The sequence below is a fragment of the Triticum dicoccoides genome, chromosome 1B (genome assembly GCF_002162155.2).
Source record: "Triticum dicoccoides isolate Atlit2015 ecotype Zavitan chromosome 1B, WEW_v2.0, whole genome shotgun sequence".
Classification (NCBI taxonomy): Eukaryota; Viridiplantae; Streptophyta; class Magnoliopsida; order Poales; family Poaceae; genus Triticum; species Triticum dicoccoides.
This window is the reverse complement of record NC_041381.1, coordinates 613,407,104-613,470,842: the sequence shown is the minus strand read 5'-3', so window position 1 is coordinate 613,470,842 and position 63,739 is coordinate 613,407,104. Positions and strand designations below refer to the sequence as shown.

The 63,739-nt window shown below is 47.7% G+C and overlaps 1 protein-coding gene and 1 long non-coding RNA gene across 2 annotated transcripts; both read left to right on the top strand.

The window, feature by feature from the left end:
• Positions 1-3,238: 3,238 nt before the first annotated feature.
• Positions 3,239-50,686, top strand: LOC119349121 (protein LIKE COV 1-like). The gene is made up of 5 exons (XM_037617134.1): positions 3,239-3,343; positions 3,753-3,920; positions 3,992-4,089; positions 50,091-50,217; positions 50,312-50,686. Exons 2-5 carry the CDS (start codon positions 3,803-3,805, stop codon positions 50,419-50,421), a joined length of 453 nt encoding a protein of 150 aa, XP_037473031.1. The 5' UTR covers positions 3,239-3,343; positions 3,753-3,802; the 3' UTR covers positions 50,422-50,686.
• Positions 4,441-5,128, top strand: LOC119349122. Its single transcript, XR_005169255.1, has 2 exons — positions 4,441-4,556; positions 4,651-5,128. It is a non-coding gene; the product is annotated as an uncharacterized LOC119349122 (long non-coding RNA).
• Positions 50,687-63,739: the final 13,053 nt, after the last annotated feature.

Genomic DNA, 63,739 nt, shown 5'->3' with positions numbered 1-63,739 from the left:
CGTCGTCTGATACCATGTTAGACGTATTAGGGTTTGAAACAATGCTTGATACCCTTGGTGGGTACGGCTGTCATATATTTATAAGAGGGAACCGTACAAATACAAGTTGTGTTAGAACATGTATATCTAATATATACTTAGTCTAACATTGACTCACACGCATTGCTGATCCGATGGATTTTGTACAATTGGCTTGGACTTTGTCTTTGTACCACCGCCCCTGATGCTTCTTAATGTTGTTAAATCATTTTCTTCCTGCTGTTTGGGAGCCCAAATTAATTTTCGGCATCGACGATGTCTGACTAAGGTGCCTTGCTGTAAAAGAAAACAATGCATGCCTGAGGTGTGTTACCTTCAATTCTTGGAATAACCAAACCTCCTATTGGTCTGGCGATAGTAGACAGACAATGGTGGAACTGGAACCCTGACTTTGAAAGACTTGCTGGAACAATTAGCTGATTTGACAAACTTTGCACAATCTGCTGGAACAATTAGCTGAAGTGATACACTTTGCACGATCTGAAGCTGGAGGCGACCAACCCAAGCATTCTAATTTTTCAATGGACAAATTTGACAACATTTCTATCATTTTCGCGTGCGACGGTTCGCTAGCTGGGTCCGACCGGTCTACACTACATACTTACCTGCTCCTACTAGGCTGCTACACAACATCACAGTAGGATGTAAAATGTGCATGTGCAGGCACTTGTTTTGGCACTGCATTCATCAGTTCGTTCCATGGCTTTCAGAACCATGCTTGTCATGTGCATGATCTTGGCTTCACTATTGTTCAACGCATAGGACGTGCTTGCCGCCAATGCATCCACTCAAAAAAAAAGATGAGCCAATGCATACAAGGCAATCGTTTCTTGAGCCATTGGCATTAACTGCCTCCCAAAATTACAGCTCTACCCAATGCTATAAATTAACCATTGTGAATTTCTTGGTACTGCCACTTCGGCTAGCTAGCCTTCAAATCCCAAACGGAGGTAGTATGAACAGCCACAGATTTAAAGTTTTTAAGGAATTTTAAATGTGAATTATTTTAATGTGAAACAAAATTGAACATAATAATTTTAATATTGTTCAGAATTTTGAATGCGACTTTTTTTAAACATGAAACAAATGCAAACAATTTTCTTCGAAAAGTGGAACAAATTTTGAAACTCTAAACAATTATGAAAATTGAGAAAAAATGAAATTCCAAACAATTTTTCAAAACACAAACAATTTTGAAACTCTTAACTTTGTTGAAACGAGACCATTATTTGAAATATTCAAACATTTTTGGAAAATATGAACAAATAAGTACATTGAACTTTGTTGAACTTTACGTTTTTTAAAAGGAAGAAAATAAGAAAAAGACAAGAAAATGGATTCATGAACCTTCTAGAAGGTATCCAAACCGGTAAAAATCGACCTGGAACCATCTAGAAGGTTCCCAAACCAAGCATGTCCATATGCAACAAAAAATTAAAACGGTTTGGCCCATGTTCACTCGTATCAGTAGGGTTTGTGAGAAACAACGATTGTTTGACCCAATAAATGTCAAATAAGGTTTTCTCCCAGCAGGAGCCCGACAGGAGCGATGATGTCGCCTAGTACCAGGGCTTAAGCATATTTTTCTATTTTTTCATTTTTCTTTCTCTTGGTAATTTATTTTTCTCCTTTTAAAAATTTATTATCTTTTTGAAATATGTTCAAAAAGTTGAAAATTTTGTTCTTATTTTCAAATATTCTTTGCAATTTTAAAAAATGTTCTAGAATTTCAGTATAGTTTTTGTTCACAAATTTAAGAAATATTATCTTTTTAGTAACTTTCATAGATTTTAAAATGTACGTAGTTTTCTGATTGTGTACAAATTTTTCATCAACTATTTAGATTTGTCAACAATTTTTGAAAAAGTGTTCAACCTTGTAAAAGTTTCACACACAATTTTGTTCATGTTGATTGATAATGATAGAAATTGCAATTAACATTCAAATTAGGAAAAACTACATGCCCATGGATGCACCCCAACTGGTGGTATGTTTTGATATATGAATAAGTGACCCTAACTTTTACAAGCAGGTTGGCATGCCTTGGTAGGCATCCATCCATGTTTGAATGATTTTTGACATGTCTGGCCATTTATAGGCCTTTTTTAAGCAAGAAACTCCAGAAAATGCAAAATTTATCAAAAAGAAGGTGCTTCCAAACGGGGCTTTTTGGGCTTTTAACGTGCTTTCAAATTTTTGTTCGCTCTTTTTAGAAAACATTTGTGTTTTGGCATTCTGAGAAATTTTGGAAGGCATGAACATTTTAAAAAATCATACAATTTTTAAAATGCTAATATTTGTATTTTATGAACAAATTTTTGAAAGCATGAGCAGTTTTTGAAAAATAAAAAATTAAATTAAAACACAAAATGAAAAAAGAGATAAATAGCAAATAGAAAAAAAATAAAATTAAATATTGTGAAAAAGACTGGTTCTCTACAGTAAACTGGTCGCTGATGGATGGTTCTTATAGTCCGTGTTACCTAGTTTGAATGGAAGCCTTTTAGCTCGTGTGGCTAGCGACAAGTGGTCAGCAGTGGGAGTTACATTGTTCGACCCCATGCACTACCATTCTTTTTTCAGTGACTTTTTTCTTATTTCCGCGCGCGACAATGGGGTGGCTCAGTCAGGCGACCTTCTGTGCATGCTGCCGTCTATTTGACATTACTCCCCAAACGTACGGAATTTCCTATTTGCCACATGTTGTGGCAAAAAACTGGGCAATCACACACACAATCGTTGAATGGGCCGGCCCATTTGAGCGTTCGAGCCACAATATTGTGAATCTTCTGGAAGGTTCCTGGCTCGTTTTGGGAACTAGAGTATATAAAAGGTTCCTAAACCGATTTGTCATATTTTTTTCAGCTATAGTTTTTTCTCTACTTTTCACATCTTTGTTTCTTCTCTGATTTTATGTTTCCCTTGGAATTTGCTTATGTGAACATTTAAACAAAAATCAGAATTTTGATTTTTGTTCTCATTTTTTAATGTATTCGTAATTTCATAATGTGCTCCAAATTTATTACAAATACTGACTGGACATAATAAATCTTACTCGAAGTTGCATCCTTATTCTGCGATAACCAGTAAATATTCACACCAGCCATTACCAGCTGTCCTGCGTCTGTTATATAAATTTTATTTTCACGTAAGCACTGATGCTGTTTTGATGTTCTTTTCTGAGAAAATGCCAGTGTGATTCTCTTCCCCATAGTGATAACATTCTACTTCACCTGGTGGTTCATTCATTTTGTTGATGGATTCTTCTGTCCAATCTATGCACAATTGGGTATCAACATTTTTGGTATGCAAACTACTCCGCTTCTTTTGGTATTGAAATATCAAATTTCTTCGATGGTTTGATGTCATGTTGTAGTTTCTTCAATAAATGACTGCCTTCATCCTGTTTCCACTTTGGGGTTTGATCCTGTAGTGTTATTATTATATTATATGTTATTGTCTGTTGCTGTGTATTATACAGTCTGCATAATTCGTATGCTGAACCTAGAAATTAGGTGCATAATTTGATAATTGTTTTAAGTTCTAGTTTATCGTGTCATTAGATTCTTAAATTTCTGTACAAAAAATGTGTGAAACATGACATGAAACTGAGTAGTTGAAATCAGTTATTATTTTGTAACTTATTCATTGCTAAGAAGGATGCTTACTTCCTATCCAGCTTATTTTCCCACTGTACTCATTTGAATCTCCAGGTCTTGGCTTCATCACTTCTGTTACTTTCATATTTTTCGTTGGGGTCTTCATGTCATATTGGGTTGGAACATCTGTTCTTGGCATTGGTGAATGGATCCTCAAGCGCATGCCACTTGTGCGCCACATCTACAATGCATCCAAGCAAATTAGTGCTGCTATATCGCCAGGTAAATTCACAGTTATCATGATGTTCAATCTGCAGAGTAGCTTATGCACTAACTTTTGTTTCTTTTTACAGATCAAAACAAACAGGCATTGAAGGAGGCAGTCATCATACGACATCCTCGTATTGGGGAATATGCATTTGGATTCATTACCTCATCAGTCTCGCTCCAGGTTTACTATAATCTTCACTGTTATACCGAGTTCCCAATGATTTTCACTGTTATACCAGGTTTACATATATTTTTCATGATTTTTCTCTATGCTCAGTATGCAGTTATGTTGCCTTGTAATCTTAGTCGCTGGCATGAACCCTTGCATGGTTGAATGTTGAAATTCAGTTTTACCACAAAATTTGACCAACTCACCTTGTAAACGATGGAAACGAATATTTTTGGAATATTCAAAATGATGATAAATGCTTCTTTTGCAAACCATTCTGTTTTTTGCTCTGATTTAAGCTATAGCTTAGACTAATCTGAATGTGTAATATCCCTTCGTTACGTCATAACAGAGCTATTTTGGTCAAGAGGACCTTTACTGTGTCTATGTGCCGACCAACCATCTCTACATTGGTGATATCTTCATGGTGAACTCGAAGGATGTGATAAGGCCTAATCTTTCTGTGCGTGAAGGCATTGGTAACTCCTAAACTCTATCCTCTCGTTATCTTATCTGTTAATCTGCTCCAAAACATGTGAAAAGGCGCTGACATATTTCTGTGTCGTTTGGCAGAGATCGTTGTGTCTGGTGGTATGTCAATGCCCCAGATTTTGTCGACCCTGGATCCACATCCAGATCTGCATGCAATCCACACAGACCGAGGTGGAGCGAGCAGAAGCTGAGGCAAACTATATACCTGTTCGTCGATATCAAGTGTAAAACTCTCAACACAGATCACACCAGTGCGGCGAACAAGATCCTGAGCGTGATGCACTAGCAATCTGTCACGCCTGAGGATCAAAGGATCTTGTAATTAAGTAGAAGTAGGTAACTCACACGCATTGTCGATTCGATGGATTTTGTACAATTGGCTTGGACTTTGTCTTTGTAATGCCGCCCCAGATGCTTCCTAGCCATACTTATATTTTCTTACGGTTGTTCAATTGTTTTCTTCCGGTTGTTTCGGAGTCCAAATTAGCTTTCGGCATCAACAATGTCTGACTGAGGTGCCTTACTGTAAAAGAAAACGATGCCTGCCTGAGTTGTCTTACCTTGAATTCTTGGACTAATTAACCTCCTAGATCAGGTGATAGTAGACACTGGACCAACAATGGTGGGACTAGAACCTTGACTTTGAAACACCTGCTGGAACAATAGTGATATGATAAACTTTACACAATCTGCTGGAACAATTAGCTGATGTGATCAACTCTGCACAGTACGCTGGTGGCGACCAACCCAAGCATTCTCATTTCTCCACGGATACATTTGACGACATTTCTATTGTTTCTGTGTGTGGTTTCGTTTACTGCTGTAAGCTACACTGAGCTACTCCTGCTACACACCAGCTTGGTAGGACTAAAAATATGTTGGTTGCTGCCAGAGACTTGGCTCAAACCAGCGGCAGCGGTGAGCCCAACCAGCTGGCTCGGGTCGCCGGGAACTGGCTCCGCCACTGATGCCAGCACTCAAATCTTTAGCATACATAAATAGGACAAGGCTATCCTGATGAACTAGTGTGTCTGAGTATACCCGTTGTACCAAGACTGTTCCGGGTAGCTATTGTTTCAGTTTGTGCATTGAGTATTGCTTCACCCGTTGAATTATTTTTCCCAATGCCGCTCATTCCTAAAGCTTCAGAATAGCAATTGCGGCAAAGTTTTGTTTACTCAAATATATGAAGTTGTACGAGCAAACAAGGAACCAATCTATATTTGTTTGCCTGGCTACAGGGTCATGTCACCACTCACATCTTATTGTATTTATAAAGAGCAAACATATACAAATGTAACTAGTAGGTGCGGCTTTACTCGTCGTACCAAAAGTATCCGCATAGCTACTAATTCAGATTTTCACATAGAGTGGTGTATAGTACTATGTGGCTTACAAAAGTTGAAATCTTACTACCTTGTAACAAGTTACCACACATGAAGTTTCTAGAGATAAGGTAATCTACTCTTAATAAATGTTAAAAAGCACACCGGCTTTCATTGTCTCTCATCCACCAAGGACGTCCAGAGTCTTTTTCTTAGGGAAGATCATCACTGCTAGCTTTATTGATATCAAATACTAGGTGGTTCATCAACTCTATTACACGAAAGTTGATTATAAAAGCAAGACTTGACAATCATGGGTGTCGCTCCATTCAGTTCCCTTGGTAAAGATGAACTCCACCTCCCCGATAAGTCCAGCTAACGCCACGCAATATCATAAATCACCGTAGCCTCATTCTGTAAGGTTTCTTAGCCTGTGTATGCCTCAGCCACATTAGTTGAATCTTTTTGTGCTAACATTGCTACACACCTGAGAGGCACACACCACAAAGGTCTCGGACACTCCTTCATAAACTCTCATCTCGGTACCTTATTTGATAATTTTCTTTAGAATCATGTGAAAAAGGCGTTGACATATTTCTACAATGTTTCGCAAAGCTTGTTGTATATGGTGCTATGTCGATGCCTTGGATTTTGTCAACCCTAGACCAACATCCACATACAATCCAAGCATGTCATAGGAGAACGAACAGAAACCAGGGAAAGCTAGTTGCATATTTGTTCATCAATAACAAATGGAACTTTGAACACATACCACACGATTGGGCCAAACAAGATCGTGAACACAATGTATTAGCGATTTGTCGCGCCCGAGGATCAAAAGGATGTGCAATTAACTAGAAGTAGGTGACTCACACGCATTGCTTATCTGATGCAATTTGTATAAGTGGCTTATACTTTGCACCACCATAGATACTTTGTAGTTGTAATTGTATATTTTTTTACTATTGTTTAATTTTGTTCTTCTGAATGTTCGGAGTACCACTTAGCTTTCAGCATCAACAAATTTGACTAGTTCACCTTGTACAGGATGGAAAGGAATACTTACAAAATACTTCAAATGAACCTTTCTATTGTTTGTTCTCATTAAGGTGTAGCTTTGCCTCCTCAATGTATAATATCCCGTCATTATGTTATTATAACAGAGCTATTCTGGTCAAGAGGACATTTACTATGTATCTTTCGTGGTGAACTCAAAGGATGTCATAAGGCCTAACCTTTCTGTGTGTGAAGGCATTGGTAATTCCTAAATTCTCCTATAGGTATCTTATTCAATAATCTGCTTGAAAACACATGAAAGATGCTTGACATATTTCCACGCTGTTTCACAGAGATCGTTGTATCTGTTGCTATGTCAGTGCCCCAGATTTTGTCAACTCTGGATTCACATCCGCATTCGCATGCAATCCACACAGACCACGATGGAGCTAGCAGAATCTGAGGCAAACAAACTTGTCTTATCAAGTATTCAACACATATCACACCAGTTCGGCAAACGAGATCCTGAGCGCGATGCACTAGCAATCTGTCACGCCTGAGGATTGAAGGATCTATAATTAAGTAAAATTAGCCGCCTCACACGCGTTGTTGATCCGATGGATTTTGTACAATTGGCTTGGACTATTGTTTAATCTTTTTCCTCTGGCTGTTTGGGATTCCAAATTAGCTTTCGGCATCTATGATGTCTGACTGAGGTGCCTTGCTGTAAAAGAAAACAATGCCTGACTGAGATGTGTTACCGTCAATTCCTGGACTAACCAAACCTCCTATTGGTCATGCGATAGTAGACAGTAGACCAACAATGGTGGAACTGGAACCCTGACTTTGAAAGACTTGTTGGAACAATCAGTTGATATGATAAACTTTGCACAATCTGCTGGAACGATTAGCTGATGCGATGAACTTTGCACAATCTCACGCTGGAGGCGACAAACCCAAGCATTCTCATATCTCAGTGAACAAATTTGACGACATTTCTCAATGTCTGACCGGTCTACACTACATATTGACCTGCACCTGCTAGGCTGCTACACACCATCACGGTAGGATGTAAAATATGCATGTGCAGGCACTTGGTTTGGCACTGCATTCATCAGTTCGTTCCATGGCTTTCAGAACCATGGTTGTCATGCGCATGATCTTGGCTTCACTATTGTTCAACGCGTAGGACGTGCTTGCCGCCAAAGACTTCACTCAAGCTAGCAGCAGCGGCGATCCCAGGCGGCTGCCCCGGGTCGCTAAGTGCTGACTCCGCCACTGATGTCGGCACTCAAATCTCTAGTATCACTAGTAGAAAACAGGGCTTTCGTTCAGGCCAGGTAAGCCCATTAGTCCCGGTTCAGTCACGAACCGGGACCCATGAGGGCATTGGTCCCGATTCGTGAGGCCAGGGGGCCTGCCGGGCCTCGTGGGGGCATTGGTCCCGATTCGTCTGCCCCCTTTGGTCCCGGTTGGTGGGACGAACCGAGACCAATGGGCCTCGATCCTGTCCCACCACCATTTGGTCCCGGTTGGTGTCCTGAACCGGGACCAAAGGGTGGTCTTTAGTCCTGGTTCCAGCCACGAACCAGGACCAATGAGTTGCCTATATGTACCCCCTCGCCCGCGAGCAGAGCACTCCACTGCTCTGTTTTTCTGGCCGGCTGTTGGAGAGCTTTATGGTGCTCTAGCTCACCTCCTATGCACATGAGGTGTTTGATGGAATGCCCGAGCCACACTACTTAATCTTTCTCCTCTCCAAGCTCGACCTCCAAGCTCCATTTTCCTCAATATTTTGTCTAGGTTTAGCGGTCCATCACGTCCCGTCCCCGTGTTCACCGCTGTCGATCGCCCACGCCGATCTCTTCGCCGGCACCACTATGGTGAGCCTCTTGTTCTTATCTTCTTTCTGAAAGAAAAATAAATCTTACTTGTATGTTTAGATAGATACTTGTATAATTTTCTTACTTTTATTATTGCTTCTTATTATTTAGTGCGATGGTTTTGGTATGCCCTCGTCATGTCTATGATTCGGATGTGGTATATATTATCTTTATAACTATTTGGTTCATTTATTGTTTATGACAATTATGTCGACTGATACGTCTCCAACGTATCTACTTTTCCAAACACTTTTTGCCCTTGTTTTAGACTCTAACTTGCATGATTTGAATGAAACTAACCTGGACTGACGTTGTTTTCAGCAGAACGGACATGGTGTTGTTTATTGTGCAGAAAACAAAATTTCTCAGAATTACCTGAAAATCCACGGAGATAACTTTTGGAAAATATAAAAAATACTGGCAAAAGATGAAGGCCGGGAGGCCCACACCCTGTCCATGAGGGTGGGGGGCGCGCCCCCTGTCTCGTGGGCCCCTGATGCTCCACTTACCTCAACTCCAACTCCATATATTCCGTTTCGTGGAGAGAAAAAATCAGAGAGGAAGTTTCATTGCGTTTTACGATACGGAGCTGCCGTCAAGCCCTAATCTCTCTGAGGAGGGCTGATCTGGAGTCCGTTCGGGGCTCCGGAGAGGGGGATTCGTCGTCGTCATCGTGATCAACCGTCCTCCATCACCAATTTCATGATGCTCACCGCCGTGCGTGAGTAATTCCATCGTAGGCTTGCTGGACGGTGATGGGTTAGATGAGATTTACCATATAATCGAGTTAGTTTTGTTATGATTTGATCCCGAGTATCCACTATGTTCTGAGATTGATGTTGCTATGACTTTGCTATGCTTAATGCTTGTCACTAGGGCCCGAGTGCCATGATTTCAGATCTGAACCTATTATGTTTTCATGAATATATGTGAGTTCTTGATCCTATCTTGCAAGTCTATAGTCACCTAATATGTGTAGTTTGAGGAGTTCATGTATTCACTATGTGTTAATGCTTTGGTCCGGTACTCTATTAAAAGGAGGCATTAATATCCCTTAGTTTCCACTAGGACCCCACTACAAATGGGAGGGTAGGACAAAATATGTCATGCAAGTTCTTTTTCATAAGCACATATGACTATATTCGGAATACATGCCTACATTACATTGATGAACTGGAGCTAGTTCTGTGTCACCCTATGTTATAACTATTACATAAGGAATCGCATCCGACATAATTATCCATCACTGATCCAATGCCTACGAGCTTTTCACATATTGTACTTCGCTTATTTACTTTTCCGTTGCTATAGTTACAATCATTACAATACTGCTATCTTTACTTTTGCCACTGTTACCATTACTATCATATTACTTTGCTACTAAATACCTTACTGCAGGTACTAAGTTATCCAGGTGTGGTTGAATTGACAACTCAACTGCTAATACTTAAGAATATTCTTTGGCTCCCCTTGTGTCAAATCAATAAATTTGGGTTGAATACACTACCCTCGAAAGTTGTTGCGATCCCCTACACTTGTGGGTTATCACCAACCAACGTGACATGGATTTTATTTATCTAGGAGGTATGTGAACTAGAAATTCCAACCGACCCTATTGTCGAGAGGTTAAATTTAGTTGAAGAAGAAAACAATTTCTTGAAGGAAAAAATAAAAAAAATTGAGGAGGAGAAGATGATATTGGAGTTGCATGTTGCGGATGTCGTCGATGATCACAAGATCAAGATGGATGCAATGCGCTTGAAGATTAGAAAGATTAGAAAATATGTCATTCATACCGAGGCTTGGTATCATTGTGTCGTTGGATCAATTGTTACCTTGGTTGCGATTATGATCGCATTTGTTTTCGCATTGAAATGTTTTACATAGTTTCAATGTATGGTTTAATTAATTAGATGCTCTGGAGAGCTATATGTTGTTAGATGAGAACTATGTATGTACTTTGGTTTTAATGTGATGATGAACTTCTATTAATTTGGTCACTTAATTATCTATTCATGATGTTCTGTAATGGTTTTTGACACACTTAATTATATATAATGCATGCAGAAGAACCGGCAATGGATGTACGGTGACAGACACACCTCCGAGTACATTAAGGGTGTGCATAATTTTCTTGAAGTGCCTGAGGCAAACAAGCAGAATGGTTTTATGTGTTGTCCATGCCCTATATGTGAGAATACGAAGTCTTACTCTGACTCGAAAACCATTCACACCCACCTAATTTATAAGGGTTTCATGCCACTCTATAATATTTGGACCAAGCATGGAGAAATTGGGGTTATGATGGAAGACAGCGAAGAAGAAGAGGACGATGAAAACTATGTGCCCCCTGAATACGGTGATGCTGCAACGGGGGAAGCTGCTGAAGATCAAGAAGAACCAGACGATGTGCCTGATGATGATCTCCGCCGGGTCATTGTTGATGCAAGGAGACAGTGCGAAATTCAAAAGGATAAGCTCAAGTTTGATCGCATGTTAGAGGATCACAAAAAAGGTTTGTACCCCAATTGCGAAGATGGCAACACAAAGCTCGGTACCATACTATAATTGCTGCAGTGGAAGGCAGAGAATGGTGTGCCTGACAAAGGATTTGAGAAGCTACTGAAAATATTGAAGAAGAAGCTTCCAAAGGATAACGAATTGCCCGACAGTACGTATGTAGCAAAGAAGGTTGTATGCCCTCTAGGATTGGAGGTGCAGAAGATACATGCATGCCCTAATGACTGCATCATGTACCATGGTGGGTACGAGGATTTGAACACATGCCCGGTATGCGGTGCATTGCGGTATAAGATCAGACGAGATGACCCTGGTGATGTTGACGGCGAGCGCCCCAGGAAGAGGGTTCCTGCCAAGGTGATGTGGTATGCTCCTATAATACCACGGTTGAAACGCCTGTTCAGAAACAAAGAGCATGCCAAGTTGATGTGATGGCACATGAGGACCATAAGAAACACGTGAAGTTGAGAGCACCCGATGACAGGTCGCAGTGGAGAAAAATTGAGAGAAAGTACCAGGCCGAGTTTGCAGGTGACCCAAGGAACGTATGGTTTGGTTTAAGCGCGGATGGCATTAATCCTTTCGGGGAGCAGAGCAACAATCACAGCACCTGGCCCGTGACTCTATGTATGTATAACCTTCCTCCTTGGATGTGCATGAAGCATAAGTTCATTATGATGCCAGTTGTCATCCAAGGCCCTAAGCAACCCGGCAACGACATTGATGTGTACCTAAGGCCATTAGTTGGAGAACTTTTACAGCTGTGGAATGGAAACAGTGTACGTGTGTGGGATGAGCACAAACAGGAGGAATTTAACCTGCACGCGTTGCTGTTTGTAATCATCAACGATTGGCCCGCTCTCGGTAACCTTTCAGGATAGACAAACAAGGGATACCACGCATGCACGCACTGTCTATATGACACCGAAAGTATATACTTGGACAAATGCAGGAAGAATGTGTACCTGGGCCATCGTCAATTTCTTCCGACCAACCATCAATGTCGAAAGAAAGGCAAGCATTTCAAAGGCGAGGCAGATCACCGGAAGAAGCCCGCCATGTATACCGGTGATCACATACTTGCTATGGTCAATGATTTACATGTAATCTTTGGAAAGGGTCGCGGCGGACTATCTATTCCGAATGACACTAAGGGTCACTCGCCCATGTGGAAGAAAAACTCTATATTTTGGGGCCTACCCTACTTGAAAGACCTAGGGGTCCGCTCTTCAATCAACGTGTTGCACATGACGAAGAACCTTTGCGTGGACCTGCTAGGCTTTTTGGGTGTGTATGGGAAGACAAAAGATGCACCGGAGGCACGGGAGGACCTACAACATTTGCACGAAAAAGATGGTATGCCTCCAAAGCAGTATGAAGGTCCTACCAACTACGCTCTTACCAAAGAAGAGAAGGAAATCTTCTTTGAATGCCTGCTCAGTATGAAGGTCCGTTTGGCTTCTCGTCGAATATAAAGGGAATAATAAATATGCCAGAGAAAAAGTTTCAGAACCTAAAGTCTCATGACTGTCACGTGATTATGATGCAGCTGCTTCTAGTTGCATTGAGGGGGCTTCTACCGAAAAACGTTTGATTAGCCATTGTGAAGCTATGTGCATTCCTTAATGCGATCTCTCAGAAGGTGATCGATCCAGAAATCATACCAAGACTAAGGAGTGATGTGGCGCAATGTCTTGTCACTTTCGAGCTGGTGTTCCCACCATCCTGTTGGAAATATGCCCTAGAGGCAATAATAAATTAGTTATTATTATATTTCCTTGTTCATGATAATCGTTTATTATCCATGCTATAATTGTATTGATAGGAAACTCATATACATGTGTGGGTAAATAGACAACACCATGTCCCTAGTAAGCCTCTAGTTGACTAGCTCGTTGATCAATAGATGGTTACGGTTTCCTGACCATGGACATTGGATGTCGTTGATAACAGGATCACATCATTAGGAGAATGATGTGATGGACAAGACCCAATCCTAAGCCTAGCACATAGATCATGTAGTTCGTATGCTAAAGCTTTTCTAATGTCAAGTATCATTTCCTTAGACCATGACATTGTGCAACTCCCGGATACCGTAGGAATGCTTTGGGTGTACCAAACGTCACAACGTAACTGGGTGGCTATAAAGGTGCACTATGGGTATCTCCGAAAGTATCTGTTGGGTTGGCACGAATCGAGACTGGGATTTGTCACTCCGTGTGACGGAGAGGTATCTCTAGGCCCACTCGGTAGGACATCATCATAATGTGCACAGTGTGACCAAGGGGTTGATCATGAGATGATGTGTTACGGAACGAGTAAAGAGACTTGCCAGTAACGAGATTGAACAAGGTATCGGGATACCGACGATCGAATCTCGGGCAAGTACAATACCGCTAGACAAAGGGAATTGTATACGGGATTGATTGAATCCTCGACATCGTGGTTCATCCGATGAGATCATCGTGGAACATGTGGAAGCCAACATGGGTATCCATATCCCGCTGTTGGTTATTGACCAGAGAGTCGTCTCGGTCATGTCTGCATGGTTCCCGAACCCGTAGGGTCTACACACTTAAGGCTCGATGACGCTAGGGTTATAGGGAATAGATATATGTGGTTACCGAATGATGTTCGGAGTCCCGGATGAGATCTCGGACGTCACGAGGAGTCCCGGAATGGTCCGGAGGTGAAGATTGATATATTGGACGAAGGGTTTTGGAGTCCGGAAGTGTTCCGGAGGTACCGGGTGATGACCAGCATGACCGAAAGGTGTTTCGGGAGCCCCGGCAAGTGTTGGGAGGGATTCATGGGCCAAGGGAAGGGGGAAAACCAGCCCACTAAGGGGCTGTGCGCCCCCCTCACCTATTCCCACGTGACCAGGGGGTTTGGGGCGCCCCAGCTAGGGTTCCCACCTCCTGGCTTGGGGGCCAAGTCACCCAAAGTGGAGATCCCATCTGCCCTGGCCGCCGCCCCCCTAGGGGAAACCCTAGGGCGCCTCCCCCTCCCCACTGCCCTTATATATAGTGGAGGGTTTGGGGCTGCCATACACATGAGAACCTCTCCCTCTTGGCGCAGCCCTGCCCCTCTCCCTCCTCGTCTCTTGCGGTGCTCGGCGAAGCCCTGCTGGAGTACCATGATCCTCCATCACCACCACGCCATTGTGCTACTGCTGGACGGAGTCTTCCCCAACCTCTCCCTCTCTCCTTGCTGGATCAAGGCATGGGAGACATCACCGGGCTGCACGTGTGTTGAACGCGGAGGTGCCGTCCGTTCGGCACTAGGATCTCCGGTGATTTGCATCACGACGAGTACGACTCCTTCAACCACGTTCTCTTGAACGCTTCTGCTTAGCGATCTACAAGGGTATGTAGATGCACTCTCCTCTCTCTCGTTGCTAGTCTCTCCATAGATAGATCTTGGTGATGCATAGAAAAATTTGAATTTCTGCTAAGTTCCCCAACAGTGGCATCATGAGCTAGGTCTATTGCGTAGATTCTATGCACGAGTAAAACACAAAGTATTTGTGGGCGTTGATTTTGTTCAATATGCTTACCATTACTAGTCCAATCTTGTTTTGACGGTATTGTGGGATGAAGCGGCCCGGACCGACCTTACACGTACTCTTACATGAGACAAGTTCCACCGACTGACATGCACTTGTTGCATAAGGTGGCTAGCGGATGCCAGTCTCTCCCACTTTAGTCGGATCGGATTCGATGAAAAGGGTCCTTATGAAGGTTAAATAGCAATTGGCATATCACGTTGTGGCTTTTGCGTAGGTAAGAAACCTTCTTGCTAGAAACCCATAGCAGCCACGTAAAACATGCAAACAACAATTAGAGGACGTCTAACTTGTTTTTGCAGGGTATGCTATGTGATGTGATATGGCCAAAAGAATGTGATGAATGATATGTGATGTATGAGATTGATCATGTTCTTGTAATAGGAATCACGACTTGCATGTCGATGAGTATGACAACCGGCAGGAGCCATAGGAGTTGTCTTTATTTATTGTATGACCTGCGTGTCACTGAATAACGCCATGTAATTACTTTACTTCATTGCTAAACCGTTAGCCATAGTAGTAGAAGTAATAGTTGGCGAGACAACTTCATGGAGACATGATGATGGAGATCATGATGATGGAGATCATGATGATGGAGATCATGGTGTCATGCCGGTGACGATGATGATCATGGAGCCCCGAAGATGGAGATCAGAAGGAGCAAAATGATATTGGCCATATCATGTCACTTTTTGATTGCATGTGATGTTTATCATGTATATGCATCTTATTTTCTTAGAACGACGGTAGTAAATAAGATGATCCCTCATAATAATTTCAAGAAAGTGTCCCCCTAACTGTGCACCATTGCGAAAGTTCGTTGTTTCGAAGCACCACGTGATGATCGGGTGCGATAGACTCTAACGTTCACATACAACGGGTGTAAGCCAGATTTACACACGCGAAACACTTATGTTGACTTGACGAGCCTAGCATGTACAGACATGGCCTCGGAACACAAGAGACCGAAAGGTCGAGCATGAGTCGTATAGTAGATACGATCAACATGAAGATGTTCACAGATGATGACTAGTCCGTCTCACGTGATGATCGGACACGGCCTAGTTAACTCGGATCATGTAATCATTTAGATTACTAGAGGGATGTCTATCTGAGTGGGAGTTCATAAGATGAACTTAATTATCCTGAACATAGTCCAAAGATTCTTGCAAATTATGTCGTAGCTCTAGCTTTAGTTCTACTGTTTTAAATATGTTCCTAGAGAAAATTTAGTTGAAAGTTGATAGTAGCAATTATGCGGACTGAGTCCGTAAACTTAGGATTGTCCTCATTGCTGCGTACAAGGCTTATGTCCTTAATGCACCGCTCGGTATGCTGAACCTCAAACATCGTCTGTGGATGTTGCGAACATTTGACATACACATTTTGATAACTACGTGATAGTTCAGTAATGTTAAACGGTTTAGAATTGAGGCACCGAAGATGTTTTCAAAACGTCGCGGGACATATGAGATGTTTCGAGGGCTGAAATTGGGATTTCAAGCTCGTGGCCACGTCAAGAGGTATAAGACCTCCGACAATTTTCTTAGCCTGCAAACTAATGGAGAAAAGCTCAATCATTGAGCTTGTGCTCAGATTGTCTGAGTACAACAATCACTTGAATCGAGTGGGAGTTAATCTTCCAGATGAGATAGTGATGTTTCTCCAAAGTCATTGCCACCAAGCTACTAGAGCTTCGTGATGAACTATAACATATCAGGGATAGATATGATGATCCTTGAAGTATTCGCGATGTTTGACACCGCGAAAGTAGAAGTCAAGTAGGAGCATCAATTGTTGATGGTTAGGAAAACCACTAGTTTCAAGAAGGGCAAGGGAAAGAAGGGATACTTCATGAAACGGCAAAACAGTTGCTGCTCTAGTGAAAACCCAAGGTTGAACCCAAACCCGAGACTAAGTGCTTCTGTAATGAGAGGAACAGACACTAAAGCAGAACCACCCTAGATACTTGGTAGATAAGAAGGCAGGCAAGGTCGACGGAAGTATATTGGATATACATTATGTTAATGTGTACTTTACTAGTACTCCTAGTAGCACGAGGGTATTAGATACCGATTCGGTTGCTTAGTGTTAGTAACTCAAAATAAAAGCTATGGAATAAACGGAGACTAGCTAAAGGTGAGCTGACGATATGTGTTGGAAGTGTTTCCAAGGTTGATGTGATCAAGCATCGCACGCTCCCTCTACCATCGAGATTGGTGTTAAACCTAAATAATTGTTATTTGGTGTTTGCATTGAGCATAGACATGATTGGATTATGTCTATCGCAATACGGTTATTCATTTAAGGAGAATAATGGTTACTCTGTTTATTTGAATAATACCTTCAATGTTCTTGCACCTAAAATGAATGGTTTATTGAATCTCGATCGTAATGATACACATGTTCATGCCAAAAGATATAAGATAGTAATGATAGTACCACCTACTTGTGGCACTGCCATGTAAGTCATAGTGGTATAAAACGCATGAAGAAGCTCCATGTTGATGGGTCTTTGGACTCACTTGTTTTTTGAAAAGTTTGAGACATGCGAACCATGTCTATTGGTATGTACGCATGAAGAAACTCCATGCAGATGGATCGTTTGGACTCACTTGATTCTAAATCACTTGAGACATGCAAATCATACCACATGGGCAAGATGACTGAAAAGCCTCATTTTCAGTAAGATGGAACAAGAGAGCAACTTCTTGGAAGTAATACATTTTGATGTGTGCTGTCCAATGAGTGCTGAGGCACGCAGTGGATATCATTATGTTCTTACTTCACAGATGATTTGAGTAGATGTTGTATATTTACTTGATGAAACACAAGTATAAATTATTGAATGGTTCAAGTAATTTCAGAGTGAAGTTGAAGGTCATCGTGACAAGAGGATAAAATGTCTATGATCATAGAGATGAGTATCTGAGTTACGAGCTTTGGCACACAATTAAGACATTGTGGAAATTGTTTCACAATTAATACCGCCTGGAACACCATAGAGTGATGGTGTGTCCGAACATCATAGTTGCACCCTATTGGATATGGTGCATACCATGATGTCTCTTAACGAATTACCACTATTGTTCATGGGTTAGGCATTAGAGACAACCGCATTCACTTTAAATAGGGCACCACGTAATTCCATTGAGACGACACAGTATGAACTATGGTTTAGAGAAACCTAAGCTGTCGTTTCTTAAAAGTTTGGGGTTGCGACGCTTATGTGAAAAAGTTTCAGGTTGATAAGCTCGAACCCAAAGCGGATAAAATGCATCTTGATAGGACACCCAAAACAGTTGGGTATACCTCCTAATTCAGATCCGAAAGCAATAGGGATTGTTTCTTGAATCGGGTACTTTCTCGTGGAAAAGTTTGTCTCAAAAGAATTGAGTGGGAGGATGGTGGAGACTTGATGAGGTTAATGAACCATCACTTCAACCAGTGTGTAGCAGGGCACATGGAGTTGTTCATGTGGCACCTACACCAATTGAAGTGGAAGCTGATGATAGTGATCATGATGCTTCGGATCAAGTCACTACCGAACCTCGTAGGTCGACAAGGACGCATACTATTTCAGAGTAGTACGCAATCCTGTCTTAGAGGTCATGTTGCTAGACAACAATGAACCTAGGAGCTATGGAGAAGGAATGGTGGGCCCGGATTCCGACAAATGGCTCGAGGCCATAAAATCCGAGAGAGGATCCATGTATGAAAACAAAGTGTAGACTTTGGAATAACCGCTTGATGGTCGCAAGGCTGTTGAGTACAGATGGATTTTAAAAGGAAGACAGACAATGATGGTAAGTGTCACCATTAAGAACACTCGACTTGTCGTTAAGATGTTTTCTGACAAGTTCAAGGAGTTGACTACGATGAGACTTTCTCATTCGTAGCGATGCTAAAAGTCTGTTGGAATCATATTAGCAATTACTGCATGATTTATGAAATCTTGCAGATAGGATGTCAAAACATTGTTTCCTCGACGTTATTCTTGAGGAAAGGTTGTATGTGATACAACCAGAAGGTTTTGTCAATCCTGAAAGGTGCTAACAAGTATGCAAAGCTCCAGCAATCCTTCTAAGGACTAGAGTAAGCATCTCGGAGTTGGAATATACGCTTTGATGAGATGATCAAAGATTTTGGGTTTATACAAAGTTTATGAGAAACTTGTATTTCCAAAGAAGTGAGTGGGAGCACTATAGAATTTCTGATGAGTATATGTTGTTGACATATTGTTGATTGGAAATGATGTAGAATTTCTGGAAAGCATATAGGGTTGTTTGAAAGGTGTTTTTCAATAGAAAACCTGGATTAAGCTGCTTGAACATTGAGCATCAAGATATATGAGGATAGATCAAAAAACCGCTAAATGGTACTTTCAAATGAGCACATACCTTGACATGATCTTGAAGGTGTTCAAGATGGATCAGTCAAAGAAGGAGTTCTTGCCTGAGTTGTAAGGTATGAAGTTAAGACTTAAAGCTCGACCACGGCAGAAGAGAGAGAAAGGACGAAGGTCGTCCCCTATGCTTTAGACATAGGCTCTATAGTATGCTATGTTGTGTACCGCACCGGAAGTGTGCCTTTCCATGAGTCAGTCAAGGGGTACAAGAATGATCCAGGAATGGATCATTGGACAGCGGTCAAAATTGTCCTTGGAGTAAATAAGGACATGTTTCTCGATTATGGAGGTGATAAAGAGTTTGGCGTAAAGGGTTACGTCGATGCAAGCTTTAACACCTATCCGAATGACTTTGAGTAGCAAACCGGATATGTATAGTGGGGCAACCATTTGGAATAGCTCCAAGTGGAGCGTGGAAGCAACATTTACAAAATGACCTAGAGATTTGCAAAGTACATACGGATCTGAATGTTACAGACCCGTCGACTAAAATCTCTCTCACAAGCAAAACATGATCAAACCCAGAACTCATTGAGTCTTAATCACATGATGATGTGAACTAGTTTAGTGACACTAGTAAACTCTTTGGATGTTGGTCACATGGCGATGTGACCTGTGATTGTTAATCACATGGCGATGTGAACTAGATTATTGACTCTAGTGCAAGTAGGAGACTGTTGGAAATATGCCCTAGAGGCAATAATAAATTAGTTATTATTATATTTCCTTGTTCATGATAATCGTTTATTATCCATGCTATAATTGTATTGATAGGAAAGTCAGATACATGTGAGGGTAAATAGACAACACCATGTCCCTAGTAAGCCTCTAGTTGACTAGCTCGTTGATCAATAGATGGTTACGGTTTCTTGACCATGGACATTGGATGTCGTTGATAACGGGATCACATCATTAGGAGAATGATGTGCTGGACAAGACCCAATCCTAAGCCTAGCACATAGATCGTGTAGTTCATATGCTAAAGTTTTCTAATGTCAAGTATTATTTCCTTAGACCATGAGATTGTGCAACTCCCAGATACCGTAGGAATGCTTTGGGTGTACCAAACATCACAACGTAACTGGGTGGCTATAAAGGTGCGCTACGGGTATCTCCGAAAGTATCTGTTGGGTTGGCACGAATTGAGACTGGGATTTGTCACTCCGTGTGACGGAGAGGTATCTCTGGGCCCACTCGGTAGGACATCATCATAATGTGCACAATGTGACCAAGGGGTTGATCACGGGATGATGTGTTACGGAACGAGTAAAGAGACTTACCGGTAACGAGATTGAACAAGGTATCGGGATACCGACGATCGAATCTCGCGCAAGTACAATACCGCTAGACAAAGGGAATTGTATACGGGATTGATTGAATCCTCGACATCGTGGTTCATCCGATGAGATCATCGTGGAACATGTGGGAGCCAACATGGGTATCCATATCCCGCTGTTGGTTATTGACCAGAGAGTCGTCTCGGTCATGTCTGCATGGTTCCCGAACCCGTAGGGTCTACAAACTTAAGGCTCGATGACGCTAGGGTTATAGGGAATAGATATACGTGGTTACCGAATGTTGTTCGGAGTCCCGGATGAGATCCCGGACGTCATGAGGAGTCCCGGAATGGTCCGGAGGTGAAGATCGATATATTGGACGAAGGGTTTTGGAGTCCGGAAGTGTTCCGGAGGTACCGGGTGATGACCAGCATGACCGAAAGGTGTTTCGAGAGCCCCGGCAAGTGTTGGGGGGGCTTCATGGGCCAAGGGAAGGGGGCAAACCAGCCCACTAAGGGGTTGTGCGCCCCCCTCACCTATTACCACGTGACCAGGGGGTTTGGGGCGCCCCATCTAGGGTTCCCACCTCCTGGCTTGGGGTCCAAGTCACCCAAAGTGGATATCCCATCTGCCCTGGCCGCCGCCCCCCTAGGGGAAACCCTAGGGAGCCTCCCCCTCCCCCTTGCCCCTATATATAGTGGAGGGTTTGGGGCTGCCATACACATGAGAACCTCTCCCTCTTGGCGCAGCCCTGCCCCTCTCCCTCCTCGTCTCTTGCGGTGCTTGGCGAAGCCCTGCTGGAGTACCACGCTCCTCCATCACCACCACGCCGTTGTGCCGCTGCTGGATGGAGTCTTCCCCAACCTCTCCCTCTCTCCTTGCTGTATCAAGGCAAGGGAGACGTCACCGGGCTGCACGTGTGTTGAACATGGAGGTGCCGTCCATTCGGCACTAGGATCTCCGGTGATTTGCATCACGATGAGTATGACTCCTTCAACCCCGTTCTCTTGAACGCTTCCGCTTAGCGATCTACAAGGGTATGTAGATGCACTCTCCACTCTCTCGTTGCTAGTCTCTCCATAGATAGATCTTGGTGATGTGTAGAAAATTTTGAATTTCTGCTACGTTCCCCAACACATCCTTCTTCAATATCATGACGCATGTCCTAGTTCATGTAGTCGGCGTGATTGTCATTCTGGGCCCCGTATTTCTACACAATATGTTCCCTTTTGAGCGGTTCATGGGAGTCCTAAAGAAATATGTCTATAACCATTCTAGGCCAGAAGGAAGCATCTCCATGGGCCATCAAACAGAGGATGTCATTGGATTTTGTGTTGACTTCATTCCTGGCCTTAATAAGATTGGTCTCCCTAAGTCGCGGTATGAGGGGAGACTGACTGGAAAAGGCACGCTTGGAGGGGACTCAATAATATGCAGGGACGGGTATTCTTGGTCTCAAGCATAGTACAAAGTTCTACAGAACTCTACCTTGGTGACCCCGTATGTCGATGAACACAAGAACAGTCTGCACTCCAAACACCCAGAGCAGCATGACGACCGGATTACATGTGAACACATCAGGACTTCGGCAGTTGGTTGGAAACAAGTCTCAGAGGTGACAACACTGTTTGTGATGAGCTGTACTCGTTGTCCAGGGGGCCATCTTTGACTCTATTGATTTACAAAGGACACGAGATACATGGTAATACATTTTACACGATCATCCAAGATCAAAAGAGCACCAACCAAAACAGCGGTGTCCACTTTGATGCAGTAACCAAGAGGGGAAATGACACATATTATGGTTACATAGTGGACATATGGGAACTTGACTACGGACATGATTTTAAGGTCCCTTTGTTTAAGTGCAAATGGATCAATCTGTCAGGAGGCGGGGTATAAGTAGACCCATAGTACGGAATGACAACAGTGGATCTGAACAATCTTTGGTACACAAACGAACCATTCGTCCTAGCCAATGATGTGGCGCAGGTTTTCTATGTGAAGGACATGTCTACCAAATCGAGAAAAAGAAAAGATAAGGAAGCGAACACACCATACGATGAGCCAAAGCGCCACATAGTTTTTTCACGAAAAAGAGAGATCGCGGGAGTGGAGGGCAAGACAGACATATCCAAAGATTATGCAAAGTTTCATGAAATTCCTCCCTTCAAAGTCAAGGCTGACCCAAGCACCCTGTTAAATGATGAATATTATCCATGGTTACGGCGCAATAAGCAAAGGACAGAAGCGAAGAAAAAGTGAATACTTTCTCTCCACGACTATTATGATCATGCCTTTGATCTAGAATATCATTGCAGTTACATGTGAAGAAATGAAATGTCTGTTGTAACACATGAGTTTTCGTCCGAAACCCTGATACCTCGAAATAAATAGTCTGTTTTATACATGAAGTGCATCCAGTTTTTGCCGTAACCCTCTCAACTTTTTAGCACATGCTATGTGGGTGAAATGATGATGCCATGCCAACTTTCAACCTTTTCAGAGTTCATTTGAAATGCTTTTCAATTTCAGGGTCATTTAGCTCAAAGAATGAACTAATATAAAAAAGAATGAACTAGAAAACTTTTATGGAACTCTAATTGCAAAAATAGTAAACTAAAAGAATGAACTAGAAAACTTTAATGAAACTCTAATAGAAAAAAGAATGAACTAGAAAACTTTAATGAAACTCTAATAGCTAAAGGAATCAACCAAAAATCTTTTATAAACTTCTAGTATTATTGAAACTAAAATTATATAAAATTTATGCAACTAAAATTATATAAAATGTATGCAACTAAAATTATCAAAGTATTTTCTGTTCAAAACATTAAAAGCAAAAAGAATTTTCATAAAATAAATAAAAAAGCAAAAAAAGAAAAGAAAATAAATAAGTAGAAATAAAGTAAAATAAATAAGTAGAAACAAAATAAACTTTAATAAATAAGTAGAAACAAAATAGACTTTAATAAACTAAAATAAATAAAAATAGCAACAGTAAGTAGAAACAAAATAAAATGAATAAAGCAAAAAAAAGTACCACCTACTGGGCCACCACGGCTTGAATACGATTAGAAACCCAATCATGGGCCAGGATTCAGGCCCACAGCAGGCCCAGAAGGCCAACATGCACACAATGACAGGTTAGGCCCGAAAGCCTGCAGTTGAGAGGAGTTCGAGAGGGTGGGCGCAGCAGCGCTTATAAACCACTCTCGAGCTCTCTCAACTAGCGAGGTGGGACTAAACTTTTGATGCGGGCAGCACAAGGCCTTTGGTCCCGATTGGTGGCACCAACCGGGACTAAAGGGGTGCATTGGTACCGGTGAGTGGCACTAACTGGGACCAATGCCGCCCTTTAGTCCCTATTGGTGCCACCAACCGGGACCAAAGGCCTCTGCTTCCCGCCCTTTGGGCTGCTGAAAAAAGACCTTTGGTCCCGGTTGGTGGCACCAACCGGGACTAAATGGGGGCATTGGTCCCGGTTTGTGCCACGAACCGGGATCAATGCTCTGGCTATATAAGCCAACACTTTGCAAATTTTTTGGTAGTTTCTCATTCTTCCCGCAGCCGATGCCGCCCTCTGCCCCGACGCCCTGCTCCTCGTCGACGTCGCCCGCACCCGTCGTTGCCGTCACCGTCGCCCGCGCCCTTCGTCGCGTCGCCACTGCCCCCAACCACGCCATCGCCCGCGCCCGTCGTCATTCCGCCCCTGCCCCCAACCATGCTGTCGCCCGCGCCCGTCGTCACATCGCCCCTGCTCCTCATCGCCGTCGTTGTCGCCATCACCGTCGCCCGCACCCGTCGACACCGTCACCGTCGCCCGCGCCCGTCGTTGCGCCGCCCCTGCCCCCGAGCACGCCATTTCTGCCAACCAAAGCATTCTCGTTTCTCCACGGATACATTTGACGACATTTCTATTGTTTCCGTGTGTGGTTCGCTGACTGGTCTAAGCTACACTGAGCAGCCCCTGCTACACAGCAGCTTGGTAGGACTAAAAATATGCATGTGCAGGCGCTTGTTCTGAGCACCTCATTCATCCGTTTGCTCCATGACTTTGAGAACCATGGTCGGCATGTGCATGATCTTGGCTTGACTATGGTTCAACGCGTAGGACGTGGTTGCTGCCAGAGACTTAGCTCAAACCAGCGGCAGCGGTGAGCCCAACCAGCTGGCTCGGGTCGCTGGGAACTGGCTCCGCCACTGATGCCAGCACTTGAATCTTTAGCATATGTAAATAGGACAATGCTATCCTGATGAACTACTATGTGCGAGTATACTCATTGTGCCAAAACTGTTCCAGGTAACTATTGTTTCAGTTTGTGCACTGAGTATTGGCTCGCCAGTTGAATTGTTTTTCCCAATGCCGCTCATTCCTAAAGCATAATCACTTCAGAATAGCAATTGTGACAGAGTTTTCTTTACTTAAATATATGGAGTAGGATGAGCAAATAAGGAACCAAACTATATTTGTTTGCCTGGCTACAGGGTCATGTCACCACTGACATCTTAGTATTTATAAAGAAGAAACATATACAAATGTAACTAGTAGGTGCGGCTTTACTCGCCATACCAAAAGTATCGGCATAGCTATTAATTCAGATTTTCACATGGTTTATAGTACTGTGTGGCTTACAAAAGTTGAAATCTTACTACCTTGTAACAAGTTACCACACATGAAGTTTCTAAAGATAATGTAAGCTCCTCTTAATAAATGTTAAAAAGCACACCGGCTTTCATTGTCTCTCATCCACCAAGGACGCCCAATCTTTTTCTTAGGAAAGATCATCACTGTATCCTTATATACCAGGTGATTCATCGACTCTATTACATGAAAGTAGATTAGAAAAGCAAGACTTGACAATCTTGGGTGTCACTCCATTCAATTCCCTTGGTAACGATGAAGTCCACCTCTACAATAAGTCCAGCTAACGCCACACAATATCATAAAACACCGTAGCCTCATTCTGTATGGTTTCTTGGCCTGTGTATGCCTCAACCACATTAGTTGAATCTGTTTCTGCTAGTGTTGCTACACACCTGAGAGGCACACACCACAAAGGTCTCGGACACCCCTTCACAAACTCTCATCTCGGTACCTTATTTGATAATTTGCTTTAGAAACATGTGTAAGGGCGTTGACACATTTCTACGATGTTTCACAAAGATCGTTGTATATGGTGGTATGTCGATGCCCTGGATTTTGTCAACCCTAGATCAACATCCACATACAATCCAAGCATGCCATAGGAGAACGAACAGAAGCCGGGGAAAACCACTTGCATATTTGTTCACCAATAACAAATAGAACTTTGAACACATACCACATGATTGGGCCAAACAAGATCATGAACACAATGTGTTAGCGATTTGTTGCACCTGAGGATCAGAAGGATGTGCAACTAAGTAGAGGTAGGCGACTCACGCGCATTGCTTATCTGATGCAATTTGCATAATTGGCTTATAATTTGCATCACCATAGATACTTCGTAGTCATAATTGTATATATTTTTTACTATTGTTTAATTTTGTTCTTCTGAATGTTCAGAGTACCATTTAGCTTTCGGCATCAACAAACAAAATTTGACTAGTTTTCCCCTAGAGAAACAAATTTGACTAGTTCACCTAGTATAGGATGGGAAGGAATACTTACAAAATCTTCAAAAGAACCATTCTATTGTTCATTCTCATTAAGTTCGGAGTTCACCTAGTACTCCCTCCGTATGAAAATATATAAGACCTTTTTTACACTGTGACAGTGTCAAAAACATCTTATATTTTTATATGGAGGGAGTATTCAACACAGATTACACTAGTGCGGCAAACGAGATCCTGAGCGAGATGCACTAGCAGTCTATCACTCCTGAGGATTGAAGGATCTATAATTAAGTAGAAGTAGTTGACTGTTAGACGTATTAGGGTTTGGAACAATGCTCGATACCCTTGGTGGGTACGGCTGTCATATATTTATAAGAGGGAACCATACAAATACAAGTTGTGTTACAACACGTATATCTAATATATACTTAGTCTAACACCCTCCCTCAATCTTAACTATGTCCTGAAATACTCAGAAGGTTAATATTGTGTCGACATGCTTCAAAACAAGGCAAGGGCAATGGTTTAGTGAAGATATCAGCAAGTTGATCCTTAGAAGAAACAAACTTGATCTGAAGAAGCTTCTTTGCAACGCGTTCCCTGACAAAATGATAGTCAACTTCGATGTGCTTCGTTCGGGCATGAAATACCGGATTAGATGAAAGATATGTGGCACCAATGTTGTCACACCAAAGGATAGGCGACTGAGTGGGAGAGACCTTCAACTCTCGAAGTAATGACTGCACCCATATGATCTCAGCTGTGGCATTAGCAACTGCTTTGTACTCATCTTCAGTACTACTCCGGGACACTGTAGCTTGCTTGTGAGCTTGCCAGGCGATAAAGTTAGGTCCAAAGAACACAACATGTCCCCCCGTGGATCGCCGATCATCAGGACAACCAGCCCAATCGGCATCAGAAAAGGCTGAGATCAGTCCAGAAGATGCAGGTCGAAGATAGAGACCATATGAACCGGTGTGACGAACATAGCGCAAGATGCGCTTAACAGCAGACCAGTGAGGTCCACGAGGTGCATGAAGGTACTGGCACACACGGTTGACTGCAAAAGATATGTCTGGTCGAGTAACGAGCAAGTACTGCAGCCCACCAACAATACTGCGATACTCCGTAGCATCCTCAGGAGAGAGTAAGTCACCATCAAGAGTTGTCAGCTTGTCTATGGCAGACATAGGAGTCGTGGCAATCTTGCACTGCAACATACCAGCACGACGTAGAAGATCCTGAGAGTACTTCCTCTGAGAAAGGGCCAGACCACCATCAGAATGAAGCACCTCCAAACCCAGGAAATAATGGAGTCTCCCAAGATCCTTAACAGTAAACTCAGCACCAAGAGAGGACACAAGCCGGTCCGTAGCAACAGCAGATGAACTGACAAGAATGATATCATCAACGTAGACCAGAATATACATAGTCACCTCAGGCCGCTGAAGAATAAATAGAGACGTATCCGCTGTAGAAGGCACAAAACCATGCGCATGAAGAGCAGCTCCAAGACGTGCATGCCATGCACGAGGGGCCTGCTTCAACCCATAGAGAGCCTTGACAAGACGACACAAATGATGTGGCTGATCAGGATCAACAAACCCTAGCAGCTGACGCATATAGACCTCTTCTTCCAGAACTCCATGGAGAAAAGCATTTTGAACATCAAGCTGTCGAAGCGACCATCCTCAAGTAACAGCCAAGGAAAGAAGAACACGAATAGTAGTTGGTTTAATAACAGGACTGAACATGTCTTCGTAATCAATGCCATACCATTGTTTGAATCCCTTTGCAACCAGGCGTGCCTTATACCTCTCAATGGAGCCATCAGCATGCTTCTTCACCTTAAATACCCATTTAGAATCAATGATATTGACACCAGATGGAGGTGAAACCAGACGCCAAGTGTTGTTCTGCTGAAGAGCATGGATCTCCTGCTCCATAGCAGCACGCCAATGTGGAATGCGAAGTGTTGCCTGAAAGTGTCGTGGTTCAGTCGTAGGATCTGCCTCAGCATGCGCCATGCATGCTGCAAGCCATGCGACAGTCCCATTAGTACGCTTCTTTGGTTAGAAGATGCCACTCTTGCTGCGAGTATGAGGGCGCAGGACGACAGGCGGAGGTGGCGATGGAGCTGTCACCACAGGAGAGCTACTATCCAAGAGTGGCGAAGAGGACGCGCCTGCAGGTGAGTCAACAAGTGCGTCTGGCGGCATAGTCAAGCGCAGCACCTGGCCTGGAGTTGTCGACGAAGAATGGCCAGGCGTGAGTGCCAACGAGGAACCAGGCGACACGAGTGCACCGGGCGACACGAGCGCACCGGGCGACACGAGCGCACCGGGCGACACAGGCGCTTCAGCGAGCCCATGTGCATGGGACACGTGCATCGGCAAGGCCACCGGCCCAGGGGACCGAGCCGCGGGGTCAGCTGACCCAGGCGACTGCGGGGCCGCAAGCCCAGGCATCAAGGCCACCAGGGCGGGCAGCCCAGGCGACGCGGGCATGCCAGCGGATCCATGTGCATGGGGCATGCACGTGTGATCAACGTCGGCGGAGGCCGTCGTATCAGCGGGTGCAGCCGGCGTAGCAACAGCTGGCGTAGGTGGCGCACTGTCATCATCAAGCAGCTCCAGTCGGGCACCTCGTCCAGCACCTGCACCGTGGTTAGGCAACAACAGAGGAGAGTATGCAGCATCTACAAACTGATCAGGCAATACTGGAAACAAGTGCAACTCGGTGACAGGAGTGTCAGTGGGCGACGTGAGCGTGGAAAAAGGGAAGACAGTCTCATCAAACATGTCGGGGGTTGGGTGCGACATATGCCAAAGGATGGCTTATCATGGTGGGAGCGAGTAGAACGTCGTCGGTGCCTGGAAACGGGATGAGGTGAAGACATGCACGCCGGCGGATCTTACCCAGCTTTAGGGCTCTCCGAGGAGATAACACCCCTACTGCTGCTCTGCGGGGGCTCCGCATGATCACTATGGCAAAGTGAATACAGGGTTGCTCCTAGAACTGTTTCCTAGAGGTAGGAGAGGGCAAGGCTAGCTCCCTCCTTCCTATATGATTGGGTCTAATGCTAAAGAAGCTATCCCCCTTGCATGGCTGCCCCGGGGGGCTTATATAGGCCTGCCCCCCAGGGATACAATGGTAATCCGACTGGGCGCGGGTCCCAGTCGTCTGTCTCTCAGGCCGTCATCTTCTCCGCCAACTCCTGGGGCCCGCCGACTGGTGGGCCCCGCCGACAGGCCTGGTACTGTAGCCGTGCTTCCAATGACGCGGGCTTGGTCATGGGGTCGTGGCAACAGTGCCGCCGCCTGGCGAACGATCACTGTCGCCATTCCTCGTCTTGTCTGGTTAATGGCGTGCGGGGCCCGTGGGAGGGGCCGGCCGACTCCAGGGGGATGACTCCCATGGGTCCATCTTTGTGGCGCTCTCGCCGTCTTCTGTACCCCCGCTGACGGGCGGGTCCTGCCGTCTCGGGCCCGTACAGGTAAGCCGTCGTGGGCACAGTGCGCCGCCCACGGGGGCTAAGGTCAGGGCGGGCATGGCAACAGTGCCGCGCCACGACGGAGATCTCCAATGATAAGGCGCACTGTAGCCATGCTAGCCCTTCGTAAGCAGGGCAGGGACGGCCACGCAGTGACCGTACCCCACCCCATCCATCGTGGCGAAGGCAGGGGTGGTTGGGGGCGCGGGCTGACTCCCATAGTCGGCTTATCTCGAAGTCGTCAGCTAAGAGTCGGCTTATCTCGAAGTCGTCAGCTAAGAGTCGGCTTAACTCGAAGTCGTCAGCTAAGAGTCGGCTTAACTCGAAGTCGTCCCTGGGACTCGGCCGTGAGGGGCAGTTGCCGCCGACTCCCAGGAGGCGGCTCTTTATCATGGGGTCTTGAGGGGCGCAGTCTGCCCCGATGTTTTGAAAGGTTCTGGGGCTCGGGTTAGCCTACCCGTGGCCCATTACTCCGACAGTAGTCCCCGAAGCTAGTGAGGCGCCGAGGGTGATATATCGAGGAGTCTCAACAGTTTCTTCCTTCTGGTGGAATCTGGACCTTGCTCACCGTCTTCCTCCAGGCCGACTAGCTGGAGTCGGACTCGCAGAAAGCCGCCTTGCCTCTTAGAGAGTTTGAATGTCGCAGCGGGGTCCAGGCAGCGTGCCTGATAAGCTTCCGGGCAGCCGCCCGTTGTGGGTCCGTCGCGTGGCGCCACGTGGCGGCGTCAGTCTTCCCACCCACGCGCGCGACGGGACAGGACCTCAGGCGGGGCCCGCCACTACCGTGCCTCGGCACGCGAACGGATTTGTTGCGGCCGTGCGGACGGTTGGGTTTGCCATGTTGTAACTGCACACAGTTACTTCGTGTGGTAAATCGTGGGGGGCGTGGGGGCCTGGGCACAGTTAATCACATGCCCGCCCCATCGGCTTCTCAGCCAATGAACCTATAAGTAGGCGGGAGGAAGGAGGCGGCAAAGCACGCGCGCCCATCTCCCCTACTCCCCTTGCTTTCTTCTTGCTTCTTCTTCCTCTTGCTGCCGCCGCACCGAACCACGCCACGCTCGCAGTGATGAGCTCTTCCTCCGCCGCCGCGCCTCCCGCCGTGCGCTCCGGCGTGTGGGATGGCTCCGAGGTGGACGACGACCATATCGAGTTCCTCCGCAGGACGCGTCGCCTCCCCGGCGCGGACCTAGTGCGAGCCCGTGCCGCGCCGGAGAGGGAAATATCACCGGCACAGGAGGAGGGCGAGCGGGTCGTATTCCGCTCGCACCTCATGCGCGGCCTGGGGCTGCCGGCGAGCGGCTTCTTCCGCTCCTTCTTGGAGTTCCACAGGCTCCAGCCGCACCACCTCACCCCGAACACGGTGGTGCTGCTGGCTGCCTTCGCCACCCTGTGCGAAGGCTTCCTCGGCGTTCTCCCCACCATCGAGCTGTGGTGGGATTTCTTCCATTCTAAGCTCGGCACGCACATCGTCGGCGTGCCGGCCCAGTGTGGTGCCTTCATCGCGATGCGGAGATCGACGACCGGCAACCCATTCCCCACCATTCCGCTGATCAAGTCGGTAAAGATGTGGCAGCGGTCATATTTTTACGTGAAGAACGTCGCCCCAGACGGCGACTGGGTCAATCTACCACCTTACGAAGCCGGTGCTCCAGCTGGGAGGCTCCCCAGCTGGTCCCACCGAGTCAAGACGCTGACTCCCGCTAGAGCCGCCGCCGTTGCGCGACTCCGAGTGCTGACGCGGTCGGAGGGTCTGGCTGGGGCCGACCTGCTGGCCGCCTTCGTGGCGCGCCGAGTCCTCCCGCTCCAAGGCCGACCTCATCTAATCTGTCAGATGAGCGACCACCGGGACCCGAGTCGGATGTGCTTCAAGGACATGCCCCACGTGGAGGTGGCGGACACGGTGAACTACATCGCGAACTGCAGTCTCACGGCGGATTGGCGGTTTGGCAAGGAGCCGTACTCGCGCACCAACCCCCCGCCTGCTGTAAGTCGTCTTTCTTTTTCTTCTGTCTTCTTTTGCAGCCGAATCCGACTTCTGATCTTTTTGGTTTTTTCTTGAGTCAGAACTCCCTCATCCAGCCCTCAGCCGGCACCACGGGCCCGGCCCGTCAGTTCGTCTCCGACCGGGCAGAGAACGACGTCGACGACCCTGACTTGGGGGCGGCGGAGATGGAGGCCGACGCCGAAAGAGGTGGAGGAGGAGGAGGAGGAGGCTTCAGGCCGTCGGCCACCTTTGCCGACTGGCCTGATGACGACGCCGAGGGGGAAGTCATCCCGCGCCGCCAACCAAGGGTTGGCCAGCCGGGTGCGAGTTCCTCCGCCGGCTTGGATGGTCAAGGCGGCGCGAAGAGGCGCCGGGCCGGGCCGAGCTTTCTTGGCGGCCGGTCGAAGAAGTTCAAGGGGGCGGCCGCCGTGACCAAGCGGGAAGAGGCGATCGCGAAGGCCAACCGCTTCCGTAAGGAAGTGAAGAAGCCTCCACTGGTTTCTGCGTAAGCGCCTCCGCCTTTGTCTTGTCTTTTACTAGTGAATTTTGCCCAAATCATTTACATGCCTTTATCGCTTCAGGGATCCCCTTACTTTTGAGAGGGTCGCCGCTGCCTCCGTCATGGGGTCGCCAGAGACGTCCGCCACTACTCGGCGGATTGACCCCGCCGCCGACCTCTGGGAGGCGACGGAGCGGAACACGCGGGAGAAGCGCGATGAGGACGAGGCCGCCCGTCTGGAGAAGGCAGAGGCCGAGAAGGCGGCGGCCTCTGCCCAGAGGAAGCTGGATGAGGCCAAAGCCACCGTTGCGGCAAGGCGGCAAGCAGAGGAGGTCGTGCACCGCCAATCGGTGCTGCTTGTCGTTCCGCTGAACTCCACGCCGCCGCCCATGGAGTTCACGGGGCAGACTGGGGAAGCCGGCAGCGAGAACCTCGTCATGGAGAGGGAGAGCGATGAGGACTCCATGTCGGACACGGCCGTGCCGCCACCGCCGCCTCCGCCGCCGTCCGGGAGCGTGCAGGGTAAACAGCCGGCAGGCCCTCCGGTGCCGCCAACTGAGGACGAGTCCGTGGCGAGGCTGCTCCTCCAAGTCACCTCGCGAGCACGCCGCCGCCTTGAGAGGGCGACTTCGGCGCCACGCCCCCTGGAGACCGGCACCGCCAGCTCGGCCCTCCCAGACGCTGAGGCGACGAGTGTCGCACCCGTTGGGTGGGTGCGAGGAGGCGGCACGGGCCCGCTGAACTAGGCGCTTCTGGATGTTCAGGCGAAGCTGCGAGCCGAGGGCGACGCCATCCAGGCCTGCACCAAGGCGCATCTGGCATCGCGAGTAGCCGTCCGGGTATGCTTTCTTTTTTGACTTTATTTTTTCCTTGTTCTTCTCTGTGGGGGCACGCCAGCGCACCCACTGGGTGTAGTCCCCGAGTTTCGGGCCGGCTGGTGAGCAGGCGGTCCGGAACTCCTTCTGGCGAGTTCCAATACTTATCTTTGTCTAAAAATTCTTATCATAGGAGTATCACAACCACCGCGTCACTGCCTTCAACCGCAACGTCGAGGAGCTGGGCAGGCGGACTGCCGACTTCGCGGGGGCGCGCTGGCGCACCCGCGGGCTGTAGTCCCCAAGATTCGGGCCGACTGCTGAGCAGTCGGGCCGGATCTTCCCGGCGACCTTCTTTGTTGACGACTTAACGTCTTTTCCTTTTTATTCTTCAGAGGCCAATGCCACTCTTCACCAGCAGCTGGGCAAGGTCAACACCACCTTGCGTGCCAAGGGGGAGGAGTGCAGCAAACTTGCCGCGGAGCGCGACCTGCTGGCCGCACAGCTGGCGGAGCAGAGGGAGCTGCTCAAGAAGACGCAAGACGAGGCAAAGAAGAGAGAGACTGCTCTCCTGGCCGAGTTCGAAAGCGAGCGCTCCTCCTGGACCGACAAGGAGGCACGGCTGACCTCCGGCTTCCATGAGATCAAGGACATCGTCAACGGTGAGTTTCTTGGTTTCCTTTGAGCCGCCGACTGTGGGTCGGGCTGACTCCTGATTTTGACTTGCTTCTTTTTTGTCTTGGCAGACTTCTTCCCTGGCCACTCGCAGGCGGCTACTCAAGCCATCGAGGCTGATCGCGAGGCGCGGAGGGCAGATGGTGTGGAGATTGCCGCCAACGCCCCCCGGACCCTCGACGAGCAGCTTCTGAGCATCGAGGCTCGTCTGCGGCCGGCCCATCGGATGTTGCGCCGGCTTCAACGTGCCGGCGCCCAGGCCATTGCTGCCATGTGGCCAGACATGCCGGTTTTGCGCACTGCCAGTCATACTGCCGACTGGCTGGAGGTCGCAGCTGGTCGTCTTGAGGCTTGGAAGGGTTCCTCGGCCCGGGCTAGAGCGCGCCGGGCCTTGGAATTCGTCAAGGCGTGGTATCCAGGGCTGGACCTGGACCGTCTGGCCGCGTTCCGGTTAGAGGCCCAGGCGGAGCTGGTAGTTGTGGAAGACGCCCTCATCGCTCGTGCCGTGGCGATCGCTGACTATGCCGACACCAGCATCTTCGTCCCTGATCGAGCTGAAGACGGCAGGGAGGCGCCGCCGGAGTGGTTCGGGATGAACCCGGATTACGACGAGGACTCGGCGGAGGTGATCGGTTCCAGCACCGAGGAGGAAGGCGAGGCGGAGGACGGAGGCGCCAGAAGGTGGAATGGGCGACCAGCCTCAGCTCGACCGCGCCTCCTGCAACGAGCCGCGCCCGACCAAGCCGAGACCGTCCAGCCGGCCGCCCCGGTGCCTGACACCGCCGTCTCTTACGACCCTCTGAACCCGTCTGCCGCTTCCTAGGCTACCGTCTTGCCTTCATTTTATCTGTTCTAGTAGTCTTTGAAGAACTTGTTAATTCGAACAATTCCACCCGCGGGGTGTATTTTGAACTTCTGCTTGAAGATTCGGCCAAGGGCGTATGTAAATATTTATCCGAGTTCTATCTTTCCTTGCTCATTGCTCCTTTGGCTTTTTCCTTTGCCGCCTTCCCTTAATCGCCGCCTTGTCAGTCAGACGGCCGCTCTGCGGACCGCCTCTGGATCAAATGCTTGGCTATTTTGGGAAGGCAAGTACTTGTCCATTTTTAGAGTCTTTTAACAAGTTGGATAGAAAGCGGCAGGCCGACTATTAAAGAGTCGGCTCTGCTAAGAGAGGCAGGAAGCCGGCTTAAGCTATGTTTATGCTTTGAGTCCTTAGCCATTTTTCGTGCGGACGCCCATTCTTCCTTACTCCTGTCCACCAATCAGTCGCTCTGTGAGCTGCGGCTTCTGACAGGAGACGGCTTAGGCGCCACGCACTACTTGTCCGACTGCAGGAAGCATTTCATAGCGTAAGGCGGCGAGTCCCCGGGCCGACTAGTCGAGCCCGGTGCCAAGCGACATAACAAAGAGTAGTATACTCGAAGGCATAATTCTTATCATACAGATAACAAAAAGGGCAGTCCCCGAGCTCGTCTCGGGGGGCCCGAAGTCTTGGTACTTTAATACAAAGGGTAGTGCGATACATACTGCATCAACTTTAAAATCTTCGGAGAAGATTTGCATTCCACGAGCATTCTGTCTCTTTGCCGGAGTCGTCCCTCTTGCGTGCTCGGGGCTTCTGAACGTCGATCAGGTAGTAGGAGTCATTTCCCAGCACCTTGTTGATAATGAAGGGGCCTTCCCAAGGCGCCGACAGCTTGTGCTGGCCGGCTGTTCGCTGGATCAGCCGGAGCACAAGGTCGCCCTCTTGGAAAGATCTCGGCCTGACCTTCCTGTTATAGTATCGGCGCAGGCTCTGCTGGTAGATGCTGGACCGGCTGAGTGCCAACAGCCGCCCTCTTCCAGCAGATCGACACCGTCTTGACGTGCTTCTTCTGCTTCTTCCTCGGTGTACATGGTGACTCGCGGAGAGTCGAACTCTATGTCCGTCAGGATGACGGCTTCAGCGCCGTAGACGGGGAAGAAGGGTGTGAAGCCGGTTGACTTGTTTGGAGTCGTGCGCAGACTCCAGAGGACGGCTGGCAACTCGTCAAGCCAACAGCCGGCCGAACGCTCCAGTGGTTCGACCAGTCGAGGCTTGATGCCAGACAGGATGAGGCCGTTTGCTCGTTCTACCTGGCCGTTTGACTGCGGATGGGCAACAGACGCTAAGTCCAGTCAGATGCCCTGAGTCGCGTAGAAACGGGCCAAGGCACCTTTGGCAAAATTTGTGCCATTGTCGGTGATGATGTTGTGCGGTATGTCGTACCGGGTCGTGATGTCGGCAATGAAAGTCACTGGAGTCGGACCATTCAACTTCTTGATGGGCTTTACTTCTATCCACTTGGTGAACTTGTCCACTGCGACAAGTAAGTGAGTTAAGCCGCCTCGTGCTGTTTTGAATGGTCCCACCATGTCCAGGCCCCAAACCGCAAAGGGCCAGGCGATGGGGATAGTCTTGAGTGCGGAAGCCGGCTGATGTGGCTTGGAGCGGAACATCTGGCACCCTTTGCACTTTTGGACTAATTCTTTGGCCTCTTCTAGGGCAGTTGGCCAGAAGAAACCGTGCCGGAAGGCTTTGGTGACGAGTGCTCTTAAAGCCGCATGGTGGCCGCACTCGCCTTCATGGATGTCTCTGAGAATTGCTTGGCCTTGCTCTGGCTCGATGCAACGCTGGTAGACACCAGTGACGATGTGCCTGACCAACTCTCTGTTGACTATGGTGTAGGCTGCTGCTCGGCGTTGTACTTGCCGAGCCAAGATTTCATCAATTGGCAGTTCTTTGCTCACCGGGAACTTGAGGATGGGCTGGGCCCATGAGGGTGCTGCTATTTCTTCAACTGCCAGTACTGCAACTTGGACGAGGGCGGCTGGGCTGGGAGGCGGCGGGTTGGAGTCCGCGGCAGCTTGCTGGATTAACGAAGTCCCCGGGCCGACTGGAGCAGTCCCTGGGCCGAGTTCTAGAGTCTTTGAACTGGTCGCCACAGTCCCCGGGCCGGGTTCTGAAGTCCCCGAGCCGGCTTCGACTACGGCGTGCTTGGAGCTGTTTATAAGAATTTTCGTGCCGTCTGCTGGGGCTCTTGAGTCGGATCCGACTTCTTCGGGGGGAGCTGGCACGAAAATGGAGTCAGATTCCTGTGAAGGCTTGATAGACGGCTTGAGGAGGCGCCGAAGGGCGACGCCAAATGGTATTGCTTGGCGGGTGGAGCCGATTCGTGCCAGGGCGTCTGCTTGGTCGTTGTCATTCCTTGGCACGTGGAGGAACTCGCACCCCTCGAAGTATCCGCTGAGTTGCTGCACAAGGAAACGGTAGCTCGCCATGTTTGCATCCTTGGCGTCCCAATCGCCAGATGACTGCTGGACCACTAAGTCGGAGTCGCCATAACACAGGATCCGGCGAATGCCAAGCTCTTTGGCAAGCCGGAGCCCGTGAATGAGCGCCTCGTACTTAGTGATGTTGTTGGAGGCGGCGAAGTGGATCTGCAGCACATATATTAGCTTGTCTCCCTTGGGGGAAGTGAGGACAACGCCGGCTCCCAAGCCAGTGCGCATCTTGGAGCCATTGAAGTGCATCCGCCAATGGGTGGAGTCGGGCGCTGGCGGCAGGTACTGGGTCTCGGCCCAGTCGACGAGGAAGTCGGCCAATGCTTGCGACTTGATGGCGGTGTGGGGCTGGTAGTAGATGGTGTAGGGAGCCAGATCGATGGCCCATTTGGTCACTCGGCCAGAAGTATCTCGGCTTCTGATGATCTCAGGAAGTGGGGCTGTGCAAACCACAGTGATTGGATGCTCCTGGAAGTAAGGCTTCAATTTCTTGGCGGCAAAGTGCACGCTGTAGCACATCTTCTGGTAGTGGGGGTAGTTCTGCTTGGAGGCCGACAGTACTTCGCTCAGGTAATATACCAGTCTCTGGACAGGTAGCGCCTTGCCATCCTCCTTGCGCTCAACTATAATAACTGTGCTGACTACCCGGCTGGTGGCGGCAATGTATAGGAGCATGGGCTCTTTAGGAGTCGGAGCCACCAGCACAGGGGCAGTAGTCAGCATTTTCTTTAATTGGAGAAAAGCTTCGTCCGCCTTGGGGTTCCACTCGAAAAAGGTTGTCTTCTTCATGAGCTGGTATAAAGGGAGAGCCTTCTCACCCAACCGACTGATGAAACGGCTGATGGACGCCAAGCAGCCGGTGAACTTTTGCACATCTAGCAGTCGGTGGGGTACCTCCATCCTCTCGATGGCCTTGATCTTTACAGGGTTGCACTCTATGCCACGTTCAGAGACCAAGAAGCCAAGGAGTTGGCCGGCTGGTACTCCGAAGACGCACTTCTCAGGGTTGAGCTTGATCTGGAATCGGCGCAGGTTCTCAAAGGTTTCCTTGAGGTCTTTCAGCAATGTTCCGCGCTTCTCCGTCTTCACCACCACATCGTCCATGTAGACATGGGCGTTTCTGCCGAGTTGCTTGAGGAGGCACTTCTGCATGCAACGCTGAAAGGTGGCGCCGGCATTCCTCAAGCCGAACATCATGGTCAGGTAGCAGAAGGCTCCAAACGGCGTGATGAAGGCGGTCTTCAGTCTGTCAGCCGGGTTCAGCTTGATATGGTGATATCCAGAATATGCATCTAAGAAACTCAACAGCTCGCATCCGGCTGTGGAGTCTATCACCTGATCAATTCTCGGCAGAGCGAACGGGTCCTTGGGGCAAGCTTTGTTGAGGCTTGTGTAGTCGATACACATCCGCCACTGCTTGTTCTTCTTCAGCACCAGGACCGGGTTTGCTAGCCACTCTGGGAAAAATACTTCCATAATGAAGCCGGCTGCCAGGAGCCGGGCTATCTCTTCTCCAACAACTCTTCTCTTCTCTTCTGACAGGCGGTGCAAGGGCTGCCTGACGGGCTTCACATCAGACTGGACATGTAACTTGTGCTCGGCGAATTCCGTCGGTACACCTGGCATGTCTTTAAGGGACTATGCAAAGATGTCTCGATTCTCACGGAGGAAATTGACGAGGTCGCCTTCCTATTTGCTGTCAAGGTTTGCACCTATGACAGCGTACCTCTATGGGTGCTCCGGGTCCAAGGGTATCTTCTTTGTTTCTTTGGCCGGCTTGAACGAACCTTCAGCTTCCGACTCCTTGGGGTCGGGCTACATCTCGGGCTGCTTGCCGGCCATCGCCACAACCCGATCGAGAAGCCACTTCTCAGTCGCGATCACCAAGGACTCGGCCAGCCGACTGCTTTTGGCCGCGCAAGCGGACGACTTTCTGTTGTCGCCGGCTACGGTTAGAATCCCCTTGGAACTCGGCATCTTCATCTTGAGGTAGGCGTAGTGGGGGACCGCCATGAACTTGGCCAAGGCAGGTTGGCCAAGCAACGCATGGTACGGGCTTTCGAGGTCCACCACTTCAAACCAAACTGGCTCTCGACAGAAATGATCTTTGTCCCCAAAGAGGACGTCTATCAGGATCTTGCCGATTGGCAAGTAGGAAAGTCCAGGAACGATGCCGTGGAACACAGTCCGGCTGCTCTAAAGCTGTCTTTGCTTGATTCCTAACTTCTCCATGGTGTCCTTGTACAGGATATTGATGCTACTGCCTCCGTCTATCAGCACTCGCGAGAAGCGAGCGGCCCGCCTATCCGTGGCAAGGGTGGCACCTAGGACCAGGGCATAGGATCCTGGACTCGGCATCACCTCTGGGTGATCAGCTCTGCTCCAACTGATAGGCCTCTCGGACTAGTGCATGAACTCTGGAGTGCTCGACGCGACTGTGTTCACCCCTTGCTGCTGCAGCCGCCTGCTGCGTCAATCGTCGGCCACACTGGTGAACACCACATAGGCTCCGTGCTCTTCTGGGTACTCATCTTGTATTGCGCCGACTGGCTTGACAGCCGGCTGCTGGGGCGGCGGTGGAGGCGGCGGCCCAGCAGGCGGGGGAGGTAGGAGGCCGTCTCCCTTGGCGATTCTGGTGAGCCAGTGGCATTTCCGGGTGGTGTGGTTCGACGGCTTCGCGCCGCTGTGAAACTTGCAGGGCCATCTAGGGTCTACTCGTAGGAGAAGGCCGGCAACCAGTTGGACTTGCCGCCTTTTTGTCGCTTGGACGGAGGCTGCTCCTCCGGCTGTTGCTCTTCGACTGTCGCAACTTGCCGGCTGCTGGAAGCCGGCTGTGGGGCTTTGCGCTTGTGGTCGTTCTACTGTTGTCTCGGACTGGCGTCCCCAGCCGGAGTTCTGGGAGCCTGAGGGGCGACTTTGCCAGTTGCGCTAACTTGAATCTCCGCCTTCATGGAGGAGTCGGCCGTGGCGTATTTGTCTGCTATGATCAAAAGCTCGTCGAGGGTCTCCGGCTCGTCGCAGAGGAGCTTGTGCTTGAGGAGGGTGCCTTCTCTGCACCCGGCAGTGAAGTACTTGATAGCCTGCACCTCGTGCACGCCCTCGCAAGAGTTCCGAAGCTCGGCCCAGCGCGTGAGGTAGTCGTGAGTCGACTCGTGGGGGCCTTGCACGCACAAGGAGAGTTGGCGAGGCTTGGGAGGTCGCTTGTACGTGCTCGTGAAGTTGCGGACAAAGGCTTCGGTGAAGTCGACCCAGCTGTTGATGCTGCAGGGCTTCAGGCTGTTCAACCATGTCCGGGCCGTGCCCTGGAGCATGAGTGGAACGTACTTTACGGCAACACGCTTGTTGCCGTTTGCTATGTTGACGGCCGTGGAATAGTCAACTAGCCAGTCTTCCAGCTTCACGGAGCCGGTGTACTTGGGCGTATCTCGGGGGAGCGTGAACCCTTTGGGAAAGGTCTCGTCTCGGATGCGAGGTCCGAAACAAGGCGGACCCAACTCGTCTTCTTCTTCCAGCGCCAGGGATCAGTGCAATCGGTCGATCCGGTGGCGGGCGTCATTTTCTCCGACTCCCTCTCGGCGGCCAAGGCGGTCGCCGAGAGTCGGATGCTCGACGGGCGGCGGGGAGACTCGCCTTTCTTTGCGAGGAGGAGGAGGCAGATAGTCGTCCCGCCGTTCTACTGCTTTGGGGCGTCCGTCTTGGTCGCGCTCGATGGTGATGCGAGTCCGACTGTGGCTGACAGCCGGATCCTTGTCTTTCCTTCCGCGGACACCGCCGGTTGGTGTCCGAGACGTCGCGCCTTGATCTCGGCGGGGAGGCAAGTCGTCGTTTTGTCGTTGCGGCGCCTCTGTGCGGCAGTCGGCTTCGTTCTGTGCGGCAGCCGCGTCGAGGAGCTGCTGGACTCGCTCCATCATCAAGCGGCGCTCTTCGCCCTCGAAGTTATCTAGCTCGTCCGCCGCCGCCTGGGCGGCGTGGATGTTCTCCGCAGGTGTGGCGTACACAGGGCGATTGGCCTCGAAAAGGTTGGCGATGACCGCGCCACGCTGCCGGACCACGCCAAGGCGGCTAGGCCCAGTCGGGGCCGGTGAGCCGCCCACAGCGCGATCCATCTCACGCTGGTAGGCTTCTGACAAGCATCTCATGCTTGCCAGCTTCTTCGCGCCTTCGACGAGCTGAAGGCGGCGCGCCTCCAGCGTCTCGGCGTCGACGTCTCCCGGAATGGGCGCGGTCAGGTCTTGCAGAGCCGCGTCGAGTGGATCATGAGCTCCTTCGCTGGAACACTCGCAGTGATCGAGGATGAGAACCTCCGTGACGGTGCTTCTGCCGCTCTCCGCGCAAGGGAGCAGCTCGTCGTAGACCACCATGTTGGTGGGGAATGCGTCGAGCGACGCGGTGTCAGAGTCGACCAGCATCGGGTCAGTGGAGCCTATGGACTCCAGGTCCACGGCGGGCTCGCCGGCGACGTGGAGTTGGTCGAGGAGACCTGCGAGGAGGCTCTCGGGTCCGCTCGTGCCTGCGTCGGATGCAGGCTCGTCGGAGAGGCGAACCTCGCCAACACGTTCGGCGAGGCAGCTGGCCGCGCAGGCGATCTCAGCATCGTGCAGCGCGTTGGCGCAGACTCTGTCTGGCATGCCGGGCTGGCTGCGCTCGCCAGTAGGGTTCCCGTCCAGAGCAGGTCTCTGGACGACGGTGCACCTCGCCCCACGGTGGGCGCCAAATGTCGGGGGTTGGGTGCGACATATGCCAAAGGATGGCTTATCATGGTGGGAGTGAGTAGAATGTCGTCGGTGCCTGGAAACGGGATAAGGCGAAGACATGCACGCCGACGGATCTTACCCAGCTTCAGGGCTCTCCGAGAAGATAACACCCCTACTACTGCTCTGCGGGGGCTCCGCATGATCACTATGGCAAAGTGAATACAGGGTTGCTCCTAGAGCTGTTTCCTGGAGGTAGGAGAGGGCAAGGCTAGCTCCCTCCTTCCTATATGATCGGGTCTAATGCTAAAGAATCTATCCCCCTTGCATGGGTGCCCCGGGGGGCTTATATAGGCCTGCCCCCAGGGATACAATGGTAATCCAGCTGGGCGTGGGTCCCAGCCGTCTGTCTCTCAGGCCGTCGTCTTCTCCGCCGACTGCTGGGGCCCGCCGACTGGTGGGCCCTGCCGACAGGCCTGGTACTGTAGCCGTGCTTCCAATGACGCGGGCTTGGTCATGGGGTCGTGGCAACAGTGCCGCCGCCTGGCGGACGATCATTGTCGCCATTCCCCGTCTTGTCTGGTTAATGGCGTGCGGGGCCCGTGGGAGGGGCCGGCCGACTCCAGGGGGCCGACTCCCACGGGTCCGTCTTTGTGGCGCTCTCTCCGTCTTCTGTACCCCCGCTGACGGGCGGGTCCCGCCGTCTCGGGGCCGTATAGGTAAGCCGTCGTGGGCACAGTGCGCCGCCCATGGGGGCTGAGGTCAGGGCGGGCATGGCAACAGTGCCGCGCCACGATGGAGATCTCCAGCGATATGGTGCACTGTAGCCATGCCAGCCCTTCGTAAGCGGGGCAGGGACGGCCACGCAGTGACCGTACCCTGCCCCGTCCATCGTGGCGAAGGCAGGGGTGGTTGGGGTCGCGGGCTGACTCCCATAGTCGGCTTATCTCGAAGTCGTCAGCTAAGAGTCGGCTTATCTCGAAGTCGTCTGCTAAGAGTCGGCTTAACTCGAAGTCGTCCCTGGAACTCGGCCGTGAGGGGCAGTTGTCGCCGACTCCCAGGAAGCAGCTCTTTATCATGGGGTCTTGAGGGGCGCAGCCTGCCCCGATGTTTTGAAAGGTTCTGGGGCTCGGGTTAGCCTACCCGTGGCCCATTACTCCGACAAAACACAACATCACGGGAAATGTAAACATGGTTTGATGGAACATGGAGACACTTGTAACCTTTGTGGAGAGGACTGTATCCGAGGAACACGCATTTTTTCGACCGATACTCAAGTTTATGCTTATTGTACGGGCGAAGATGTGGCCAACACGCACAACCGAACACTTTGAGAAAGGAGTAATCTGGAGTTTCATGAAGCAACACTTCTAGAGGGGACTTCATGTGAAGAAGTCGTGTGGGAATCCTGTTTATCAAAAAACAAGCAGTAACAAAGGCATCGCTCCAGAACCGAAACGGGACAGAGGCATGTGCAAGAAGTGTTAGCCCAGTTTCAACTATATGACGGTGCTTACGCTCAGCTGCACCGTTCTGCTGATGTGTATGAGGACAAGACACATGATTTGAGATACCAAGCTTCTGAAAGAAGGTGTTAAGATTACGGTATTCACCTCCCCAATTAGACTGAACATGAATAATTTTGTGCTTGAGTAACCGTTCAACATGTGCTTGGAATTGCATGAAAACATGAAACACATCAGATTTGCGCTTAATAAGATAAAGCCAAGTAAAGCGACTGAAAGCATCTATGAAACTGACATAATAGTTGTGCCCACTAACAGAGGTTTGGGCATAGCCCCACACATCGGAAAACACAAGTTCAAGAGGAGCCTTGACAACACGACTTGATACAGAAAAGGGCAACTGATGACTCTTGCCTTGTTGGCAGGCATCACAAACTAGAAACTCCTTATTACTGGACTCAACGGGAAGACGATGACGATGAAGCACATGGCGCACAATGGGAGTGGCAGGGTGGCCAAGGCGAGAATGCCACTGCGACGACGACACCCGCACACCACTGAACACCTGAGATACTCGTGGCACATCAGGCACTCGTGGCACATCAAGCGCATATAAGCCGTCGCGAGCTCGACCACTAAGAAGAACGTCCCTCGTATCCCGATCCTTAACAAAAAAATGGAAAGGGTGAAACTCAACAAACACATTGTTGTCAAGAGTTAATTTAGGAACCGAGAGTAAACTACGTGTGACTGAAGGAACACGAAGGACATCAAGGAGACGCAAGGTTTTAGTGGTACGAGAAAGAAGAGATGCCTGACCAATATGTGATATGGGCATACGTGATCAATATGTGAGATGGGCATACCTGATCCATTGGCAGTGCGAACCTAATCATGACCGGTGTAGGGTTGTCGAGTGGCCAACTTGTCAAGCTGGCTCGTCAAGTGGTCCGTGGCGCCTGTGTCCATGTACCAGGCAGGATCCACAGAGTATGAAGGAGTGAACCCGGGCTCCTGTGTGGCAAGAGCAACTTGCTTCTCGTTGCCCTTCCCATTGTTCCCGATGCCAAGGAAATCACGTTTAAACCGACGATGACACCGAGATGCCAAGTGCCCCTCAATACCGCAAAGCTGACACTCGACACCACCACCACACGCCTCGCAGTGAAGTCGCTTGCAACCAGCCATTGGAGGAGCGGGAGCGGGCGGACGAGGCTGGTTGCCCGAGGGCGGCGGTGGCTTCTGCTTGGCACCACGGGCACCTCCGCGAAGAGCAGCATTCGCAGAAGGGCCCTCCGTGTAGACTCCGACAGAGCGACGAGCAGCGAGCCGCTATTCCGTGTTAAGGAGGCGGGCGTAGAGGTCACGGGGTGGCATCGGCCTGTCACGCCCGTTGACATTTTCAACCAGAGAGTCATAATCCTCGTCCAGTCCATTTTGAATGAATGAAGTAAACTCCTCATCACGGAGCGGCTTCCCAATGGAGGACAGTGTATCGGCCAAGCTTTTGACTTTGTTGAAGAAGGAGTGACAGAGAGATCATTCTTCTTGACATCACCCAGCTGATTGCGTATAGCAGACGAACGTGCGAGCGACTGTGAGGAGAAGCTGGAGTCAAGCGTGGCCCATGCATCCCTCGACGTGGCGGCAAAGACAACCATGCCAGCCACAGATGGAGTGAGCGATGACTGAATAGCACCCATGATGGCTTGATCTTGAGCAGTCCACCGACGATGAGCAGGGTTGGGGACCATGACAGAGCCACCATGGGACGAGGGCACCGGAACCATAGCCGGAGGGCACAGCAGGGAGCCATCAACATATCCTTCAAGGTAGTGGCTCCGCATCAGCGGCAACACTTGAGCGCGCCACAGGAGATAGTTATCAGCATAAAGCTTCACCGTCACCAGATGGGCGAAGTGAAACGGCCCTGGTTCGGCCATCGGCGCGGAGAGCGGCAGATCAGGCGGCGGACCAGGCGGCAGAATGGCACTATACGGGACTAGTGCCTCGGCTGATGGTTGTTGATGATGGCCGTAAGCCGCCGAGGAGTGCGCACCATACGGGAGCGCAGGAGGAGCGGTGTACGGCTGGGCAGCAGCGTAGGACGTCGGGGCTGTAGCAGAATACGGCGCATACGATGCAACCGATGGCGCGAGGTAGGGCGCCGGGTACGGGCCGCCGTACGGCACCTGGATGGGAGCGCCATAGGGCCCCGAGGCAAGGGGTGCATCGTGGCGGGGCCGGCCTGGCCGCATCGTGGTACGGGGCCGGGGCTGGAAGACCACCGTAGGCCGCCTGCCCATTGGCGCCGTAGGAGGCCGATGGTGGAGGCGTGCCCCGCGACTGGATCGGGGTGGCCGCGATCGGAGGCGCAGCACGCGACCGAGGCGGCGGCAACATGGCGGGCGATCGATGTGGCGCGGGAGGATGTGATCCCGACGCAGTAGATCGGGCCTAGGCAAGTGGAGGCGACGCCAGGAACTGTGACTCCATCGCCAGAGTGGAGAGAGGCGGCGCGGCGGGGGGGAGGGGGGGCGGCGCGACGGCAGCAGAGGAGGCGAAAGCGTGATGCGGATCGAACGCGTCGTCTGATACCATGTTAGACGTATTAGGGTTTGAAACAATGCTCGATACCCTTGGTGGGTACGGCTGTCATATATTTATAAGAGGGAACCGTACAAATACAAGTTGTGTTACAACATGTATATCTAATATATACTTAGTCTAACATTGACTCACATGCGTTGCTGATCCGATGGATTTTGTAGAATTGGCTTGGACTTTTGTCTTTGTACCACCGCCCCTGATGCTTCTTAATGTTGTTAAATCATTTTCTTCCTGCTGTTTGGGAGCCCAAATTAATTTTCGGCATCGACGATGTCTGACTAAGGTGCCTTGCTGTAAAAGAAAACAATGCATGCCTGAGGTGTGTTACCTTCAATTCTTGGAATAACCAAACCTCCTATTGGTCTGGCGATAGTAGACAGACAATGGTGGAACTGGAACCCTGACTTTCAAAGACTTGCTGGAACAATTAGCTGATTTGACAAACTTTGCACAATCTGCTCGAACAATTAGCTGAAGTGATACACTTTGCACGATCTGAAGCTCGAGGCGACCAACCCAAGCATTCTCATTTTTCAATGGACAAATTTGACAACATTTCTATCATTTTCGCGTGCGACGGTTCGCTAGCTGGGTCCGACCGGTCTACACTACATACTTACCTGCTCCTACTAGGCTGCTACACACCATCACAGTAGGATGTAAAATGTGCATGTGCAGGCACTTGTTTTGGCACTGCATTCATCAGTTCGTTCCATGGCTTTCAGAACCATGCTTGTCATGTGCATGATCTTGGCTTCACTATTGTTCAACGCGTAGGACGTGCTTGCCGCCAATGCATCCACTCAAAAAAAAAGATGAGCCAATGCATACAACGCAATCGTTTCTTGAGCCATTGGCATTAACTGCCTCCCAAAATTACAGCTCTACCCAATGCTATAAATTAACCATTGTGAATTTCTTGGTACTGCCACTTCGGCTAGCTGGCCTTCAAATCCCAAACGGAGGTAGTATGAACAGCCACAGATTTAAAGGTTTTAAGGAATTTTAAATGTGAATTATTTTAATGTGAAACAAAATTGAACATAACAAATTTGAATATTGTTCAGAATTTTGAATGCGACTTTTTTTAAACATGAAACAAATGCAAACAATTTTCTTCGAAAAGTGGAACAAATTTTGAAACTCTAAAGAATTATGAAAATTGAGAAAAAATGAAATTCCAAACAATTTTTCAAAACACAAACAATTTTGAAACTCTTAACTTTGTTGAAAACGAGACCATTATTTGAAATATTCAAACATTTTTGGAAAATATGAACAAATAAGTACATTGAACTTTGTTTGAACTTTACGTTTTTTAAAAGGAAAAAATAAGAAAAAGACAAGAAAACGGATTCATGAACCTTCTAGAAGGTATCCAAACCTGTAAAAACCGACCTGGAACCATCTAGAAGGTTCCCAAACCAAGCATGTCCAGAGGCAACAAAAAATTAAAACGGTTTGGCCCATGTTCACTCGTATCAGTAGGGTTTGTGAGAAACAACAACTGTTTGACCCAATAAATGTCAAATAAGGTTTTCTCCCAGCAGGCGCCCGACAGGAGCGATGATGTCGCCTAGTTACCAGGGCTTAAGCATATTTTTCTATTTTTTCATTTTTCTTTCTCTTGGTAATTTATTTTTCTCCTTTTAAAAAATTATTACTCTTTTTGAAATATGTTCAAAAAGTTGAAAATTTTGTTCTTGTTTTCAAATATTCTTTGCAATTTTAAAAAATGTTCTAGAATTTCAGTATAGTTTTTGTTCACAAATTTAAGAAATATTATCTTTTTAGTAATTTTCATAGATTTTAAAATGTACGTAGTTTTCTGATTGTGTACAAATTTTTCATCAACTATTCAGATTTGTCAACAATTTTTGAAAAAGTGTTCAACCTTGTAAAAGTTTCACACACAATTTGTTCATGTTGATTGATAATGATAGAAATTGCAATTAACATTCAAATTAGGAAAAACTACATGCTCATGGATGCACCCCAACTGGTGGTATGTTTTGATATATGAATAAGTGACCCTAACTTTTACGAGCAGGCTGGCATGCCTTGGTAGGCATCCATCCATGTTTGAATGATTTTTGACATGTCTGGCCATTTATTGGCCTTTTTTAAGCAAGAAACTCCAGAAAATGCAAAATTTATCAAAAAGAAGGTGCTTCCAAACGGGGCTTTTTGGGCTTTTAACGTGCTTTCAAATTTTTGTTCGCTCTTTTTAGAAAACATTTGTGTTTTGGCATTCTGAGAAATTTTGGAAGGCATGAACATTTAAAAAAATCATACCATTTTTAAAATGCTAATATTTGTATTTTATGAACAAATTTTTGAAAGCATGAGCAGTTTTTGAAAAATAAAAAATAAAATTAAAACACAAAATGAAAAAGTGATAAATAGCAAATAGAAAAAAAATAAAATTAAATATTGTGAAAAAGACTGGTTCTCTACAGTAAACTGGTCGCTGATGGATGGTTCTTATAGTCCGTGTTACCTAGTTTGAATGGAAGCCTTTTAGCTCGTGTGGCTAGCGACAAGTGGTCGGCAGTGGGAGTTACATTGTTCGACCCCATGCACTGCCATTCTTTTTTCAGTGACTTTTTTCTTATTTCCGTGCGCGACAATGGGGTGGCTCAGTCAGGCGACCTTCTGTGCATGCTGCCGTCTATTTGACATTACTCCCCAAACGTACGGAATTTCCTATTTGCCACATGTTGTGGCAAAAAACTGGGCAATCACACACACAATCGTTGAATGGGCCGGCCCATTTGAGCGTTCGAGCCACGATATTGTGAATCTTCTGGAAGGTTCCTGGCTCGTTTTGGGAACTAGAGTATATAAAAGGTTCCTAAACCGATTTGTCATATTTTTTTCAGCTATAGTTTTGTCTCTATTTTTCACATCTTTGTTTCTTCTCTGATTTTATGTTTCCTTTGGAATTTGCTTATGTGAACATTTAAAAAAATCAGAATTTTGTTTTTTGTTCTCATTTTTAATGTATTCGTAATTTCAAAATGTGCTCCAAGTTTATTACAAATACTGACTGGACATAATAAATCTTACTCGAAGTTGCATCCTTATTCTGCGATAACCAGTAAATATGTACACCAACCATTACCAGTTGTCCTGCGTCTGTTATATAAATTTTATTTTCACGTAAGCACTGATGCTGTTTTGATGTTCTTTTCTGAGAAAATGCCAGTGTGATTCTCTTCCCCATAGCGATAACATTCTACTTCACCTGGTGGTTCATTCATTTTGTTGATGGATTCTTCTCTCCAATCTATGCACAATTGGGTATCAACATTTTTGGTATGCAAACTACTCCGCTTCTTTTGGTATTGAAATATCAAATTTCTTCGATGGTTTGATGCCATGTTGTAGTTTCTTCAATAAATGACTGCCTTCATCCTGTTTCCACTTTGGGGTTTGATCCTATAGTGTTATTATTATATTATATGTTATTGTTTATTGTTGTGTATTATACAGTCTGCATAATTCGTATGCTGAACCTAGAAATTAGGTGCATAATTTGATAATTTTTTTAAGTTCTAGTTTATCGTGTCATTAGATTCTTAAATTTCTGTACAAAAAATGTGTGAAACATGACATGAAACTGAGTAGTTGAAATCAGTTATTATTTTGTAACTTATTCATTGCTAAGAAGGATGCTTACTGCCTATCCAGCTTATTTTCCCACTGTACTCATTTGAATCTCCAGGTCTTGGCTTCATCACTTCTGTTACTTTCATATTTTTCGTTGGGGTCTTCATGTCATCTTGGGTTGGAGCATCTGTTGTTGGCATTGGTGAATGGATCATCAAGCGCATACCACTTGTGCGCCACATCTACAATGCATCCAAGCAAATTAGTGTTGATATATCGCCAGGTAAATTCACAGTTATCATGATATTCAATCTGCAGAGTAGCTTATGCACTAACTTTTGTTTATTTTTACATATCAAAACAAACAGGCATTCAAGGAGGCAGTCATCACACGACATCCTCATATTGGGGAATATGCATTTGGGTTCATTACCTCATCAGTCTCGCTCCAGGTTTACTATACTCTTCACTGTTATACCGAGTTCCCAATGATTTTCACTGTTATACCAGGTTTACATATATTTTTCATGATTTTTCTCTATGCTCAGTATGCAGTTATGTTGCCTTGTAATCTTAGTCGCTGGCATGAACCCTTGCATGGTTGAATGTTGAAATTCAGTTTTACCACAAAATTTGACCAACTCACCTTGTAAAGGATGGAAACCAATATTTTTGGAATATTCAAAATGATGATAAATGCTTCTTTTGCAAACCATTCTGTTTTTTGCTCTGATTTAAGCTATAGCTTTGACTCATCTGAATGTGTAATATCCCTTCGTTACGTCATAACAGAGCTATTCTGGTCAAGAGGACCTTTACTGTGTCTATGTGCCGACCAACCATCTCTACATTGGTGATATCTTCATGTTGAACTCGAAGGATGTGATAAGGCCTAATCTTTCTGTGCGTGAAGGCATTGGTAACTCCTAAACTATATCCTCTCGTTATCTTATCTGTTAATCTGCTCCAAAACATGTGAAAAGGCGGTGACATATTTCTGCGCCGTTTGGCAGAGATCGTTGTGTCTGGTGGTATGTCAATGCCCCAGATTTTGTCGACCCTGGATCCACATCCAGATCTGCGTGCAATCCACACAGACCGAGGTGGAGCGAGCAGAAGCTGAGGCAAACTACCTGCATACATGTTCGTCGATATCAAGTGTAAAAGTCTCAACACAGATCACACCAGTGCGGCGAACAAGATCCTGAGCGCGATGCACTAGCAATCTGTCACGCCTGAGGATCAAAGGATCTTGTAATTAAGTAGAAGTAGGTAACTCACACGCGTTGTCGATCCGATGGATTTTGTACAATTGGCTTGGACTTTGTCTTTGTAATGCCGCCCCAGATGCTTCCTAGCCATACTTATATTTTCTTATGGTTGTTCAATTGTTTTCTTCTAGCTGTTTTGGAGTCCAAATTAGCTTTCGGCATCAACAATGTCTGACTGAGGTGCCTTACTGTAAAAGAAAGCAATGTCTGCTTGAGTTGTCCTGCCTTGAATTCTTGGACTAATTAACCTCCTATTGGTCAGGTGATAGTAGACACTAGACCAACAATGATGGAACTAGAACCTTGACTTTGAAAGACCTGCTGGAACAATAGTGATATGATAAATTTTGCACAATCTGCTGGAACAATTAGCTGATGTGATCAACTCTGAACAATACTCTGCTGGCGACCAACCCAAGCATTCACATTTCTCCATGGATAAATTTGACTACATTTCTATGGTTTTCGTGCATGGTTCGACGACTGGCCTGACTAGTCTAGACTACATTGACCTGCTCCTGCTACACACCAGCATGGTAGGACGTAAAATCTGCATGTGCAGGCGCTTGTCTTGGCACCGCATTCATCAGTTCGTTCCATGGCTTTCAGAACCATATGGTTGGTGGGTGCATGATCATGGCTTCACGACTGTCCAGCATGTAGGATGTGCTCGCCACCAGAGACTTCGCTCAAACCAGCGGCAGCGGTGAGCCCAACCAGCTGGCTCGGATCGCCAGGAACTGGCTCCGCCACTGATGCCAGCACTCAAATCTTTAGCATATGTAAAGATGACAAGGCTATCCTGATGAACTAGTACGTGACTGTATACTCGTTGTACCAAAAATATTCCGGGTAGCTATTGTTTCAATTTGTGCACTCAGTATTGCGCCGCCACTTGAATTATTTTTCCCAATGCCGCTCATTCCTAAAGCATAATCACTTCAGAACAGCAATTGCGACAAAGTTTTCTTTACTTAAATATATGAAGTTGGACTAGCAAATAAGGAACCGATCTACTATATCTGTTTGCTTGGCTACAGGGTCATGTCACTACTCAAATCTTATACTAGTATTTATAAAGAGGAAACATATACAAATGTAACTAGTAGGTGCGGCTCTTTACTCATCGTACCAAAAGTATCCACATAGCTATTAATTCAGATTTTCACAGAGTCGTGTATAGTACTGTGTGGCTTACATGTTACCACACATGAAGTTTCTAAAGATAAGGTAATCTCCTCTTAATAAACGTTAAATAGCACACCAGTCTTTCATTGTCTCTCATCCACCAAGGACGTCCAAAGACTTTTTCTTAGGGAAGATCTTCACTGCTAGCTTTATTTATATCAAATACTAGGTGGTTCATCAACTCTATTACAAGAAAGTTGGTTAGAAAAGCAAGACTTGACAATCGTGGGTGCTGCTCCATTCAATTCCCTTGGTAACGATGAACCCCACCTCCCCGGCTCCCCGATAAGTCCAGCTAACGCCACACAATATCATAAATTGCCGTAGCCTCATTCTCTATGGTTTCTTGGCCTGTGTATGCCTCAACCACATTAGTTGAATCTGTTTCTGCTAGCATTGCTACACACTTGCGAGGCAGATCACAGGAAAGCAAGCAAAAGTCAGGGAAAACTACTTGCATATTTGTTCATCAATTCCCTAACAAATACTCCCTCTGTTCACTTTTATAAGGCGTTGTAAACACTTCAGACATCGTGCAACTCAATTTCAATTGTCTGAAATGACTTATAAAAGTGAAAGGAGGGAGTAGAACTTTGAACACATACCACACGATTGCGCCAAACAAGATCATGAACACAATGTATTAGCGATTTGTCGCGCCCGAGGGTCAGAAAGATGTGCAATTAAGTAGAAGCAGGTGACTCACACACATTGCTTATCTGATGCAATTTGTATAATTGGCTTATACTTTGCACCACCATAGATATTTCATAGTTGTAAATGTATTTTTTTTACTATTGTTTAATTGTTTCCTTCTGAATGTTCGGAGTACCACTTAGTTTTTGACATCAACAAATTTGACTAGTTCGCCTTGTAAAGGATGGCAATGAATACTCACAAAATACTAAAAATGAACCTTTCTATTGTCCGTTCTCATCAAGGCATAGCTTTGCCTCATTAGAATGTATAATATCCCATCATTATGTTATAACAGAGCTATTCTGGTCAAGAGGACATTTACTGTGTATCCTTCGTGGTGAACTCAAAGGATGTGATAAGGCCTAATCTTTGATACTACCCACTATTTACAGGAGTATGATGCACCGTAAAAAGTCTCTAGAGGCAGGTCTGGGAAGATGCAGATGAAGGTTAAGAGATCACCCAACCGGCTGTACAAGGTGCTACTCAAGACAACATTTGGCGCTTCTCATGTGTCATCAACAAAGTTGAGCCCAGAATCTTTCAGACACCAGCAGCAGCAGCCTGACATGCATGGAGATGCCATCAAGAAAGGGGGTGTCGCCCACCGTGGCGTCAGCTCACGAGCATCAAGCGCGGACGCGGGCAGCAAAGGCCAGATCAAGTAGGCTACCCAAAATCAGGTGAACATCAAGCAGCAACAAGATTAGGGAGTGATTGTTGGATAATCCTGTTGCATTAGCATGTATGTGTAGTGCAGGTTCTAGGTTGCATGGTTTTGTTAGGCGTGTAGCTCGGCTACTCGGTTGCTAGTTTTCTTTTTGCAAATAATCGTGTCATGCAACGTGTGCATGTACACGTCTTGGCTTAGTATTTAGTTAGTTGGATGTGGCCGCCGTTTGTGCTTCGTGGGATGGCACGAATCGAGCGCATGCAGCGGCGTCGCAGCGCAGTTCGGGTGGCCGTGGGATGGCACGTCCGTTATACCCGTTCTCCGCTGTGTTTACGTTATTTTCTGTTGTAACAAAACGGCAATTTATTTGACCGTATAAATAAGAGATAACAAGAAAAGAGGCTTGCAGTTGCGCCTCGCAAAACTACAAGTGTCTTCGTGTTCCTCTCGCTGTTCCTCTCCACCATGCTCGCGTGTGTACTCCGGCCTGTGATCCAACATCCACCACTGATGCCAGCACTAAAATCTTTAGCATATGTAATGTAAAAAGGACAGGGCTGTCCTCATGAACTAGTGTGTGTGAGTATACTCGTTGTACCAAAACTGTTCCGGGTAACTATTGTTTCAGTTTGTGCACTGAGTATTGGCTCGCCAGTTGAATTATTTTTCCCAATGCCGCTCATTCCTAAAGCATAATCACTTCAGAATAGCAATTGCGATAGAGTTTTCTTTACTTAAATATATGGAGTTGGACGAGCAAATAAGGAACCAATCTATATTTGTTTGCCTGGCTACAGGGTCATGTCACCACCCACATCTTAGTATTTATAAAGAGGAAACATATACAAATGTAACTAGTAGGTGCAGCTTTACTCGCCATACCAAAAGTATCGGCATAGCTATTAATTCAGATTTTCACATGGTTTATAGTACCGTGTGGCTTACAAAAGCTGAAATCTTACTACCTTGTAACAAGTTACCACACATGAAGTTTCTAAAGATAATGTAAGCTCATCCACCAAGGACGCCTAGTCTTTTTCTTAGGAAAGATCATCACTGTAGCCTTATATACCAGGTGATTCATCGACTCTATTACATGAAAGTAGATTAGAAAAGCAAGACTTGACAATCTTGGGTGCCGCTCCATTCAATTCCCTTGGTAACGATGAAATCCACCTCCGCAATAAGTCCAGCTAACGCCACACAATATCATAAAACACCGTAGCCTCATTCTGTATGGTTTCTTGGCCTGTGTATGCCTCAACCACATTAGTTGAATCTGTTTCTGCTAGTGTTGCTACACACCTGAGAGGCACACACCACAAAGGTCTCGGACACCCCTTCACAAACTCTCATCTCGGTACCTTATTTGATAATTTGCTTTAGAAACATGTGTAAGGGCGTTGACACATTTCTACGATGTTTCACAAAGATCGTTGTATATGGTGGTATGTCGATGCCCTGGATTTTGTCAACCCTAGATCAACATCCACATACAATCCAAGCATGCCATAGGAGAACGAACAGAAGCCGGGGAAAACCACTTGCATATTTGTTCACCAATAACAAATAGAACTTTGAACACATACCACATGGTTGGGCCAAACAAGATCATGAACACAATGTGTTACGATTTGTTGCGCCTGAGGATCAGAAGGATGTGCAATTAAGTAGAGGTAGGCGACTCACGCGCATTGCTTATCTGATGCAATTTGCATAATTGGCTTATACTTTGCATCACCATAGATACTTCGTAGTCATAATTGTATATATTTTTTACTATTGTTTAATTTTGTTCTTCTGAATGTTCAGAGTACCACTTAGCTTTCGGCATCAACAAACAAAATTTGACTAGTTTTCCCCTAGAGAAACAAATTTGACTAGTTCACCTAGTATAGGATGGGAAGGAATACTTACAAAATACTTCAAAAGAATCATTCTATTGTTCGTTCTCATTAAGTTCGGAGTTCACCTAGTACTCCCTCCGTATGAAAATATGTAAGACCTTTTTTACACTGTGACAGTGTCAAAAACGTCTTATATTTTGATATGAAGGGAGTATTCAACACAGATTACACCAGTGCGGCAAACGAGATCCTGAGCGCGATGCACTAGCAGTCTGTCACGCCTGAGGATTGAAGGATCTATAATTAAGTAGAAGTAGTTGACTCACACGCGTTGCTGATCCGATGGATTTTGTACAATTGGCTTGGACTTTGTCTTTGTACCACCGCCCCTGATGCTTCTTAATGTTGTTAAATCATTTTCTTCCTGCTGTTTGGGAGCCCAAATTAATTTTTGGCATCGACGATGTCTAACTAAGTGCCTTGCTGTAAAAGAAAACAATGCCTGCTTGAGGTGTGTTAACTTCAATTCTTGGACTAACCAAACCTCCTATTGGTAACCACAGTTCGTGGTCAAGCGGGGGAGAGCGAGCATGACTCTCGCGACCGCGGTCGTCCCCGCGTGAGCGCGCGGCCGCCGCCGGCCGGATCTCCATGCTCCGGCCACCCCCGCGTCTGCCGCTCCCAGATCCGGCCTCCATGTCGTCTGCTCCCCCCTTCCCTCCTGCCAGGAATCAGGTGTGGGAGCTGTGCCCCGGCAACCCCGCACCGTCTCTCCCGTCTTCATCAGCAGCTCCCCGTCGGCCACCCCCAACGCTGGTCCACGCCCCAGCGAGCGCGCTGTCGCCGCCTCCCGCTGAGATGTCTGCTGGCTCCGCACCGTGCGTCGTCCCGCAGCCAGCCCCGTCTCTTGCTCGATCCCATCTGGATCGGGCCCTGCCGGTGCTGGGCCGCTCCGTCCATGCTGTTGGCGGGTCAGGGAAGGTGCCGGTGGTGTCTCCGAGCAAGTTGGTTGCGCCTGTGCGTGTGCCTGTGCGTGTGCCCGTGCGGCTCCCCGTGCAGGCCTCTGCTGCGTCGATCTGTGTCGTGGAGGGACCGGTGGGGATGTGCTCTCCCGTCGCCGCGCCACCGCATCTCGGCTCGGGTCGGCCTGAGCCCGAGTCATGGACCTCTCTCGCCGCTGACGGCGACGATGACGATGAAGAAGAGCTAGCCCCTATGACACCGCCTGCTGCCAAGGCCTCGACCCCGGCCGCTGCTCTGCCGGACGTGGTGGTGAAGGCGAGTAAGGGATGGCAGGAGGTGTTGCCCCGGCATGGTCCGCGTCGCCCGACATCGCTAGCCCCTGCAATGGCTCCCCGTCCAATCCCTGCTTCGCTGCACGGTAGATGTTGCAGATGCTTCGCTCCTGGGCATCGTGCGGCCGACTGCAGAGATCCGCTTCGGTGCTCTTGTTGCTTGGAGAACGGTCACCGTGCGCGCGGATGCCGCAATCCTTGGCGTCCTCTAAGTTCTTTGGCATGACTTGCCATGCCGCCAGTCCTCGGTTCCATGCGCCATCCTGCTCTAGCTTCATGTAAGGGTGCAATGAAATCCGTGCTCCCCTCCAAGGCGCTTCACCATGGGTCTTGGGCGTCTGTCGTCTCTCCTACCGTTGACTCAGCAACCCCACCCATATGATGTTGCGGTCCTCTCTGACCGATTAGACAAGATTGTTGCAGAGTTGTCTGGCACGGGTTCATAGCTTTCTTGAGCGGGCGGAGGTTGCTCTTAGCAGGCTCTCCCTTGCACCGGCTAGGTCGCAGACCACTCCGATGTCATGCCCCTCTGGCGTGGAAGATGTTGGCTCTATGGAGGAAGGGAGGCAAGAGTTATATGGATGTTTCTCCCCTCGTATTGAGAACGGTTCATCGTCACTCTCGGGCGAGTCCATTGTCGTGCTTGATGCTCCGGTGTTGCAGGTCATGCCCGAGCTATGAGAGCTATGTCTTAGCCCTGATTCGCCTCTCTCTGTAGAGCATTTGGAGGTGGTCTCATCGGCGGCCTCGTGTGAGGGGCATGTGTTGCCAAAGTCATGTGAGCAACTGGAGGTGGCTGAGTCCATAGCATTGGCGGTTCTTGTGGTCGATGAGGTTGCGTCGGTGATTCCTTTGGTTGAGGTTGTTGATGCGGTCAGTGTGTTGATGCCTGCTCCTGGCGGCGTCTTGGTTGATGACAACGAAACTAAGAAATTCAATGAGTTTTATGATTTTCTTGACAGATGGGTGGCCCATCAGCCGGCATCTGGCAAGACAAGTGACCCTCCAAAGAAGAAGTCAACTAAGGAGAAACCAAAGAAGAAGAAAAACAAGAAGTGTGGCGCCATCCGAAAGGCGTCTGTGGTTTCATGGTGGAGGGTGGTCATTTTTCGTTGGTGTGCTCGCTAGGAGTTTCATTGTGTTCTACAAGTATTGAGGGTTGCGGTTGTTGCTTGTTTAGAGGGCCGCTTGAGCAGTTTTGGTGTTTCGTACTTTGCGAGTAGTCCGTATTTGGGAGTCTGTATCAGTTTTCGCCCGGTTTTCCGTAAATTAACCGGGCAACTCTCTTCTTCTTGATTAATCGATGAGGCAAATATTTTTGCCTCTGTTTTGAAAAAAAAAACTCCTATTGGTCAGGCAATAATAGACAGTAGACCAACAATTGTGGAACTGGAACCCTGACTTTGAAAGACTTGCTGGAACAATTAGCTGATATGACAAACTTTGCACAATCTGCTGGAACAATTAGCTGATGTGATAAACTTTGCACATTCTGACGCTGGTAGAGACAAACCCAAGCATTCTCATTTCTCCATGGACAAATTTGACAACGTTTCTATCATTTTCGCTTGACAGTTAACTGGGTCAGACCGGTCTACACTACATGTGGACCTGCTCCTCCTAGGCTGCTATACACCATCACGGTAGGATGTTAAATATGCATGCGCAGGCACTTGATTTGGCACTGCATTCATCGGTTCGTTCCATGGCTTTCAGAACCATGCTTGTCATGTGCATGATCTTGGCTTCACTATTGTTCAACGCGCAGGACTAACTTGCCATCAGAGCTTCGCTCAAACTAGCGGCAGCGGCGAGCCCTGGCAGCTGCCCCGGGTCGCCGAGTGCTGACTCCACCACTGATGTCGGCACTCAAATCTCTAGTATACGTAAATAGGACAACGCTATCGTGTGAACTAGTAGGTATGACTGTACTCGTTGTACCAAATATATTCCGGGTAGCCGTTATTTCAATTTGTGCACAGAGTGTTGTCTCATCACTTGACTTATTTTTCTCAATGCCGCCCGTTCCTACAGCATAATCACTCCAGAATAGCAATTACGACAGAGCTTTCTTACTTAAAGATATGAAGTTGGACGAGCAAATAAGGAACCAATCTATATTTACCTGGCTACATGGGTCAAGTCGCCACTCACACCTTAGTATTTATAAAGAGGAAACATATACAAATGTAACTAGTAGGTGTGGCTTTACTCGAGTTGTACCAAAATTATTCATGTAGCTATTAATTCAAAGCCGCCGCCCCCTCCTCCTCCCCCGTGCGGCGGCGCCACCCTGCACCGGGGAGCCCCCGCCCTCCTCCTACAGCCGCCCCTCACCTCCGCTCTCCTCCGCCGCCATCGCCCGAGGCGTCACAGGGCAAAGCCCTTGTGGCATGGTGGCGGCGGCGGTTTTCTCCTCGGATCTCGATCTAGTTGAGAGGCGGCGCTCCTTTCCGGCCAGATCGGCGGCGGTGGCGCAGATCGGCGACGACATGGATGTGGTGCGGCGGCGGCGGTGGAGGACGGCACCAGCAATGGGGGATCTAGCCTTGACTCAGTCGGGCTAATTCGTTGTGCTACGATCTCAATCGCCGTTAGCGGTGCACTACTCCTGGACTTGATCTGCAACACGAGGATGTCTGTGGCGCCGGCCCTAGGCTTGGTGGTGGTGGCCTTCTTCTTCGTCGGAGTTGGTCTGGATCCCGGGGCGGCGGCCCTGTATGGTGGCGGCCGGTGAAGCTAGGTCTTCCCGCGGCGGCATGGCGTGGTGCAGTCCATGTCCAAGGCGGATCTGTGACGACGATCTGATCTACGTATTGGTTCGGATCAGAGACAGTGACGAGCACGCGGGATCCATCTCGGTGGCTCTCGCGGCTTGGCGAGGCGGGGTGGGAGCCCTCCTTCTAGGCTCCAGTGGTGGCACACTCAGGCAGTGGCCGGTGCGCCAGGGCTCCTACGGTGGCATTGCTGTTGCGGTTGGTCACCGGATCTAGGCGGCTAGATTTGGGGCTTTGAAGGCGGTCGAGACGATGCACAGGTTGTCGGGTGGACTACTTGGGACGGATCCGGGTGAAAACTTGGTCTTCGGTGGATGGCTGGAGCCGGTGATGACGATGCCCTTATCATCGTTTCCTTCATGAAGGCATCATCGAGGTGAAGCTCCCAGCTCCACTCAATACCTCCAGGGGAAACCCTAGATCAGCTGATCGGATGTTGGCGGCAATCATGTGTCGTTACCCCCTTGGGGGCGGCATTCTTGGAGGTGCACTCCTTCTCACGGGACCAGCGGACGGCTTCTTTGGTGGAGCGGTGCTTCATCCAACACATTGATGGCGACGGATCTCGACGGCATGGCGCAGTGCAGATTCGACATTTGATGTGCGAGGATGGACTCGCGCAGGAGGACGACGCTGTCTGGCGTCGTGGTGGCGTCGATGGCAAAGAGACCTGGCACGGAAGATGCAACAGTACAGCTCTGAAGATGGTGGTGGCAGGTGGCTGTGGTGGCCTCATACTTGGCAGGCGTCCTGGTTCAGGAATGCGCCGGACTGGTAGGTTCCCCATACCCGGCAGGCGTCCTGGTTGAGACCTCAGGTCTTAGATGTTTAGGTTTGGCTGCGAGGTCTCTTTGGTATTAGGCCCAGACTATCAACATCTGTAAGTGCATCTAGTGCCCCTTAGTGATTTTGGTGTATTGAAGACTTATAGGTTAAGGAACTAATGCGTTTGTGAGTGTACACAGGTCTATAAGTCTATGAGGAGTTTGATATTTACAGAGAAAGTCGACCCCTAAAAATGAAGTTCTTCAACTGAAGACTTTGATATTCTGAAGACTTTCTGAAGACTTTGAAAGTGAAGAAATTGGTGTGACCTTGAAGACTTGGTATTCATTTGTGGAACATGAAGCGTGAAGACTTTTGTTTTCGTAGTTTCATTTTCTCTTTCTTGAGTCATAGGAAACACTGTACTGTTAAAGGGGGTCGAGGAAATACTAAGGAAAAATTTCCATGTGATGCTCAACTCAAAATCCTACACCTACCAATCCCTTCGAGTGAAGCCTTTGGAAATCTCATACAGTTCAGTCACTTTCTTCAGTGACAGAGACGAAGTTCTTCTGGTCGCTGATGAATTTGCTCTGACTGAGGAGTTAGGAATTCACCAGTGCGGATTACCTACACAGTGAGGAACATGATAGCCCTGAGGAATTTGAGAGTCAAATTTCCGACCGTTGCTGTGCTGCGCGCCAGCTGTCCCAAAATATCTTATCCACCTAACGGTCATATCATTGAGGGGCATTTATGTCTTATCATGTCGGGCTGCTCCCTAGGCTATAAATAGCCGCCCCCTACAACCACTAGCTGGTTGGCTGCTCCGAGAGAACTTGACACTTGTCATTTGAGAGCAACCCATCCTCCGAGGACTTTGAGCGAAAATCATCGAGTGAGGAAAATCCCAAAAACCCAAACACCTACAAACCCAAGTGATTGAGCATCACTGAAGAAATTGATCCTGCGTGGATCCGACGCTTGTTACCTTTGAAGACTGTGCTTCTTCCAGACGGTTAGGCGTCAAGGTCTAGAGCATCCAAGAGGAATTGTGGATTGCCGAGTGACCAAGTCTGTGAAGGTTTGGAAGTCGCGTGAAGACTTACCGCGAGTGATTGGACAAGATCTGCGTGATCTTAGTTCAAGGAGAATACGGTGAGGACTGGGTGTCCTGAGCTGCGTGCTCAGAGACTGGGTGTCCGGGACTGCGTGTCCTCGAGTTTAAATACTCAGCCGCTCCAACCAGACGTACAACTGAGACAGCAGTTGGAACTGGTCTACCAAATCATTGTCTTCACCAACCTAACTGGTTCTATTTCCTCAACCCTTTCATTTCCTCATTACTGTGTTGAGTGTTTGTTCATATCTGTGTTTGAAGACTTTGACTGAAGACTTTCTCAATTTCCTCAGTTCAATTTCTTCAGTCTGTTTGTCTTCATCTTGTGCTATCCTGTGATTACGCTTTCTGTACTCTGTGCTAGTCTTCATTTCGTCATGATGACCATGCTTGTATTCTGTTATGCTTACTTTTGAGTACTTATTCCGCTGCTAATAGTTCTTCGCTAAGGAATTTCCTCACCGGCAAATTCCTCAGTGAAGAATTCATAAAAATCGCCTATTCACCCCCCCCTCTAGTCGACATAACGCACTTTCAATTGGTATCAGAGCAAGGTACTCCCTTGTTCTGTGTGATTTTGGTTTAACCGCCTGGAGTTTCAGTTATGTCGACCGCAGGTATGATCAAGGTCTCAGCTGGGTGTCCTACCTTTGATGGGACGGACTACCCCTACTGGAAAAACAAGATGCGAATGCATCTCGAGGCAATTGACAACGATCTCTGGTATGTTGTGGAAAATGGTGTTTCCTCTGTCACACCCTCACTGAACGCTACCGATGTGAAGAGATTCAAGCAACTCGATTCTCAAGCGAAGAATATCATATGTGGCCATCTGAGTAAAGGCCAGTATGGAAGAGTGAGTGCTTTGGAAACTGCTAAGCTTATCTGGGATAGGCTATCCAAAGTGAATGAAGGAGTCTCAACTCAGCGCGACTCTCGAGTTGATGTTCTTCGGAATCTCTTCAACCGCTTCAAAAGACTCGACAATGAAAATGTCCAACAAACCTTCGATCGCCTCACTGACATCTCAAATGAGCTTCAAGCCCTCGGTGCCACTGACATCACTGACCATGAGGTGGTGAAGAAACTGTTGAGATCACTTGATTCCTCATTTGATACTCTGGGTCTGATGATACAAGAACGGGCTGACTACAAGTCTCTTGATCCTGCCGATATCCTCGAAAGGCTAAATACTCATGAGTTCCAGCTTGCTGAAAAGAGAGATCTCTATGGTTTGTGCTATGGCAAACCACGTGCCCTGAAGGCCAAGGCTGTGTCTGAGTCTGAATGTGAGGATTCTGGTAGTAGCCTTGGTGATTCTGAAGAATTGAGCCAGGAGCTAGCACTGCTCGTGAAGAAATTCCAGAAGTTCTCACGGCGTGGTCGCTTTGGAAAATCCTCAAGAAGCAGTGATTCCTCATCAAGTGACTATAAGAGAAGGCTGTGCCACAAATGCAAGAAACCTGGTCATTATATTCAAGATTGTCCTCAGTGGGAAAAGGAATTGAAGAAGAAGAAATACAAGGATTACAGTTCTGATGATGCGAAGAAGAAGAAGAAATCGTCAAAATCTTCGTCATCAAAATCCTCGAAGTCTTCATCTCACAAGAAGAGCAGCTCCAAGAAGGCTCGGGCATTCATTGGCAAGGAAATGGACTCTGAAGCTGAATCTGAGGAAAATGAGGAAGAAGAGGCGTCTGAAGAATCCGAATCTGGTGTGGCGAGTCTGGCCTTCGCTACTGCTTTCGTTAGCAAGTCCATCTTCAACACTGAAGAAACTGACCCCACCGACAAGCCTAATGAAGATAATGATGACTACGCTCCCACCTATTGCTTCATGGCAAAAGGTGCAAAGGTACTCAAATACACCTCCTCTGAATCCAGTGAAAATGAATCTGATGATTATCTCAAGCCCAGCTACTCTAAACTTGCTAAGATTGCTATAAAACAACAAAGGGCTTTTGAAAAGGTTCAAAACATGCTAGACAAAAGTGATGATATGTTGGGTGAAGAAATGGATCGCACTAAAGCCCTGACTAAAAATCTTCAGAGACTTCAGTCTAGGTTTGATAACCTTCAAAGTCATCATAACACTCTCTTATCTGATCATGAGAAACTTTCTTATGAATTTCTTCAAAGAAAGCAAGATCTTGAGAAGCTAAGAGTGAGTTATGAAGATCTTCAGAAGGAGCGCGATTCATTACTAGCTCAACAAATCAGCGCTTCTCAGGAAGAATTTGTTCCTCCATGCTTAAACTGCATTGAACGTGAATCTGTTAATTCCTCACCTGAATGTTCAAATGCTTCAACTGTTACAAATTCTTCACCTGCCTCTGCTATCACTAATTCCTCATCTGAGGACATTGCTAGTATCACTGATGATGCAGGGCTGAAGGAATTGTACACAACAGGCATGTACAAAAGCCTCAAAGGGCATCAGATTCTTTGTGATGTGCTCAAAAAGCAGATCCTCAATAGAAACCCTAGGAAAGAGGGTATTGCCTTTGAGAGGAAACTTAATGCTGATGGAACATATTGGAAGCCTGAGCAGTACCCCAAAACCTCATGGGTTGCTGCAAAGGGACCTCTAGTTGATCCATCTAACTTATCTGACTTTACATGTGAATCTTCTCATTCTTCTGATGAGTCATTTGACTCCAACTATAAACTGTTCAAAAATCAGAATGGTGAAGTATTTGCTAGATATGTTGGGACTAACTGCAGGAACGGTTCCCCTATGAAGAAAATCTGGGTTCCCAAAAGTTATGTTGAAAGTCTTCAAGTGAATGTCCTCATGACACCACCT

Bases quoted from the DNA above. Each gene is read 5' to 3' on its own strand.
- LOC119349121 (XM_037617134.1), top strand. From the start codon at position 3,803: ATGTCATATTGGGTTGGAACATCTGTTCTTGGCATTGGTGAATGGATC. The intron at 3,921-3,991 runs GTAAATTCACAG...TTCTTTTTACAG, and splicing joins TAGTGCTGCTATATCGCCAG to ATCAAAACAAACAGGCATTG. The intron at 4,090-50,090 runs GTTTACTATAAT...ACGTCATAACAG, and splicing joins CCTCATCAGTCTCGCTCCAG to AGCTATTCTGGTCAAGAGGA.